Source organism: Schistosoma mansoni, chromosome 3, assembly GCF_000237925.1.
Source record: "Schistosoma mansoni strain Puerto Rico chromosome 3, complete genome".
NCBI classification, from domain to species: Eukaryota; Metazoa; Platyhelminthes; class Trematoda; order Strigeidida; family Schistosomatidae; genus Schistosoma; species Schistosoma mansoni.
In genome coordinates this window covers 14595534-14649729 of record NC_031497.1, presented here as the reverse complement: position 1 = coordinate 14649729, position 54196 = coordinate 14595534, and the positions used below count along the sequence as shown (strand labels likewise).

The 54196-nt window shown below is 36.9% G+C and overlaps 3 protein-coding genes and 1 non-coding gene across 5 annotated transcripts; all 4 read right to left on the bottom strand.

Moving 5' to 3' along the window:
* Positions 1-4503: 4503 nt before the first annotated feature.
* Smp_tRNA_01123_Pseudo_TTG.1.1 lies at positions 4504-4570 on the bottom strand. Its single transcript has one exon. It is a non-coding gene (tRNA).
* A 10813-nt stretch (positions 4571-15383) lies between these two features.
* On the bottom strand, positions 15384-30947 carry Smp_168760 (hypothetical protein; the record flags this gene model as incomplete). The annotated part of the gene is made up of 7 exons (XM_018799359.1): positions 15384-15641; positions 17891-17992; positions 21732-21862; positions 21968-22223; positions 22878-23200; positions 29450-29622; positions 30901-30947. The coding sequence occupies 7 exons, from the start codon at positions 30945-30947 to the stop codon at positions 15384-15386; spliced, it is 1290 nt and encodes a 429-aa protein (XP_018651156.1).
* Positions 30948-41600: 10653 nt separating this feature from the next.
* On the bottom strand, positions 41601-43753 carry Smp_076650.1 (putative protein orai-1). Of its 2 annotated transcripts, none has more exons than XM_018799358.1 (4): positions 42272-43753; positions 42049-42236; positions 41947-42007; positions 41601-41905 (listed from the first exon to the last, which is right to left on the bottom strand). In XM_018799358.1, the coding sequence occupies exons 1-4, from the start codon at positions 42425-42427 to the stop codon at positions 41804-41806; spliced, it is 507 nt and encodes a 168-aa protein (XP_018651154.1). In that variant the 5' UTR covers positions 42428-43753; the 3' UTR covers positions 41601-41803. The 2 variants fall into 2 exon arrangements, with proteins under 2 accessions (XP_018651154.1, XP_018651155.1); XM_018799357.1 differs by having other exon boundaries at positions 41601-42007; positions 42272-42435; positions 43708-43737.
* A 185-nt stretch (positions 43754-43938) lies between these two features.
* Positions 43939-46662, bottom strand: Smp_195160 (KRAB-A domain-containing protein; the record flags this gene model as incomplete). Its single annotated transcript, XM_018799356.1, is given in 3 exon segments — positions 43939-45323; positions 45387-45708; positions 45712-46662. Coding segments are annotated over 3 exon segments (2658 nt in total).
* Positions 46663-54196: the final 7534 nt, after the last annotated feature.

Sequence of the window (54196 nt, the reverse complement as noted above, 5' to 3'; positions counted from 1 at the left end):
GGTGGTCTAGCTTCAATTGACTCATGATCTCAACTATATAAAAGTTATTTTATTGCTATGGTAAAATGTAGTTTTATTTACATGTTAATGCATTTTCAGTGAATGTTTAAGAACAGCATTTTACTGTGAAGTAATTCAACACTTCACAGTAAAATTAGAATGTATCATTATTGTAATGTTTAACTATAGTTCATAAAACAGTATGTTTCAAATGAAGGTTATCTTTTAATTGAATCAGTAGTTTTATTTACGAAACTTTATTATTCGAAGTAATATGTCAGTTATATTTCATAATAAACAGATTTATAATAAATAATGTTAATTTTTTTTTAAAAAATATTCTGTTTCAATCTTTGTTTAGATTATAACTTAGTAATAAGATAAAACATTTTCATTACTTGGTCTTTACCCTTGATATTTGCACACCTACTTACATACTTACGCCTGTTACCCCTCGTGGAGAAGCATAAGCCACCCACCATCACTCTTCAACTAACTCTGTCCTGGTCAATCTTTCCCAGTTCTTTCCAGTTTCTATTCATCCTTTTTATGTATGTATCCTATTCCGGGTGCAGTGTGTTCTTTGGCCTTCCTCTTTTTCGTTTACTTTCAGGATTTCAAGTTAGCGCTTGCCTCCGCCTGCAGGTCCTAATCCCAAGTAAAGAAGGAGGGTTGGGCGTGGGGTCGACAATCCTTGCGAAGAAAACTTTATATTTGCACAGTAGATACCATAAGTTCATTGCTTAAAGTTATTATTACCTTGGGAAACAGTCAAAAGATGAAATGAAGTTAAATATATGTTGTTATGTATTTTGTACTTGAAGTTGTAAATTTTCCTTACTATAATGTACATTTCGTTGTAAAGGTTTAAAGTAGATTTTAATCTCTTTTCAACATAACAATCAACTGATTCACATTTTTGCAAAACTTATCATAAACTTAGAAAAGCAGTTACTTCAGTGGAGTTTGTTTCGTTAGTTCATTGATTAACACATTAAAATAAGAATGTTTGCAAAACAGTATATTTTTCATATAAGTTAAGAAAACACAGTTCAAGAAAATTATCACTCAGTTGCTGAATGTCGCATTAAACAGCATTGAAACAAAAGCCTACCGATTAATTTTAAATATTTCAACTGGTTACCTTGTCATATATTGATCTACTGTAAGTAACAAGAAACTGTCAAGCCTAAAATCAATTGTCACTAACCCATGAACATAGAGAAAGTCAATTTAAATCAAGTATTACAATTTCTAAGATTTAGTTTACTAGAGTTTTTAATTCAGTTATTTTGACATAGTATTTTCATAATAATCTTGTGTAGATTTACCAAAATGTAATTGTCACTTAAAAACAAGATATTAATGATAAAACTATCTAGTTAGGAAACCTACTGATTCAGCCAAGGTTTTTTTTATTGATCCCTTCTAAATTTCCTAAAACCTAATCCTAGTTATAATGAATTTCCCAGTATAAACAAGTAGTATCATATAAAGAGTGCACTCCTCTTACATATGACACCACCTACTTGTAATTGCTCATCCTTTAAAGAATCAAATGAAACAATCCTATCTTCTAGCAGTATTTAGTGCAACTACTAGTAATAAACCTAACACGGACTGATCCAGACAAACAACTGACCAACTAAAAATTGATAAACATTCATGTAAATTTATCCTATGATGAAAAACGATGACAAAATAATCAATATTTTCGATAATCTGTTTTAATTAGTTATTACCGTTTTACAATGTTGTTCTAACCTACGTCAAATTTCTTTGCTTTAACTAATACATATCTAATTAATTATTTTGAACACATATATCTCCCAAATGATTAACTGTTAAACAATAGACATTTATCTTAACAGTTAATTAACTGAATGACTAGGTCACTAGATTGATACAAAAACACCAACAAATTACTTTGAATTCAATACACATAGAATCGAGAACATTGACAATTCAATGTGCCGATAGAAAATTTCAAAAATAGATTTATTGAAATTGAAATACTTAATAGCTAGTATTAGTTTTGTATATCAAAAGATTGAATATATAAGAATATGATAGATAAACAATTAGTTATTTGAATAGTATGTTTTATACTATAAGCACTAAAATAAATCAGATTTTCATGGTTAGCTGATTCATTTTCTGTGCTCATTTACTGCTTTTCTATATAACAAGCAACTATTAAGAGAATTTTTTACTTGTAATTTTCCTATGTTTTAATGCTTTTTATTGGAAGTTAAAATGTAACTGTCCCATTTAACTGTAACCATGTCTCCTTAGTGTGAGTTCCACAAGCTAACAGTGTGTAGTAAATACATTTTAATTCAATTGAAATCCCAGTATATTCTTTTTGTCCGATGAAATAGCCCTTTTTAATACACATCATTTAAGGAATTCGGCTAGAGATCCCTTGAAAGCCCATATTTAACATCTAGTGAGGCCTTGGTTACCTTCTGTTGTACAGGTACATACTAAGATGCCTAGTTTTCAATAATGATATAAATAAAAACAAAATCGTGATGTAAGCTTCAAACTAAAAAAACATCTACAAAATTTCCTAAAATTAAAGCATCTATTGTTGTACGTCATAAGACAAATGAACCGTGAAAGCAAAATAATATATAGTTTCAAAACAAAAGCTAAAATGAACGTTTTATTTTTAAGGGAAAGAAGTTGCTAAAGTGATCGTATATATTCAACTATTTTATATTAAACAAGAGAGATAAATGAATAGGTGCATAGTTAGTTGACATTTAGATTGTTCATTTCTAAACTAAGTTAACCATTCATTGATATAATTCATGAGCGTTCAATGTTTAAGGCTTATTTTTTCTTCACAAAATCCGAAACTTAAAAATCCAACCAAAATGAAAGAAACTTTCACTAGGAGATTGTATCATTGTCAAATCATAATATCGTGTAACACATTTTACAAGATGATTAAGTACACTAAATCTTAATTTATAATCATAATCATTCCTTGTGATATCTTAATCATCACATATATTATGTAACAGTCCATTGTGGAATTAACAGATATGCTTCGTATATAAAAAGAATCAAAAGATTAGAACATGTTCTAACAAACATTTCAATGATATTGTGTAATCAATAGATATATATATTCGGAAATATATTAAATGTTGAGGGGTTTACGGGAATGATGTGGGTTTAGTTGCGGACAAGATTTCTGACATTTTTGATAGAAGAATTAAAGTATGAGTCTACAAAGGCGTTCATTGTGTCATGTATGTTTTAGCTTATTAAACTTGCACCATATTAGATTTTAACAAAATTTGTAGTTTCATTTAATAGTTTTAACAAAATGACAATACACCTCCGGATTCAGCAATTCTTCTTAATACGTGAAAGCTATGTATTGATGATAACTCTTAAGTTGCTGAAGAATACCCGTACTGAATCATTATTTAACTGAAATTTAAATATTCTCTTTTAAATAAAACAAAATAAGTTAAATCATAAGCCAATAGTAAACAAATTATGATGCATTGATTGTTCAATACTTACTGAGAGTGAACGTAAATTAGCTGAGGATGAACAAGGAAAAAAAATCCAACATTAACAACTCAAAATAAATATTCTGAGTATTCATTCTGTATATAAATACTAAATGATGTATTCAACTATCAAATCAAAGCTATCTACTAAATAAAACAATTTAAACCAAAATTAAAGGGATAGATTTATTTCACTTGAAAGGAGGTAATGTATTCACTTATTCTGTAGTATTTCCATAAGTGGACTGTGTAAACCATATATTCATTTTAACTTGATTATTTTACTTTAGAGCATTACTTACAGTTCAGAATCTATTTTTTTATATGTTTACGTAATGTTCTGGTTATAGGACTCCCAATAAACACATAATGATGAATGAATATCGGAAGTATAAATATGAATTTTTATCCAGACTACATCAATGAATTATATTTTTTCTCTTAGACATGAAAGATCACACTAAATTTATTTCATACGGAGAAAAAATGTTATGTGTATTCGCGTAATACAATTCGAAACTTTGTCCATATTATCTACTTGTTAAAGTATTCATATATAAAAACTGATAAATGTCACTAAAATAGATGACACATAAAAGTATAGTGACTTTTGATTATCTCTATAATTTATTTAGATACCTCTCTTTTATATTCTCATTCATTACTTTGAATTTGTTGAACCTTTTTTACTGAATTCATCTTTTCTCAATAAATCCCAAGACAAGTATTGTATATAAATAGATTATTGGAGATGTATTGCGGAGATATATCATATTTTTGTTGATCAGATTTATTTTTTCACTGTACTGTTTGATATACATATTCTTAGTCATTTTAGAATTTCCGGAAAATGTTATTATTATTTGATTATAAGCAAAGATGGATAGTGGCTAACAGTCGAATCCAGGACGCCCGTTTCGTCCTATTTTGGACTCGTCATCTGGATGTACCTGCATCTCAGAGTTGATGTTCACTCTGGGACTCGAACCCAGTACCGTCCGCTTCAAACGCCATTGCGTTATCCACTCAGCTACTGAGTCCTGATAGCCACTTGATTATGCAATGGGGTAAAGTTTAAATTCACTTGGTATTGTTATTTAGGACTGCAATTGGTCAGTTCTGGATTCCACTGCTAGCCACTGTCCATCTTTGCTTATAATGCTTGTGAATCGAGGCTATATCGAGGCAATATGCACAGTATGCACATATGTTAATAAGAGACTGATCAATTGAAGTCCTAAAAATCAGTGGGAAGATTCAAACAAACAATACCAAGTGAATAATTATTTGAGTTTTCAATAAGTTCATCATTAGGCTATATAGTAATAACTCTATAATTATTGTATCATAATGGTCGCTATATAAGCCAAACATACATGAATCACAATTAAATTAGTCTATATATTATTATTTCAATAAAAATATGAATTGTTGTTTAAATATTCATAAAACAAACCGTTTGTAAAGTTTAAAGATTATATAACAGGAAGTGAGGAAAACCTCTGCAAAGCTGATATTTACAATTAATGTTATGTAATTATGTAAATATAACACAAAGCAAAAAAAATGTTACGTAATAATAGTCGTAATAACGATAATTAAAATTTATTAGATTAAAATAGAAGGGTACACAATTAAAAATCTTCCATGCAAACAAGTAGGGCAGAGACAAACACAGAACAGAATAAAAAGTAAGAACTTATAGCATAAAGTATAACCCGATTGTTACTTCAATATTTGGTTCATTTTAGATTCTACTTAGTTTGTATAGGAACGAAAACCATAAAAACTGAAAAAGCAATAAATAAGAAACATTGAGCAAATCTAATCTTCTGTTGTATATTATCGGTCATCTCATTCAGTGTAGTTTCTGGCATCAAAATTATACTTTTTCAGCTTAAAAAGTTATATGATGAATATATTTTTCGAAATATCCGTTGCCTAAATTGTTTCAAATGTTCTTTATCAGATATTATATATTATGCAAGGAATTGTCTTATGAAGTATGAAGGAACATTCGGAGATCACAAACTGGCTAATGATATTTTTATATATGAATGCAATTTGCATACACAACTAACATAGTTATAAGTTTTGTACGTTTCCATCAATGTACCTCTGAATGAAGGTGAATAATATAGTGTGCATGAAGTTCACTAAAATGATTTTCATTTAAACCACAATTTCTATGTCACTGTAACTTAATATCAGTTAACCTTTAAATATTCAGGTACTTATTTCTAAGTTTAAATTTTTTTGCAAACTACTATGTGAATATATATTTCTAATCGACTATTCTACAGAAAAATTATCCATAAGCATGATTGAACAACTTAATTAAATGACATTGTCTAAAAGAAAAACTTCTTTGTTGAACAGTCTTTATTTTGTTTAGGTTCATATATAATTAAAAATAAACCATCCATTAAAGCGTCAACCATCTTCAACAGAAACCATATACAACACATAGTTTATTACAAACTAAACAGCAATTTTTTCTACAGTATATTATTATTTCATTGAAATTATTGGTTGAGTATTATTATGTTAAATAAAAGCGTTTCGTCTGCTTTGTTCCCTTGATAATTTTAAGCAAAGTAGAAGACAACAAGATTTGCATATTAAAATACATTAGAAGAGGAAACGGAACAACAACAATGTTTACTGAATATCAAATGAATTTATTATATCGAGTTCCTTACTGTTCAGCTACATATAAGCGATTAATAGATATACAATAATTGGCAGTAACAACAAAAGAAGAAAAGCATTTAAGAAAGCTGGGAGTGTCGATTACTTAGCAGGTAGACAAATAGTAGCAGTAATGGGAATACTAAAAGCGGTTATTAGGCGAAATAGCAATATAATGTAAATAAGATTATAAGCAGTGATGTTTATTTTAGAGGAACATTAACCAAAAGATGGACCTTAATAATTAGTAAAATAAGATGGTATTAAATAATTTTCATCATCCCTGTAAATATACCAAATTGTATAAATTTTTGTATTTTGGTTGACATTAACAAAGGAGAAAAATTTGTCCGTGACTTATTTATTCAATACATAGAAATCTCAGAATGTTCACTAGTAATTTAAAGACGTATTAGGTTCTTAACTTATCCAAATGGTTTCAGATATCAACCTATCTATCAAACATATGGAGGATCTATTCAACAATTTATAACTTATGTCAGTATTATGTCAATATTATATTCTTCAGCAATCGATCTGGTCCAAATTATTAGGAACTAACACAGACAGATCTTTATTTAACATTAATATGAAGATGAAATATCCGTGACTTATTTATTCAACATATAAAAATCTCGGAATGTTTACTGACAATGTCAGGTTTACTAATAACAGTCTTTTTACCGAACAACATTGATTAAGTTTCTATTAAAAATCAAGTAACATAAATCAAATTTTTATATAGAATATGAGAAGTATCAGGAGGATGTTTGCGCAAGTGTAACTTATTATGTAATTGATGGTGAAATGAGTAGATTTATTTTGTCACAGTGGATAAAATTATTGACATTAATGAATGAACTGATTGTGAGCGAAAATCATAGTAGACGTATAGTTAATACTCGAATTTCTGAGTTCTGTCCATATAGAAATCACTTGTATTTTGATTACATTCTATTCTTAGGGATATTTACTTTATTAGGGCTCCTTAGTCTTCAACTTCACAGTCTACAACTATGTCACCGTTCGTAATCGAGAAAACGCGATTTCAGTATAAATCTGTGATATTCGAGTAGAACAATCATAAGTTGCAAGAACATTATGGTAATGATATTACCGATAAATTGAAAGCATTGTTTAACGACACTTTGGGTATTGTAGGTGTGGACAATATGTTACCTAAATAATCTATTTATATGAGGTTGTACGTTTACTGTTGAACAACCAGATATGATATTCTCCGTAATATTTCATTTAGAAAGCTAAGTAGAATGATTCAACTGTTATAAAATGCGAAACGTTAATTAAATCAAAGCACGTTTGTCCTAGATTCTATCCTGTTTATGACTGACTTCAATCAAATTGTTTTTCATTGCAGTAAAGATTTGTAACATAAATTAATTTCATCAACGATACACATATGTTGGTATCGACTGACACATCAAGCGTTTAAATAAATATGACTGTAATAGACTTTTAGATCGAATTATTTAAACAATAAAGGAAATTATATGAAGCCTATTTTTAAATGTTACTGACTGTTATGCTCTTAAATGAGGATCGCTATTATCTGTGCAGAAATATATAGATTTTATTTCTTGCGAATCCTCAATTATAATGTTATGTACACTGGAAATTAAATTTTCTGTTTGTCTGAGGAATTTCGATCAATCATGCTTATCATAATAGTTTACCAATTGACTTATTTTGGTATATTCTAATATGTCCTAATTCTACTCTTCGCTGAATTGTATACTTATGGAGTTGTCTATTGTTTGCATTCTTTATTGATACATTTGATATTCTTCTCAAAACTTTTACACATAACATTGTTAATAATACAAATACAATCAATTTTTATATGAGAAATAAATTGAACTTTCATTAGAAAGAATTAATTTAGTTAAAAGCATGAGTCAGTTGAAGCTAGACCGCCAAGGAAAACCTGGAAGCACTGGACAGCCGTTTCGTCCTATTGTGGGACTCCTCAGCAGTATGTTAGACAATCAAGTATAAGAAGTCCCTTCATCAATATGTACAAAAGCATGAATTAGTTTCTTTTGGAAACCAATTCGAGTTTGAATACAACTTTTGATTGATTCAACCATCAGTTGTACATACTTCATTTCTATATTAAATACATTCAGTTTATTCTATTTAGTGTGCCATATGAACTTCAAAACGATAGAATCAGCATCATGGATTTATGATAAATCGGTATTATTTTTATTTCTTTGCCACAGATCTTACTCTTTACGTACCTAGACATCTAAATGAATGAAAATTTAGCAGTTAATCAATAAATATATCACACACTGGTTGAAGAATACTAAGTATATTCGGAAATTTCACTTACTTTTATGCTAACGATGATAATATATACATAGTTAATTGATATCAATGTTCACTGATCCACTTTTTTACACATTTTGAGGAGACATTGAAATACCAGTCCGAATAGTGATTCACGATTATATGGGTTCCCACTAAGTTACTTCTATCTATAAACTATTGAACTCAGTAAATGCTATGATCTATCTTTATACTAAATACAATTCATGAATCACCTATGTGGAATTTTGTTGCCTATCGAATCATCACGAATGAAAAATCATCAGTTATGAATAAAACGCAAACAACCGGATATCCTCTATGCATGTGTAATCTGGTAATAGCAATGATATGAATGTTATTGATGAGTGATTTTCCTAAAGTTTTCCAAATAGAATTCATGAATATTGGAGAGAATATGTAGTTTACTCTGCATTTTGTGATTAATTAAGTCGATCACAAAGAAACAGGCTGACATTGATTACTAATCAATAACTAGTTTCTATCATCTACCTAGTTTTAAGCGAAGTCAGTTTCAGTCTGATTAACCCTGTTATCTTTTCTGAGTTAGTTACAATATTAGTATAAATATAGAAGCTATCAGCAACCCAAACGGCTGAAATACACAACCACTTCTTTAGATAACATAATATACCTGTGTCTATCAGTAAACAAGTCCATTTGTACTTAAATAAATATAGTGAGTTTTACGGATCTTTAGAATTTAGTGGCCCGACTCCAGGTAAATTGTTTTCTGCTCGTTATCAAGACATGCATGCCATCAATCCTCGTATATAATCATCAATGTAAATCGCGTCGGTTAATAACGGCATTAGATAAGTCAAATATGAGAACAGATTTCAAATACATATATTTCAATAACAATCATTCATACGATCCAAATGGCGTTAGATAAAAGAGGGCCACTAAAAGAATTAAAAAATCATTATTTAAAGAAAGGTAATGTATAGTGTTTTTGATTAAAGTTGTCCTAATTAAAGAGAATAATAGTTACATTGATAATAACAGAGTATTGTATCTTATTTTCTTGACAACTGTCAGGCACTGAGCATTTTACAGTGAGTTTTTTTTATATGATTATATATTTTCAGTCATATGACTGCTGTATTGAAATTTTAGGAATATAATATCTAGCTATATCTCAATAGTACAAAAATAGTTGCTTCATCTTTGTAATTCTCTTGTTTTCGGAATTCGGAAACTGTGTATCAATTAATTTAAATTTGATTCGTTTTACTATTTAAATATGAAATCCTATATTGTGTTTTTGAAATGTGTGTTTCCAGGGTACGATAGTTGGTGGAAAAGGTTTTTTAAAAACCCGATTTTTAGTTTATTTTGGCAACAGCATTAAGCTCCCTTTCAAGTTGAATTTTGACACCTCATGAGGGCTATGTTTCCTTTCGATATAAATTCCATTTTAGAGAAAAGAGCTTGATATCAATTACATGGTAACTTATAAGTGGCTACAGTGAATGTCGAAATATTTGGTCAGTTTCTCACTAACAATTCACCTTTATTCATTTTGATAAATTTATATTGACTTCGGATTTGCTTATGAATCTCAATTTGGTGTTACTGAATAGTATTTTACATTAAAAATTCTCAGATAGATATTCTTCGGGGTACCTTAAATGTGAATAGACCAGAATTTAGTTACTTATCAGATGCATCTTAAAGGAGTGAATCAACATCCGTTTTAATGAAACCATCTTCTTGGTTGTCCAAGCGTAGCTAGATTGTTTAAACGTTATGATTTACTAATTTTAAGTGAAGACAGTTACCGAAAATAAAAAAGGATCTTCATTACTGTATTATTTCACAATACAACTAAACGAATAAAACACTAGATCTTCATTAGAAATTTACCCTTGGTCAGTTATCCTGAAAACAGGATAATTTAAATAATTGATCAGTAGTAAATGAACTTTATGTTACATTAAGAAATAGAGTAAATTGAGGAAAAAAACATTATTTATTCACATTTAAGCGCTATTATTTAATATACAAAAAGCTTTTTTATCAATATGCCTTCTAATATAAACGTTATGCATGTAACAAAGTGCAAACCTTTTAAGTTTGCTAGAAACATTCTGTGTTTATTAAGAGGATTTTTGTCACATATCGTACAATTTGAAGATGATTTTAGCACAAATAGATATCAGTTGAGTAATCAGGGAAGATAAAGGAGATACTGGGCAAGTTTTTTGATTCAGTTTTGGCAAATTTTAGTAGTATGTAATCATGCTTACCCTAATGATCAAATCCAGAGCTTTTAGGTCTCAGGCTGAGAAAAGTATGTGGAAACAGTTTAATTAGAATCTAATGATTCACATATTTCGCGTCATTTCATGTTATAGAACTATGCACACTCATTATCTTTGATTTTGCTGATTAAAAGTTCAAATTTTGCACGAAAATCTTGTATTTTATTCCTTTCACTCAGTTCGCCATTTATCTAAAATTGGAATTTTTATACATTACATCTACTTATCTCATTAAACGTATCTTTACCTCGTCATCTGATAAATGGAATAAGATGTTTAGACATGATATATGATCTGAATAATTTTTTTAGTAGGTTATGATATCAGATGAGTAGTCACAGAAATTTAGGCAGTAACTGTAAGGTTCTCTTTCCTCCTTATCAAAATCTTCATATTAACACATAACCTCTAGTCTATAATAGGTAATATATTAATACTCTGTAGAGAATATTATTGTCACTAATTCGTGATCCAATGGCTTAAATTTCCGACCGTCATTTTAAGATCGAAAGGATATTCATCCTCACTAAATATATCTTCCTACTGATCCTACTTTAGATTCTGTTATAGAGCCTTTACTGAAGACAATATAAGCCGTTTCAATCAAATAATTGAAACATTTCTACCCAGTATTCTAAGTAGACTCATTTTCAGAAGAAGAATAATTTAACCATAAATCACAAAGTCTTCAAAATATTTTGTCAAATAAGACTCTCCAATAATCTCGACTAGTTACCCTTAAGTTAGTTTGTAACGATAATATATATAATCGTCTATTGAAAAGATAGTAATAGTCATAATCAACTGTTTTTAAGATAAATTATTTATTCATTTTTATTTATTTAAACGCATAAATATTGGTACAAAAGAAGCATCAGATATATATGCGCCACACAAATCTCGTTTGATTTGTGTGAGGGCTGTGATACTGCCCGGGTGCGCAAACCGAAAATAAATACCAACTATTTAACAAAAGAATTTATTTAAATATAAAGTAGTTTCGCGGAACCTTTACACAATATAAAAGCAATTCGTATTACGAAATATCTATTAAAAACTATATAATACCTAATAATTGGTCTGCTTTAGTTTAGAGTTACACATCATTACTGAGTTCATTCCCAAGTACGACCATTAATGGACATTCTTGATGATTCTAAACGAAGATATAAACAGATATCTAATATTTCCATACATTATTCAATTCACGATCACATATAGTTACTTTCAATAACCTCTATCAGATTAAACTATTTTCTGAAATAACTGATATTGTTAACTAATAACATCACTAAGAAAGAAAATACTCGCACAAGAGATAGAAGTATCGACGAACGAAAAGAAACCTAAGGAGATCAAGGCTAAAACATGTAATTCATTAATACAGTACATGTTTTTAAACAATAATAAGATCATAGTTTAGTCTGGAATACGAAAAAAAAGTGTCAATGAAAGTAAATCAATCAATGTGACAAAAAGTATATAACTAAGATAACGACAGTAATAAAAGAGAAAAAAATAATAACAGAATAATGTAGTTTCTTACATAATTTATTTCTGAAACATTAAAATTTATGATCGATAATCAGGTAGAAAATTCCGTATAAACTTAGGTATATACTTAGTTGATATTCGACTTTATTTTGTTTAATTAACAATATTGGTTGCTACAAAATATTATTATGGTTTATGTATATATTATGCAGATAATTAACTTTTCATGGTTCACTAAATATACCTAACGTTCACGAATATTACATGAGAAGTTTTGAAAAGAATTGCTATCTGGACTGAAATAGCCAAACTGTCTTCGTTAGAAGTATGCTATTTCTTATTTTCGATAATCAAATCGTATTAAAGTATAGAAATGTAACTAATAATTTCTCAAAAAACTGACATTTTACCCAGAAATCCTGACACCTACTTATAATGCATTAACCGTATAGTCTTTTTAGGTGAAAATATTAAGAAAAAATCCCTAGATGTTATGACTAAAACCTAATATCAGTAGGCCAACGAAATTTCACCAGCTAAAGGAAAGATTTGTCAAGAGCAATATTTGAGTGTTAAAAACATCCGTATAGTGAGCAATGAATTATTATGGATCACTCCACGACTTTAGTATGCAGAATTCAAAGACGTATAACACTAGAAAACTTTGAATATATGAGGTGATGGATTCGAGGAAAATTACTTGTTAGTATTAAAAACGCAATGTGCCTAAAACTCAAATTAAAAGTAGTTTGCACTATATGAAAGATGAATTACTGAGTATTTGAACCGTTGTTTTTTGACTATGAAGCAAACAGTTAGGTCTTGAAAACGTTAGTAGAGTAACAATACTTAACATGTTTTTGAGTCAATTCTCGCTAAGGATTGAATCTCGAAAAAATAATACTGAAGAGCAGATTAGCCAATGAAAGGTTTAGATCTACACAAACTGAAGAAACTTGGTAATACGTTATACGCAACAAGTTACAGCCTATCTTGACGTGGTTTACCAGCTGGAGTGGCATCAGGTTAGAAAACATCTAATGGTGAGTAGATGAGGCATCGTTTGGCTAAGTTACTAACTGTTTATTTGATAGACGAGGAGAGATACATTAAATTGGTAGGCTCATTGTGATGATAGAAACCAAAGGCTTGACACCAAGTGTGACATGAGTTTAAGCCTATCTCAATGAATCAAACACACATCCTATTTAAATTCTTATTTTTCTACGCTACACTTCGCGATTCATTTCGTTTATATCCAAATATGTTACCCTTTATGTGCTGTCCCTACAGAGAACGACTTAAACCCAAAATGCATTATGCGCATCCACTCTCCATTTTCGTCTATGTGCACATAATTGTGGTGGAGAATTTGTGTGTGATGCATATCTTATCTTATAGTCCATGTTACGAAATAACTCTGCTACGTGGATCCAACAACAAGAGACCTACAAAATAAGTACACGCTGTGCTCCAGTGACTCTTTAAACTAACCTCCAGCAGTTCTGAGTACAATGACAACTCAAAAATCTTTCTCTACTCTAAGTGACGGTAATGCTGTGTGAATTCTGAAGGTCCTATGACGAATTCTGGACTACCCTTGATAATTAGCTACTAAGAAATGATTCATATTTGCGACACAGTTTTAAATTTTAGAGTGTATATTCAGTGTACTTATCCACCACCACTTTTCGGACTTCTTTCTATGTGACTGTCTACATTCACACGCCTAAGGGCTATTTTTAATTAACCACGGACCTATTATTAAGTTTTCCTTCACTTATAAAGTACTCACATACACGTAATGTAACTCCCTATTTATATTCCTACGTAGTCAGTTATTTACTATATACTGTCACAAGATTTTAGAGTTACGGTTGTGCGGTACTTACTATGTTCGAGTTCTATCTGCCTATTGGACTGAAGGCGAAACTAGACCCTAGACCAATAAAGGTTAATATATTTACGGTTATTGAGCTATTCGTCGACAGATTATTGTGGCGTTGGCTAAATTTATTGATAAATATAAGAAAACTAAAGTAAACAAAGCGGATGTGACTACAATCACTAAACAACCAATATTTGTAAATCTCAACATCAAAGTTCATGACGTCGCAAGTACAATCAACAGGAAGCTTAACACTCTATCAACTAGGACTTACCCTGAAGCCCGAAACTATTAATTCTGTATAAAACATGTTTAATAACCCAGTCAAAGGTCGACAATCACCCCTTTCGCGCTACTGTTAACTGTGTCTACAAATTTACGTGTACTTGTCAAAACTGCCACATTGGTCGTGCAGAAAGATCATATCTTGGATATTTTTAAACATGTCCCGAAGAGCCTTCGGATAAGAGAACTACTTTAAATAGCGCAACCACTAAACATATCTTAGACGCAGGACATCAGATCGATACATTGCAATCTTTTAAGGTGACTAATAAACACCCGAGCTCCAGTCATCTAAAGTTTGCTGAGGCTATTGCTATCAGGTGTCAGGAACCTGATTTATGTGTTCTAAAGGAGACAGTTGTTAATCATTATTTGCTCTAATGACAAATATCCTTCCATGAAATCATAAAATTTTGTTCATTCCTTTCTTTCAATTAATGATATCATTACACCTTTTTATTTTGAGCGTCTTTTAGATTAAGTCATCTTATTGTACCTAACTGCTATTGTACTGAGATCTTTCTTTTTGTTCTCGTTACAAGATGATAAAGTGAGCTATGTTAGTAGTATCTTATTTCAGTCAGTTTACTGTCAAGAAATGACAATGTATCTCCTTTCTACTTTCATAAAATGAGAAAATCTTCACAATAATTGTATTAAAGCAATCATTACAATTTGTAGTTTATTTAATCACACGCATACATAATGTGATGTTAATTCTGTGTATATATACATGACCAATTAACTACTATTCTGCTGATAGTCACATACTTATGCATACAGGAAACCAAAGAAATTATTCACACGAATTGGTAACATACATAAAAATAAATATATATACATATAAGCAGAAATGGAGCCCATTGTAGATTACTAATCGAAATAATCTGATAAATCAATGTCTGGGTCAAGAAGACGATCTTCTAAATTAGTCAAATCAATTTGATTTAAAATTAAATTTTCTAAAGTTTCTTCTAAATCAGTCTCTCCAATTAATATTGCGCCTTGCATACGACCCGATTGCATGATACATTTGATGAATTCTCGTCCACGTGTAACACGCATTAAAAGATAAGTATCTGGTGCGGATAGATCCATACCCTGACCGTTGAAACGACCCAAGAGAACAATCTGAAAGGAAAAGAACGAGCGGAAACATTCAAATGACGGAAAGCGTGGTAACAAATATTGATAATTCATGAGGACATATATATATATATATATATATATATATATATATATATAAACCTATGAAATTCTCCACGGCAATTTAAGTTTGATTATTAGCAACCAATAGCGAAATATACTAACCTATTAGAAAGAGATCACATTTTTTTAGCATTTAAATTGGTATGTTTCTATGTAATTTAACTAACCAGAGCCCAAAGAACCTAAAAACACTAAAAGCTTTATTCATCTTTACTACGTACAGGTTTATGTACTCAACTTTGAAGTAGTTGTATAGAGCCCAGTGATACTTTAGTGGCCCGTTAATCTGACTTCGATTTGATCGTTTGATGTTGTTAATGACACATAAACGCCGTCTACCCTCGTACGTTATTATCGACTTAATTTGTGTTAGAGAATAACGAAATAAAATAAGTCAAATATGAGGATGACTTTCCGATACGCATCTTTCATATACTCATTACCCCAAACACACAGTAAGAGAAATAAAGCAGAGAAGTAGACCGGAGAAGGTAAACATGCCAACTAAATGTGATAAAGCGTGATCCAATATTTATAGCCAGACAAAATTAAACTAAAGATATGTGATGAGCCGGTTAAGCGATATACACACATACGTTCATATAAAAACAACTCAGGTTAATAAGCAAATAATTAACAAGGTTGAAATGTAACTCAAGAAGAATAAATAAATTAGTCTGTCAGGAGCCCGGAATAACCCATGCGGGCTTGACATAGTGCTAGACGCTACAAAACCAACAGGCTTCCCAAACTATAACAGGTAAAGCAAGGTTCAAACCATCAACCTACTGGCAAAAACCATCGTGCCACTGCTTCACTTATCCAATCATGTAGGTGATTGAGATGATAGTGAACAAAATATTCAAAAATGGAACCGATATAACGACAGAACAAGAATATTTTCATTTACCACGACATGATGTCATAATACGATTAAATGACCTATAATCGAAACTACAATACCAATAAACTGGACACTCGATCGATGCGCAAAACACAAATTAGAATCACGTTATACTAGATATATGAATCGCGACCAAATATAGATAGAATCAGAGTATAGGCCAGACAACAGATTTGACACAAATACTAACAGTTCACACACATACTGCAAGTTCAGAGTAAAATTCAATAAAAGAAACGAATTCAAACATTGATCAGTTAGTAAGTCGAATGTTTGCCCGTCTTCGCTCAGTGACATATCAAATCCTACTTTCACTGACCACAGGTCAGAAACATATGGCTTAAGTCAACGGTCTGTTGATTGGAGTTATTATACTTCGTGAAAAGCAAACAGAAGGGCGATCAGAAAAAAGAAGACACAAATAATATCAATAAGAATAACCATTATACTAATAATAGCAATAAAAAGGAAAGATACAAGGAAAAACTAATCTTTTTACAAAGAGTAGAAACAGTGAAATCATGAAGAATTTATCCAGTACACAACCAGATATGGAACGCAGATGAGTTTATAATCGCTGTGATCTACTTTGAATTTCTGATATGACGAGATAAGAAAATGACATTATTCAGGTCAATACTTTTCGTATCAATTCATTGTGAGTTTCGGTCATGGTGAAAGGTGTGAGCTTCGTCCACTGCGACATTTTGAGGTCACTATATTCTTGTTTCAATTCAGTGTAAACTTCGTTCTACGTAACAAGTGTGAACAGCGATGACTCCCCTAATATGACAGTTGGCTACACAGTTACAACAGTCCTGACGGACCCAATTTCCCAGCTATAACAGTGGTAATTCGGAAATAACAGCTTTACATACCGATTTCAGTACAATCTTATTCAGTAAGGTCACTTACAATAAGATTCAAGAGCAATAAGACGAATTGTCGTGAATACATAATCAATCAAAGTAAAACAAACTAAAATTCGATTACTAATAATGGTGATTCAGATATAAGCAACTGGTTCGAAACGAAACAAGTCACCTAAAAAAGCATGCGACATTGTTCAATTTTGAGTATTTGTTAACTAACATTTTCTGTTCATCTTGCATGCAAAATGAACATGAGTATTTTATTACATCCAGTAGTTGTTCATGACAAACAAACACGCACATGAAAAACGGAAAAATGAAACTGTGAAGTGAAAAATATTCACTGTAAACGTTTATACTACAATATACATTGTCTAGTATCAAAAATAACTCACCTTAAATCCAAAAAAGTAAGTCACATGAGTGAAAAGTTCGAAAGAAAAATCCAGCGGGATATTGTGGTCTCCTTGACTATGACAAAACATAGACTTGGCAGCCTAAAGGTACAAAATACCAAAATTAGCGTAAAAAACTTGGAAATCAAATATTGAAATTTACGGTATTGTAAGAGCGCACTCCTCTTAAATTTATTTATTATTTATTTAAACACATAAATATTCGTACAAAGGCGCACCCAATACATGCGCGCCACACAGATCTCATTTGATTTGTGTGAGGGCTGGGATACTGCCCAGGTGCCCAAACTGAAGCAGGTGGTTTTCTTAGGAGGTCACACCCCGAGCCTTTGACCTAAAGGTCTTATCCACAAGGCAGTGGAGAATCATAAAGAGATGCAGTCCCACAGTAGCCGGTGACCAACAATTGATTCATACGCAATTTGTTCCCTCAGGATACTGGAGCCCATGTGCACCATTGGTTTGGAATCAGGGTTTTCCAACTCCCCTAGGTGGACTATCCGTGTCCACCAACCCAGTTAAAGCGCCAAACATTCTCCTTCAGTTCTCTCAATTTCGTAAATAACATACTCCTCTTAAGTAGGTTAGAAATACTTCCGGACCAAAAACTAATGAAGACGACCTACTTTTGTTCCATTATTTAATTTTGTATTCTACCCAATGAAGTAGTACATTTAACTAACGTAGATCCACAAAGTTACAGATGTGCAAGGAAAAACGGTGTAAAGGTGTAATACCACTTTTAATCGTGAATTGATAAACGTCTAGCAACGTTCGACGTCCTCTTTACTTTTCACACTACTTTTAAGCATCTAAGTAGTATTAGATACGGCGGAAACGACCGTCCTCAAAGATCGAAAAGAAATCTCCACAAAACCCCTTTTGATCGAAAAGATCATATTGATAAATGATCCACTTTAAAAACATTCAAGCAAGTTTGTTATAATTTTATGTCCGGCTTTTATCACGTGATTTATTCACCAATCGAAATACGACTTTCCCAATCTTAGCACTGCCAAATCAATGACGTTCGATCTGTATGAGTAGTCTAGCGTCCTTATTGGTCTTTTATCCGCCTAGCCCTTCCAGTTGAGTCCAGAACACCAATTACAGCTTCTGATATGCGAATCCTTTATTTCAAGCATACTCTGTTTATATACCAAACAGATAGACCGCATCACACCATAAAATAGTAAATAATATTTGTACAATATCAGGCCAAATGTGGCTGTGAACGTGGGAGACAATAAGCAATAAACTGAATATAATTTGGGGACAGTAAATCGTATAATAATAATTTATAGGTCAAAATAAAGCTTATAATAAGATGAATATATATAGATTAAATCTAATCACTGAATAGTTATACAATAATAATATATAGAGAGAATAAAAATCTATTAATAGGTCCCAGAAGTTACCCGTACTTATGTCTTCACTAGGATATAACAAAGTTCTCTAAAGAAACAACTTCAAAAGATGCAACTCATCAAACTGAACAGAAATTTACACAGAATCTTTAGAAAGGTAAATCGATTATCAGGAATAGATGGATGAATGTTATTAAATATTTTAAGCAAATTATTCTTTTCCAATTGAAGAACACTAATAACTTAACGTTTCTAAATGTCCAACTAACAAGAAAAGTAGATGAGACGTTAAAAAGAGGGATATAAACAAAGCCTACAGTTGGACAATATACTCGTTTCTATACTCTGTACCGATCAGATACAAAAGCAGTTTAGTAAAGATCCTGACTCATCGTGCTAGAATGATTTGCTCTGATGACATCGTTGTGGATTAATTGAATAATATTTGTAACCTGCTTAGAAGGAATGGATATCCAATGAAATTCATCAACAAACACATGAATGTGATGAAAAGAAGACCAAATGTATCTACGGTTCCGAAGAAAGTATTGTTCTTAAAATTACAATTCCTAAGTGATGCTACCAGAGAAATTGTGACTCAAAGGTTAAGAAAGGAGGTAAAGAAAACATTTGCTACAGCTAGACTGAATGCCATTCTCTACAACTGCCCTATAATAAGAACCGTTACTAATGACAAACTATCTGAATTCGCCGCATCTATGTGAAACCAGCTATACAGGGCGTACAATTCGACAAGTCCGTCATTGCATAGCAGAACACTATCCGTCTTGGTTGAGTAAAGAATAGGTAAGAGTGATTACGAGTTCTATTCTTTAGCACTTGGTGGACCCAGATCATCAAGTTGACTTGAATAAAACTTCTAAGGTTATCCACCATATTCCACCAAACTTACCAGATGGCTACGAGTTCGTCTTTTGCACACTGAAAAAGCTATCGGAATCCATAATCACAAACCTAACCTTTGTATTCGAAAGAAGTTTGCACAATCACTCTCGCTACCTTGGCTATCCGCATAGGAAAACGTTTTCAGCTTAACTTTGATCGAACCCTTTCCTTCAAAAATATTTTAACAATTTTCTAATTTCATCCGCTTTTGTATTTTAAATAGTGTCAATATTCGTCTCTTAATTCTTACATAAATAAGATTATAATTACACTGGAATCACAGGTAAGTGTCGAATTTCATATGCTCAGTGTTTAGCCAAGGGGAAGATCGGACGGCTCTCTACAAAGACCAATATATGTAAAGTCAAAAGGAAATAGACAATATACGAACTTCCAAAGCTAGGTTCCATTGAGTAGGAAGATAAACCTAACACGTTTCCTATTTTCGAAAGCTAGAAGAGTTTGCACCAAAGATGAAGAATCGAAGAAATCTAACAAATGCTTGTAGAAAATGAATTTTCTCTCATATTGATTGACAGCGACATGAAACTGAAATACCTAACTGAAAGAACCGCTACTGCACCAAAGATTTTATTCAGGATCTAAAGTTTCAAATCCACAAGTAACAATATTTATTTATAAAAATGACTGTTTTTTGAAAAGTTACAATAACATTAGTTTAAAACCGAACAAGAACTAAATCAATAACAACTTGTAGCTGACAATAAAAAGTAATCATAAAACTTTATTTCTAAAAGCCAAACTTTCTATTTTATGGGTTAATGTCATCTGACTACAAATAATTCATATTACAACATAATAAGGTATAGAATAAAATTCTACGTTTATTATGGTATACGAAATAAATTGTAGAAGATGTGAACAATAATTATATAATTTTATCTGTGAACTAGAAGTTCGTTTAGAAAAAAATCACCCAGAATTAAATTCACATAAAATTAAAACAATGTAAAATAGTTGAACCCTAACATTTTATTGAAATTATGAACTGATCAATGTTAAGCCGCCATTGAAAACCTGGAAGCACTGAACGGCCTTTTTGTCCTAGCGTGGGACTCCTCAACAGTGTGCATCCACGATCCCGAAACCAGGACTTGATCCCAGGACCTCTGGTTTCATGGGAACATTTAACCTCTAGACCACTGTGCCGGCATCAAACGGTGTTGCTGTTCAACTTCGAACAATCTACGACATTTTATCCCATTAAGATCATAACAAATACCATGATCAGAAGTTCATGGAAGACACAAACAGAAAATGAAACCATGAGAAAATCCAGAAAAATTCAATCAATACTCATTCCTGTAGGGCTTATTTTCAAAATGTACAATTTGTCATTATTTTCAATCCAGTCAGTGATTAATGAATTCCTTAGTAAAATTGCATTACACTTAAACAAAACTATTAACATCATACTCTAAAAGATTTGAAAAATTGAACATACAGTTTTACGTATACAGAAATATCATAAATAAACGAACATCATAACATATATTTGTATACAGATAACAATGAGAACTCACTTGAAATCCCATTTGTCTAGCTTGACTCCATAATTTCATTTGAAACCAATGTGGAGACCATGTCCAATTGGCATATGCACAGTCTCCAGCTGCATACACATCTTTCCAACTTGTTTCCATTTGTTCATTTACTAACAGACCACCACCATGTTCCATAGGGGCGCAACGAAACAAAGCATTTAAGTTAGATGACTCTGTGATCTCAGTTCCTTTATTATTAATATTATTAGTATTACCATCATTATGAGTAGTATTATCCACGTTGCTAGAAAGTCTGTTTAATGGTTTTAAATTTGCTTCAACGCCAACTGCACTTACAACTAAATCACATCCATAAATTTCACCATTTGTTAACTCTACATAAACTGGCCAATCATTAACGGATGACACATTATCATCGGACTTGTCCGTAAAAGGCAGGGTTTCTAATCTACTTAAGTCATGAAATTCTTTTGGAGATAAAAACTGTTTAATTTTAGTTTGATAAACTACCTGTAAGAAGTAATTAAATGAAGTAGATATACGTGATAAATTTTCCGAATTATAAATAATATTTTAATCTGTTTAGTTTAACAAATAGTTTTATTAATACAAGTATATATATATATATATATATATATATATATATATATAGACAAGTTTTGACCGAAAAAGGGGACTTCTTAATAGATGATATTCATAGTGAAAAAAACAACTCATGCTAACCATCAACTACCTAATTTAACATTAATGTAACTTTATTAACATATAGATAATTACGTATTGAGTTTAAGATGTGAGTATATTTATCACCACATAAAAGTTATCTACTTATTTAATCAAGTTGTATGTATCAGATGTAAAAGCAGTTAAATAAAATGAATTCTTAATCCTCAAATATTGTTCTAATTGTATCATTCAATATGCATTTCTACAACATAGTAAAACATGAAGCCATAGAAATTCAATTGAGTAATTTGTAGCTAGTAAAATGGACACATTAAGTATATAATACTGACGAATGCATACTTTAAGTAGTTTACCATCGACTGTATTGACAAGTCGACCATGTAATTTGCGCCCATACGCCCAATCTGGACCTGGAGCAGCACCAGCAACTGATGATTTACTGATATCCAATTTGTACGGCTGCTGTTGATCAGGAACAAGCATAAGGTGATCTTCTGCAGTTTTTGGGATATCCTCTGATTGGCCATCCTCAGCCACAATATAACGCATGCGTCTGATTTGTGTATCCTCTGGGATTTTATCTCCAGATGGTTCGGAACTGATTTTGGTTTTCTTCTCGACATAATCGTTTTGCTTTGATATTTCTCTTGCTTCTAATAAAAATGTGGCAGCCACTGAATCAAGAAATGGTGTGCTAATGCTACTGTCTTTGATAACCCAAATAATTTGACAACCAGAGACTTCATGTGCAATCTCCGTTGCTATACCTCCGTTCCCAACTAACACCATACGACGGGTGCCTAAGTAGAAAAGACAGAATGAACAGATGTACCATAATTTTTGTGATGATTCATAATGGATTTCTAGCCACTAAACATTGAACTTGAAACTCCCACAAACCGGACTGGTAAGGAAACAAGCAAAGATGAAAATGAAAAATGGGAAACAATACCTAGTCAATGTGTGTCATTTCTCGAGATACCTAGAACACCAAATGGATAGTTAAAAATCTAAAATCACTAATTTATCAAATAAATCAAGCTTTTAACATCTGAAGACATGACAAAAAAGACCAAGTTAATGATCTAATACTCCTATAAAATTCCAAAATTCTAAGTCTTTTATGATTATTAGAGATATATATGAACCTAAAACAATCGACACAATAACTTAAGATCAAAATACTCTAAACTTCATTGACTCTATCGTGGCTGTACAGGACTGACTTCTTCTGGTCCTTCATAAGTCCCTGGTTGAGGTCCTAGAGATGGTGCAATACAATGGCTAGAGTTATCAGATATGGCTCACAATGGAAGCTAGTGGTGATTCAGTGACAAATTTCTTTTACTTTCTAGTTGTATTTTTCCTAACTGAACTATTTCTCCCATTATTATTATTATTATTTCACTCTCATACACAGTTATAACTGTTTATAGATATATTTCTCCTTATTACGACCCAGCTATTCTTATTGCTTAGTATTCTTGGACACCAATATACTCGACAAGTCCCCAAATAAGAACACAATTGAACAGGGATCTGGTGCTAGGGTCCAACTGCAACCGAGTGACTGGCCTGTGCTTTCTATTTGTCCATCGTCTAGGTAATAAGGAAGTTGTATCACTCTTTGCTTGCACAGAAACTGTTCCGAATGTTTTGATTTCAAAGGTGTCTAGCAGAACGTCAAGAGGTATTCGATGTCGAGTCTCGTTGCTGGCTATCGAAGTTGCTTTCAATTAGTTATCATGACGTATGCAAACTTCTGAGCCAACTGACACCTTATAAACCACCTTCCCTTTCTGTCTCACGATCCGATCAGCTGTCCACATAGGATGTTTACCACGATAGTCCATAGCAAGTACTTTTTGACCCACCGTGAACAATCGTCTTTGTGCCCCATGGTGTCGATTGAAATGCTTCTCCATCGATACGTTTTGTTGAGGCTGAAGAGTTGGCGTCGGACGGATGACATCGAAATATGTTCGTATTTTTCTGCCAAGTACAGCTTCTGCTGGAGAACCCGTTAATCATCTGAGAGTTCGGTGTAGAGCGATAAATAAGCAGGAACCTCTCTAAGATCTCTTCGGTGGTACCCTCTCCTTTAGATTTTTTCAGAGCATTTTTAAACGTACTGACAAAGCCTTCCACTTGACCATTGGATTGGGGATGCAATGGAGGTGTTCGGATATGATTGATTCCATTCTGACGACAAAATTCTGAGAATATAAAAGACGTAATCTGTGTTCCATTGTCGCTAACTATCAATTCTGGGACCCCGAAACGACTGAATAATTGCCGCAATTTTCTAACTGTGCAGCTTGCTGTTGGATGTTCCACTTGCTGTATGCATCAACTACCAGAAGGTAAGTTTGTCCATGGAATGGACCAGTGAAGTCTAAATGTATGCACTGCCACGGTGACTGTGATATTGGCCATGATTGCAACTCTGCTTTTCGCGGTACTGTTGTTGCCAATGCACATTTTGTACACGAACGGGACAGCTGCTCCAGTTGGGTATCTAATTGTGGCCAGTTTACATAACTTCGTGCTAGCGCTTTCATACGATTGATTCTAGTATGTCCTGTGTACAACTGTTCAAACACTGTTAGTTGCAACTTCTTTGGAATTATGGCAAGTTCGGCAAACAAAACTCAGTCATGGATGATTGAGAGAGATAGTCTGCGCTGATAAGACTGCTGAAGCTCCGAGGAGCTGGTGATTAATCTAGCAGCATGAGCAATTGTCTTTTCTGATTTGTCCGGAAACATGTGAGATATCACTGCTCCAACTCCATGACTGGAGGCATCAGATGCAACAACAATTCCCAAGCTGGGATCGAAGTGTGTCAAAAGAAGCTTTAAGCTGAGCATCGATTTGAATTTGTCAAAAGATGTTTGGCATCCTACTGACCACTGCTAGAGTTCGCCTTTTGACAGCAATTCATTCAGGGGACCTCTCACTCAATGCATTTCAGGCAGAAATGTGCTGTAATGACTAGTTAATTTCAAGAAGGATCTTAATGAGCGAACATCATTTCTTGCAGACATCTTCTGAACTGTTTCTATGTTGGCAGGGTCTGGCCGGCGACCGTTCTTATCTAAGATCAAACCAATGTATTCGATCGAATGCATGAAGAAGATACACTTTTCATCACTTAGTAGGAAAACATGCCCCATCACTTGGTTAAGAACTTGATGTAGTCGACCATAAAGTTCACTGTCAGTTGAACCTATAACTTTGATATCATCTAGATAAGCTGCTGTTTCAGGTATACCTGATAATACCGTATCCATTATTTGCTGAAAGATGGCAAGTGCGGTTCTAATGTCAAATGGTAGGTGGGTATATTGAAATAACCCTCGATGAATGTTGATAGTCAGAAGCTCTCTACAATTATGATCTACTTCAACTTGCAGATAAGCATCGAAGAAGTATATTTTCGCGAAACATGTTCCATCATTAAGCTTAGCACACAGGTCTTCAGGAACTTGTAATGGATACTGATATGCATCTAATGCAGTGTTTAAACCGGTTGAGAAATCGGCACATATGCGTATAGTTCTATCGACCTTCTTAATCATTACGACTGGTGCGGCACATGAAAAGTAGTTGACTGGTTGGATTACAGCAGCTTGTTTCAAATGATTAAGTTCCTGATCGACTTGTTCAAGAGCACAATATAATACAGGACGTCTCGGACGAAAAATAGGTTTGGCATCTAGTTCCATTGGTAAATGAGCCTTCATCTTAATGCAGTGACCAAGACCATTCTCAAAAACAGAGACAACTTTACACCTGTCTTCTTCGTAAGTATCGAGTTGTCCAATGATGAATACGGCACTTTACAGACACTGTTAACGAGTATATCCATTGTTCAAAGTTTTTTTTACATAACTAGACCAAGAAGATCAAGGGCTGATCGTTCGGTTAGATAGCATATTCCTCTACAGTTTTAGCACTCCTCCTGATGTGTTTTAGCAGTCTTCTTAGATGACTTCATGGGTGGTTTCCCAAGCGAATTGCACGTTTCTCTAGACAATAGGGTGATATGTCCACGTCTGCTGCATATCTGACATTTATGCTTCTTAAATGGACAGAATCGTACGTAATGCCAATCACCACATAACCAACATGCAGTCGTTGGTTTGTTATGAGTTGTTCTCGGCTTCTGAGATTTTAACCTAGTAACAGCATTGACACTACTGCATGTTAAATTAGGATTTACCTGTTCGATCAACACGTCGTGTCTGATGTTCTGTAGCCCTATACACTCATCTGTCAGTATCCTGAGTGTGACGTTTGGATCTTGATCCAGTCGAGTTAAAAATCTAGTCCTGATCTCAGCATCTTGTTGTGACTGAAGAACTTTGATGAATATTAGGCATTTAAATTGGTCTTCTGTCAATGAGCGTAACTTGAACCGTTCACACTCTCTGTTGACGACGTCTGCTAGAGCACCACATTCATCGGCTTCACGCTTCACCAAATTTAGACACTGACATAGAATTCTAAACAATGAGGATGATTCAACGAATATCTCTGACAATTGAATTACCGTCTCCTTAAAACTGAGCTCTCGAGGTAACTTTGGCAATATATGGCCACTGTAGCGTGCATGCTTATTAATTCATAACCTACATATTAGCGATTGAGTCTTCCACGCGTTACCTTGGTTACAGAATCCTATTCTTCTGACAACCGCATTTGTGCATCAAGTTGTGCTTGCTGTTGTTGTAGTATTAGGTTGAGCTGGTCATCTGATATCGGCATCTTGAATATGTTTTCCTTTTTCTTCATTGCCACTGTTATAATTTCTCTTTTTGCGACCCAGGTACTCCTATTACTTAGTATTCTTGGACACTACTTCACTTAACAAGTCCCCAAATCAGAACACGGTTGAACAGGAACGTAATTATATTACAAATAACAAGGTTGAATGAAAGTAGGAATCACAATAAGAAAAACATTAGTATATTTATGGTTTTTATATAACAAGATTCTAGAGTCTTCTCCAAGTATCCGCTGCAGTTGATTGGTTAGAAATAGGCAATTAGCATTCCCCAACAATCCCACAAGGAACATATTTTAATATAATTTATATCCCTTTGACAACTTTTATCCATATGTTGATGTTTACTCTGAGACTCGACCAGTTGGCTAATTTCTGAAATCCATTTAGTTGAGACCTGGGGAAGTACTCCGTCAAATAAATTATCAGTTTAGTTATCCCGATCAAATTCAATAATCGTATCAATTTATCTAACAGCTACCACAAAAACTACTTCCTTATTTTGTTGACTGTAACAGATGATGATCTTGCCATGATAATTGAAATGAAAATTAAACTAGACCAATAGAAGGTAAGAGGGAAAAACATAATGAAGGAAATAATGTGGTGTGTTACAGATTATTTTTCACATTGTCTTGGTTATTATCTTTGTTTCTTCTTAGCCACCATTTTCTGGTTGATTTTTCATTTTTTTATGTAAGTGCTCTTAACAAATAAATGTGTTACCGAAGATGGGCTCTTCCATGTGTGTATACCAATTCAACTGCTCCTGTGGAGCTAGTTACATAGGCCGTACTCAGAGGGCTTTATCCTTGCGTATTCGTGAACATGTACCAGCATGGTTGGGAAAAGGAGTCACTAAATCCATTAACAGCGCCATCCTTTCTCACTTGGTAGACAGTGAACATCATATCAAAATAGAGGAAGCCTTCTCTGTTTTATATCAAGTTCCGAAAACTCTTCCTCAAAGAGCTAGATTACGATTACTTTACATAGCCGAAGCCATCTGGATCAACTCCAGAAAACCAAACTTATGAATCCAGAAAAAGTATATCCAGCCACTATGTTTACCTTGGCCTACGACTGGATCACCGGATTCCTAAACTAAATATTATAAACCTCCCCCGTTTTTTTTTCTTTTCTTCCTTTTTTGTTGATCACCTCTATCTTAATCTTCACATCCATCATTCCCAATTCCTTTATCGTAATTATCTTGATAACATCCCTTTTATTATTATTACTATTACTATTTATCATTATTATCTCAATTGACAAGATGAAATTCTCCTACTATGCACTTTATTCACACAATTTTTTGCATTTTCATTTTTTCTAAATTACTATTATATCGATTGTGACTAGACGCTTTAGTGCAAATCATTTTGACCTTTATTAAATGACCTTTCTAATTTACAAACAACACAATTTTAAAGTATATATATGTCGTAACAGATGCAAACGTTTACCATTTTTAACATATAACATTGTCAAATTAATTAATACATGCCTCATTTTGGACTTTGTAAAATATTATAATTATGGACTTATAACTGTAGAGCCTGATGATGAAGTTATTGAAAACAATTGTTCGCTCAAATATTGTTCATTTTTGAATTATCTATGGGGATTTTTAAACTAACAAATAAATGTGTTATCAGATTTTTTGAAATGTATTGCGTTAACATATCACATAGTTCTGACAAGCTTCATCTTATTGCACTATCTAAATTTATTAAAGGAATGAATTTTTTGAGTCAGTGAGATAAGCAATTTGTTAGAAAGTGTAGAACATCCTAACAAGCTATGACGATCAAGTCCCACAACTTAATTGGATAAAAAATAAAAACTGGGAAAAATTCATTACCTCATAATATATCAACTTTTAGGGTGCAGATAAATAGTCCAAAGGCATCTAAATTAGAGTAAAATGAACAATGCTAACACAGCTACATAGATCTTAAAAAATCAGCAACACGACTCGTACGTTTAATTGCACAATAAAAACTATTGTAATGCTCAAACACTACTTATTACAATCAAACTCAATGTATATGTACATTATTTAAGAATGATCAGTCAGTTCCAGGAAGGCCTAGAATGTAGATCGAATATGTCTCACTGCTGGTCAGTTGTTGTAAAATAATTTCTTTATGTCAGTCTCCTCAAACAATAAGATTAAATCACCTATATTATACGAATAATGACAACATTAATACACGCGGAGTATTTTAGCATAATCTATTAAAAACTATGTGCTTACCCAGTAGACGGTGTTGAAATGTTTTGATACTCTCTGTATCCCTTAGACCAATAACATATGGATGCTTCGGATCAATAAGCCGCGGAACACCGCCAGTTGTTAGACATAATTTGTTATAAAAAATCGGATTATTATAACCACGTTGTTGTAAATAAACAGTATGACTGGAAGGACTGAATACAAAAATGTAATAAGAAAATCAAAGTATATGTATATATATGAAGAAAACGACTGAACAGACTACTTAAGACACTGAGATAACGAATTGACATTTTACAAACCAATCGGTTCACATTATCGTCAAAGGCCTCCCTACTTTGTTGTGCTAATACATTGTTTAATTCTGAAATTCTTAACATTGATTCTCGGGTGTAAATTCATGTAATGATTGGTAACAACAAAAAATAAACCAGGACTCGATCGTCAAACCAAGTCGGAAAAGCTACCTCTAATTAAAACAAATATACGAATAATTAATGGATTTTATCAATATTAGACACACACAGGACATAAGTACGGTTACTCACTTAGTCGCAAATGCTGAATCTATGAACTGCTATAATCCATCTATGGAAGTCAGAGTATCCGCCCATCAGCCCTACACGGTGTATCAGTCAGCTACAACGTGGGAGCAGGCACATATATGCATCGGTCTAAGTTGCCACACCTCATTAGCATAAGATGAACACGGAATTCATAGTAGTTACTTCAATGGTAGTAATACATAAAAGATAGATTGTGTATAAGGATGTAGTACAGAAAGAAAGATATAAAGCAAGTTTAATCTCACGATTTAAGGGGAGACAAAGAGTGTATACACGGTGTATAGATGTAGATGAAACACTAAGTCTAAGGGGAAAAGGGAGACTTTTGAACGGTTTTCAATTAATGGTCACCTTTGAATTACTTGAAATACTAGTATTATGTGGACTTAAAAGTATTCCTTGAACAAAGCTTACGAGCCCACTAACTAGAACTCATATGAGATCGAAAACAAATCTTACTGAAAGCCATCAAGTTAACTGCATAAGGCAAAGTAATCATATTAGCAAGGGACTATAATGAACACTACGAGTATCTTAAGGATCTCATAAACACCAAAGATGACTATTTTTCTCTGACAAACACTTGTTCTTAACTAACACAAGGAAAGATACTGTCTGACCAAATAAACGGCAACATTAACTTAACAATGTATACAAGTAGATTATTCATTGTGGGCCGTTGTTATCAGGGGCAAAGCAAGTAGTTTTCTTAAGTAACCACTCTTGGACATCGACCCGTAAGTATACTCAAAAATGTGTTAAAGCGACCTTAAAAGAATCTCTATTTTAGACGGACATCAACATTTTCTCTAAATCTATCATCCGTGTAAAGCAGTTATCACAAACACACACTATACTATTTGTGCTGTAAAAGAGATAAAGGAATAATGAAAGTTTCGAACTAACCTAAGGCACGAGTGCTCAATCTGTGTCCTAGTGATCTTTATATTCATCTCTGACCGATCAACCCATAAGATCAAAACCCAATATCCCTACATTGGCTCGTTAGTCAGTTATAAATAAGTGCAGTTCCACGTAGCCATTCTCCGTAGTAGTCAACAGCGAGTTTTTGTAATATCTCCTCACAATTAGCCTCCTTGATATGGTAGGATCTTAAGGAACATCTGTTTCAGTTAACAAATATCGACTGGGTCAGACAGGTCATTAAAGAAGAGTCTACAGTCAGGAATTCGGTTTGATCAGCGAGGTACATCATTTGATATTTCTGTAATCTCGTGTCACAACAATGTGTGATGCACACCCTCAACAAATACTAACCATAGAGCAAGATCATAGCTATGGTGAACGCAAAATGGAGAGTGATACATATTCCAAACAAGTTATAATGCCAATCAGTTAAGTTAATAAATATTGGATTAAGCTGCATAAAAAATTCGGACTTATTCCGTTGATGACACTGCAGCATGTGCACATGGCCTTGGTTTTATGATAACTCTTTGTTTATTTACATACTCTATTCTAGCAATGCATGCTATTCACTTAACCAATAGGTACACTATTCTACCAAAATGCTCAGAAATATAGTCATTTTATTTTTATTTATTTATTTATTTAATCACATATATTTGGTACAAAGGGCACCGAATACATATGCGCCACACAAAATAATGAGAATGGGAGGAGAAGGAAGAAGATGCGTATATATAAACGAAGGAAAAAAAGAGAAGAGTAATGATGGGGGAGAACTGAAGTGTACAACCAGAAGAGCTCTCTCAGTTAAGAAAGTTATAGTCACTCTTTATGAAGAAAGTAAAAGAAGGCTACAGCAGGCTCGCCACTGGCTTCTATTCTGAGCCATATCTGATAACGTCTCTAGCCACTGTGTTGCACCATCTCTCGGACCCCAACCAGGGAGTCGTGAAGGACCAACAGAAGCTAGCCCTTTGCAGCTTTCTTTCATACCACGACACCATGTCATACACTGACCACCTCTCCTCTTTTCCAACCAGTCCCAGAGTCGGCAAATAATGCACGACGTGGAATTCTCTGGGACGACTTTCGTAGAACATATCCAAGCCACCGAAGTCGGGGTTTCAAGATGGTGACACCAATTGGACTGTCGTCTCTGCGCCCGAACACACGATACCGAACCTCTGCATTACTAACATGGTGTTGCCACTGGATATCAGCAATCCTTCGGAGACAACGATGATCGAACACAGAGAGACGTCTAACATCCTCAACTCGGAGAGGCCAGGTTTCACAAGCATAGAGCAAAACTGCTCTCACCGACGCGTTGTAGATCCGACCTTTTACAGCCAGACTAACATCACGAGGGCGCCAAAGATGGCCCAGATTGGCATAAGCCGCTCTGGCTTTCATTATACGTGCATCAATCTCATCACTCACGCCACCACCAGCACTTATGTAGCTACCTAGATACACGAACTTCTCAACTACTTCAATCTGCTCACCATCTATGGTGAGTACAGGATGAGAATCCTGCCAGTCTTGTAGGAGTACTTAGCACTTGGAGGGTGCAAAGCACATGCCGTACCTGCGGACACTGATTGCCAACTGATTAAGTGCGGATTGCATGCCTTGGGCATTATCGCACAGTAAGTCATTTAATCACTCACAAATAATAAAATAATATGATTAACATATAAAAGGTATATCAAAACCACGGTCCAGCATCAAACTTACATTTCGACACTCTTCTCTAAGAAAATGGTTTAACGATTGACATTACTAATACCAGTGACTGATATAAAGTATCAAGTAAATAGAACTCACTCTAGTTTTATCATTGTATCACAGATTACGGTCAATGTATCAGGCCATGTTTCTGACCATGAACTACCAGATTTCTCCTCAACATCAAAAGTTTCGATCATATTGCTTATTCGACGTAGATTGACTGTAGTTTTCACAGTTTTAGAAGCCGATATCAGTGCTACACGTTTAGATGCATAGTTTAAACGATCTGATGATGACTGGAGAGCCCCAGAAAACCTGCTTGGGTTTAAGAGTTCGCATAATGTTTCAGCACACACAACACCAGCAATCCCACCTCCAATAATAACATAATCAAAGTGATTCGAATCCTTTGCAGTAAATGTAGAGGACATTTCTACTAAAAAAGCTTAAGTGCCCTAGAAACAAAGTGAAAAATGATGATCAATGAAACCAAACTGTACTTGTCCGTTCAAGTTTAATTAATAACTATGCTATAAACTGTTCACAATCGAAAGAATAAACCTGACTTACAAAATAACAACAATTACTCTGTGTGGAATTTCCTAGTAACAATAAAAAACTGATTAGTTGGGAAAGTGAATAAAAGATCATTATAATGGTGGTGATAAGCTACAACTGTCAAAAAAAAACTAGTAATTTTAACAAACTTTCAAAACACATTGCAATGAGCCTTTCAATTGTAAAAACCAAAAGACCCATAGTCATCTGACATGGGGACCCTCGAAACTAACTAGATGGATGCAAACAGATTAGATTATCACCATTTATTGCTTAAGGTTTGGTGGAAGACTGGTGCTCGTTCTGCAGTACATTTCTGTTTATTGATTTACTTATTTGAACACATAAATATCCGTACAAAGGTGCACCCAATACATGCGCGCCACACAGATCACTTGATTTGTGTGTGGGCTGTGATATTGCCCAGGTGCCCAGACCGAAGCAGGTGGTTTCCTTAGGAGGCCACACCCGGAGCCTTCGACCTAAAGGTTTAATCCACAAAACAATCGAGCAACGTAAGGAGATGCAATCCCATGGTAGCCAGTGACCAACAATTGGTTCGTACGCCATTTGTTCCCCCATGATCCTGGGGCCCATGTGCACCATTGGTTTGGGATCAGGGTTTTCCAACTCCCCTAGGTGGATCCTCCATATTCACCAACCCGGTTAAAGCGCCGGACATTCGCTTTTCGTCCTCTCAATTTCGTATACATCTCTGTCAAATCTGATCATGCTGTATTGCGAAAACGCATTCTCGTGTAATACTGGATGAAAAAACTTCAAGAAATACTAAAGTTCAACTCAGAAGTCGCAAATATATTTAAGGTTCCGAACGTGATAACCAGTGAAGACAACTTACACGCAAAGTGATATAAAATCCTCGCGTGAGATGTGGACGATGAATGGAGAAGAGATGAGAAAGGGAACGAAACATAACAAGACAAATCATCAGATTTATCAAAAAAGGCAGATATCACAAACTCAAGTGTTAGTGGTCCGAAAAAGGTGGGACTGTGTTCCGCTCTCATTTCAGTTGATTAGAATGATTAACAGAACACTCAACGGTACGATTTAAAAGGTTTACGGCCACCCTGCAGTTACAATATCTCCAAACAACCCAAAAGGGAAAATGACCCAAGTCGCCAACTTGAGATAGTGAAGAAGACTTGTAGCTCAGGTGGATGATTTAGGTGGAGTTTAGTTTTCTGGGCTGGATGGTTTGGTCATGGAGATTTCATTGTTCTTCTAAACAGCATCATCAGCACAAACTAAGTAGGAGTGAAATGTTCGGATTTTTCTAAATATGACTCACAGCTTGTCTTGTCGACCTAGACAATCCAGCTCAGAGAACAAAACTCCACCTAAGTCTCTAACTCTTAGAAAGGTTAAGAAAGCTAAAACTAACTTGGAACAAAAGGAAAGAAGCATAACCTAACACGCTAACTGCATAGATCTTTAGAAATGACGGTGATTGACATTCTGTTGCTTTCCTATAGCTTCTTAACGATTGACTTACTAATAAGTTCACACATCAACCTAAAGTACACAGACAATATAGTCTTATTCGATGGAGACGGTGACGAAATCATGTATTTTGGTCAGCTAGAGAAACCGTGTAAACAGGTTCGGTATGCGCTTCTCGCCCTCCAAATCCAAAACGTCCTCAAGACCGACCTGGATCGTCGCTTAGGTTGATCATAAGTGAAGTAGTTGAATACGTTGACCACTCCACTTATATCATAAGTCCCATCAACCCTGACAGTTTGGTGTTCAACAGAGTCTCACCACGCATTAACAAAGTTCTATTGGCTTCCTCCGATTCGCGTCATTTGCGCTGTGAACGAGATATCTATCTGCCCTCCAAATGACAAGTATACTACGAAGCGAATCGCTTTGTACTATTCTGTGGATATGAAACACGACCTATGAAAGTAGAAGACGTGCGCAGGGTGTGGGTTGTGTAACGTAAATGTCTTCAAAGTACTCCTCGTCTATCATAGACCGACAAAGCGAGTGATACAGAAGTTAGAGATACGGCACCAAGCAAAGGTGGCAAGTTGGTTGGTCAACATGGGGATCTCCATAGACTGAGATGGTTGAGATATTTATTACATATCTCTAACAACTGCCTGTTTCGACGCCCAATCTTTGTCATCGTTCTTCACTCATTCAACAGGTCTTGGGTATGAGCCACACTAAGTGTAAGGGCTAATGATATTTATTTATTATTTTATTAAATAAATATCATTTATTTAAACACATATATATTGGTACAAAAGGGCACCAGGTACATATGCGCCACACAAAATAATGAAAGTAGGAAGAGAAGGGATGAAAAGATAAGGCGGACTAAAATGTACAACCAGAAGACTCTTTCAAATAGGAAAGTAAGAACCATACTTTATGTAGAAAGTAAAAGAAGGTTGCAGCAGGAACGCCACTGGCTTCTATTCTGAGCCATATCTGATAACGTCTCTAGCCACTGTGTTGCACCATCTCTCGGACCCCAACCAAGGTGTCGTGAAGGACCAACAGAAGCTAGCCCTTTGCAGCTTTCTTTCATGCCACGACACCATGTCATACACTGACCTCCTCTCCGCTTTTTCCAACCAGTCCCAGGGTCGGCAAATAATGCACGACGTGGAAGTCTCTGGGACGACATTCGTAAAACATGTCCAAGCCACCGAAGTCGGTGTTTCAAGATGGTGACACCAATTGAATTATCGTCTCTGTGCCCGAACACACGATGCCGAACCTCTGCATTACTAACATGGTGTTGCCACTGGATGTCAGCAATCCTTCGGAGACAACGATGATCGAACACAGAGAGACGTCTAACATCCTCAACTCGGAGAGGCCAGGTTTCACAAGCATAGAGCAAAACTGCTCTCACCGACGCGTTGTAAATCCGACTTTTTACAGCCAGACTAACATCACGAAGGCGCCAAAGATGGCCCAGATTGGCATAAGCCGCTCTGGCTTTCATTATACGTGCATCAATCTCATCACTCACGCCACCACCAGCACTTATATAGCTACCTAGATACACGAACTTCTCAACTACTTCGACCTGCTCACCATCCAGGGTGAGTACAGGATTAGAATCCTGCCAGTCTTGTAGAAGTACTTTGCACTTGGAGGGTGCAAAGCACATGCCGTACCTGCGGACACTGATTGCCAACTGATTAAGTGCTGATTGCATGCCTTGGGCATTATCGCACAGTAAGACAATATCATCCGCATACTCAAGGTCGAGAAGTCGTTCTCCAGGCAACATATCCACACCGCCATTACTTACATCCACCAGAGCTGTTTCTAGGATGTCGTCGATGGCAAAGTTGAAGAGGAATGGTGAGATCGGGCAACCCTGCCTAACCCCACTGCTCGAATGGAACAAGGGAGAAAGGTGGTTGTATGCCCTCACTCTGCCTGAGGTGTTCGTGTACAGGGCCTTTAAGATGTTAATGAACTTCTCAGGCACACCCTTCTTCAATAGACAATCCCAGAGAACAGTCCTGTCCAACGATTTGAAGGCAGCCCTGATATCAAGAAACACTACGATTGTTGGCCTGTGATAAATATTACGGTATTCTAACATTTGGCGGAGGATGAAGATATGATCAATGCATCCTCGACCAGAACGAAAACCAGCCTGCTCCTCGCGAGTCAATCTTCCTCAGGTTTTAAACAATCTACGAAGAACGACAGAAGCCAATAGTTTGGACGCAATCGAGGCACGATGATTCGTAGCGTTTCAAGAGTTGTAGTTACTTGCGGACTTCAACCTCATTCGGTGGAGCAGTCGTCACCGGCCATGGTGGACAAGACAATCTGATCGATGTTGCCTGAGCTGCAGGCCAGTTGAACTACCCTTCAAAGAATTCTGCCCGTCGTCCAAGACGTCGATGGGTGCTAGTGATTGACATCCCGTCATCCTCGCAGATTGTTTCACTCACACTAGACTTCTTGCTGCCAGTGGCTCGGATGAGTTGGAAGAGCCTCCGTCAGTTACCAGATGCAGCTGCTGCTTCCATCTCATTAGCACGCTCCGACCACCAGGCTTCTCGGTTCTTACGCAACCTTCGCCCAATTTCATTTCGCAACAGCCTTCGTTTGTAGTCAAACTCACAGTCACCTGGAGTAGACCGACGGGCCTTCCATCAGTTGTTAGGAGCCAGAAGAAACCCAGTGCTTATAAGCGGGACGTTTCGCGAAGCCGCAAGCGGCTTTACTCGCCATTTTCGTGGCGTCGTGAAGATGCAACCAATGCTCATCTATACTTTTCGGTGGGGTGGTAGCTAGCCTAGAGGCTAGCTCCGCTCGGTACTTACTTGCAACAGGAGTTGCAGCCAGTTTACTAATATCAATCCGTTGGTGGTGGTCAATCCTTCGGCCACTGAAAAGTAAGGTGAGATTGGCGCAGACCAGGGCATGATCAGACTCCAGATAGGTACTCCAAAAGGAGCGGCAGTCTTGTACACAACCACGCCAGCGGTAGCTGATCGCGATGTGATCAATCTGAGTCCAGGCTTGGGATGCAGAGGGAGGACGCCAGGTGGCACACCGGCGATGACTGTGCCGGAAGTTAGTGCTGGCCAGAAACAGGTTGTGGTCTGTGCACAGTTGCAGCAAACGGTCCCCGTTATCTGTCCTGCGACCAACAAGTCCCCATCGGCCACCTAGACGACTCTCTTCTGTGCCTAGACGCCCGACCTGTGCATTCAAGTCTCCGGCTAGTACTACAATATCTGTCGAACGCGCTTTCTGGAGAAGAACTGTTAACTGATGGTAAAACTCATCCTTGATTGCATCCGGGCTGCAATCTGTCGGGGCATAGGCGGAGATGACGAAAAGAAACAGTTTCTCACGCCGGTTTCTTCTCACTTTGATGGAACTTTCTAATCTAACAGCACATAACCGACTGTTAATGGGGATCCAATCGATTAGTGCTGCCTCAGCCCTAGCGCTTAGTGCGACACCAACGCCAGCAAGACCAGACGAAGATGCCACAGGGTCCCCGGATAAGCGCACGTGGAACAAGCTTTTCGAGACAGATGGAGAGCGGATTTGTAGTACTTCACTAGAGTCTTGAATACGGGTCTCGGATAGACAGCAAACATCAACATTAAGACCTTCCAAAGACATAGCCAGCCCTATCTGTTGTCTGATCTGCATTAGTGTGCGAACGTTGAAGGAAGCCAGCTTGAACGGCGTACGCGGTTTCAGAAAGACTGCCTCAGTATTCATTATCGGTGGAAGCATTCACTTTCAACCAGACAGTGACTGGAGATCGTTTAGATAGGACAGATTTTCCACCAAGAGCGAGCTGATGCATAAGTTGAAGAGTAAGGTTACACAAATTGGGGGTAAAAGGGGGTGAATTAGCGATATGGTAAGTAATAATAATAATAATAATAATAATAATAATAATGATAATAATAACGTAAATTGTCTTGCTTATAATATGAGCAGGAATAGAATCGTCAATAGAGTTCGTCATTTCATTCATTTGTGTGTGGGCTGTGATACTGCCCGGGTGCCCAAACCGAAGCAGGTGGTTTTCTTAGGGGGCCACACCCGGAGCCTTTGACCTAAAGGTCTGATCCACAAGGCAGTGGAGCATCGTGAGGAGATGCAGTCCCATGGTAGTCGTTGACCAATGACAGGTTCTTCCGCCATTCGTTCCATCAGGAAACTGGAGCCCATGTGCACCATTGGTTTGGAATCAGGGTTTTCCAACTCCCCTAGGTGGACCCTCCGTGTCCACCAATCCGGTTATAGCGCCGGACATTCGCTTTTCGTCCTCTCACTTTCGTAAACAACACCCCCGCCACGAGAAGGCAGTGAGTAGGACTTTGATATTACACAGTTGCCCAAACAGAAGTAGGTGGAGAGGGGTTTAAACCTAGGAATTAGTGGCCGAAAATCGAGGGCCTTAACATTACTAAGCCACCAATCGTAGCAGGTTAGAATCAAAATAGGAGAGACCAAACCGAGACTCATTGTGAGTCCGCGAAGTCGCCTACCACTAATCTGAGCCATGTTAGTAGGTGCAAACCACCTAATTGGGGTTCCGTACAAAAACCATGATCACTGGCTGGAGACTTTGAGTGACTCAGATCGTAGGGAAGTTGTAATGTTGTAGATGCAGACACTGTTTTTTCCTGAGTCTCGAGCTTTAAAAGTAACTTGAGATTCTTTTATTCCGAGGATTCCCTATTTTTTCCCGAATCAAACTGTTCATAACGTTTTTCACTGCCATTGATACGACTCGGTCAGTCAGCTACAACGCAGGAGCAGGCACATATATGCATCGGTCCAAGTTGCCACACCTCGTTAGCATAAGATGAACACGGAATTCATAGTAGTGACTTCGATGGTAGTAATACATAAAAGATAGATTGTGCATAAGGATATAGTACAGGAAATAAAAGTTAGTTGGTAGAAAGGCAGACAGCAATTTTAACGTCACAGTTTAAGAAAGACATAGAGCGTATACACCGACGCCATTGTGATCAATTCTGAGCTTTATCGTCCAGAGTCTCCAACCACTGATTACGTTAGTCACGTGGACCCCAACCAAGTAGTCTGCATCTACCAACATGGCTCAGACTAGAAGTCAGTGACTTCAAACACTGATGTCACGTTTTGGTTTGGCCGCCCCTAACTCTTCCAACCATCCCTGATACTAGTTAGCATAGCGCGTCGTGGTGATCGGTGTTCAGGCATACGTAGCACGTGGCCTAACCATCTCAGTCGATGAAGATTCATCACCTCATCAACTGATTTACCCTCATTCCCTAATACCCTTTGTCTAACCTCACTACTACTTACCCGATGATCCCAGCAGATGCGAGCAATGTTTCTGAGACATCTGTAGTCAAATACTAGTAACCTACGAGTATCTTCTATTCTTAATGGCTACGTTTCGCAGCCGTAAAGTAGAACAGATGCGTAGTATACTCGTTCCTTAATTGGTAGATGGATATCTCGCCTTCGCCATGATTGACGTAAGTTAGCAAAAGCCAAACGAGCTTTTTGAATCCATGCAGAGATTTCGTCAGACACCAACCCAGTAGGGTTGATCAGACTTCCAAGATAAGTGAAGTTGTCAACGCATTCGAATACTTCACTGCTTATCCTTAGTTCAGATGTTGACACAGGCCAGTCCTGGAGCAACAACTTGCATTTAGATGGGGAGAAATGCATCCCAAACATATGGTATTGTTATTGAGTGCTAGCAAAAGACTCTGCATTTTACCAGCGTCGTCGCCAAACAGGACAATATGATCTGCGTATTCTAAGTCGATAAGTGGACCTTTTGGTAGGAGATCGATTCCTTAAAATTCAATCGATGACTACTTTGATATTTATCTTGAAAACCTTATCTTGCTACCCTGGTAAGGCGTGGTAACCTAGGCTAATGCACGTGTCAAGTTGTACATTGCTTACGACTAACTGATCAGTGAAATTAGTCCACATTTCTAGACTATTTACTCGCCTATCGATTTCAGTACAAGTTTTGTGAATGTTCATACATAACTGCTTTCAAAAAGAAAACATGCAGGCGTAATTGTAATAGGTTGTAAATATTCACACCGAACTGAGAAAACTATCCCTTAACGTACTTTAAAATATCACTCAAACGAACTAACAAGTGTTTACTAATCACATCTCAGTCATACCAATCACTAGTCTGTTTGGCACCAAGCTTAATCCAAAGGAGAGCGGCCATAATAGCCGATACCAGCCTCATGATGAGTGAAGTAGCTTCATGCGGGTATATTTTATAAATTAAGATTCAATTACTCCGAAACTGTGCTCTGAATCATCACTGAAATTGAGCTCACTTAAATGTGTGTGGGAACTTTTCCCTCTCCAGTTTGGTAATGGTTTGTGAGTTTATTTATGGGGAAACCAGTTTTCCAGTTGTCGGGACATGACCTAAACACCCGGACCTAATCATTGAAAGAAGAGTAGCTGAAACAATAGGGACTTATGGTATCAAAATTAGGTTGTCGACCGAATAGGAGTCTTACAACCTAATTGGGCTGTAGGAGCCTTTGGTCAAATCTCCACGATGCACAGAGTCGTTGAAGACTGTTTATATGATAATGAACATCTTCCTTTTTAATATTTGTCTCCAAGCCTATATAATTCCCCATCCCACATCTCGATACCGTGTCTTATGCTCTATTCATAAGACCATAGTATATAAACCAAGTAATGAGACCCAAACATGATATCCGCAGTTAAATAAATAATAGAAAAAAATATAGGAAACTCCTATATAACCACTTGAATACTGAAAAGGTAAATAACCCCGCTAAGCTAAACACTGCGAACGACTTAAGTGGAAATTAACTATCTGACAAGCAAAAGCCAGTAAGATATTCAACCTATATTATTTAATTCATATTTAACTAGGAACACAAGAGGGCAGTGTATACAAGAATAGATTAGAAAAGGTTCAAAAAGTATTCGATGTCACACATGTTGTTTCCTGTTATCTTCGTCATACATCTTCTGGACTCCACTTCTAAGAAAGGACATGCGCATATCAATATTACGTATCATTTCCGTAGCTCGTTCAACTTTGTAGGTAGTAAGCGCACGATAAAATAATATGGCGAAAATGACGAAAATGAGCATGGCCGGTATCAAAACAATTGTTGCAGCTATGGCAGACAAGCTACTCACAGACCAAAATTTAACCCAAAATGCTAAAGTTACCACAGCTAAAAACAAAATAATGCCAACGACAGTACTGCAAATCCATGCAACTTCAACAAATCTATAAGGGGAAATGGATAACTGCAAAAACAGGTATCTTACGTTCTTAATCTGTTGTGCGGTGCTTCCTCAATCAAATAACAGTCTTGAGGGACCGTGTATGAGTCAATATGTGGCAAGATACAAGTACTTATCATTACAGCCATTATATGCACGACAACGAGAAGACATGAAAGAATCGTGAAAGCAAACAATAATCCTTCAGGTGGTTTACTTTCACCAACGGCAACCTAAATCACTTATTTACAGTCAGTGTTAAATTAACCTGCAATTCAATGATTGCAACCATAGCGAAACCCGCCAGCAGCGCAGACACTCGACTAGTGGCTTTCAGCTTTGCTCGACTCAACTGTAAGTGTCTTCGAGCTAGTGAATATGAATCTGGGAGTACTGAAGAAGTAACAACGTTGTCTGAACTCATTGAAGGTCCTAACAGTAAAAACAAAACAAGTTGAGATTCACAGTAAGAACGATTGAACAGAAAACTTATAGTGGATAAGATGCCTTTACTTAATTGATTAAAAAATTCAAGCTTTATCGGTCACAACATCGTGACTGTCACTCGTCATTCTAACACACTGAACAAGGCCCCAAGAAAAGATTTTCGACCTGAAATATGATCTGTCAACTAGGTCAGGATGACTCAATAGACATAGCATAGGAATTTAAAATACAAGAGACAACAGTATCCCCCAGAGCAAAACAAAGTTTTCCACTAATTAATCAACTTATAGGATCTACTACTGAGAGAGTTGGTATCTAAACCTTTAAATGACTTGCTCAAGAGATTAGACTGAAGTTTGCTGGGACAGAACAAACACAGGCCTCTGGCACTCCACTTTCAAATCATACATCTGAATCTTCTATTTAAAAAAGTGGAACCAGTAACGTTAAACCCTGCGCAAGTTCTGTCACATCAAGATTGCATGAATGCTACAACTGCACAATAAAATATATCTCAAGGAAAAACTGCTTCTTTACTGGCTGTACGCGTGCATGGATTTGTTAACATTATACTTAGACCTGTGATACACATCGTAAATATTTACAAACGTTCTCAGACTACGAATTATTCGCGTAAAATAACTATTTTTTAAGTAACTACATTACCAGATGCATTTTAACCAGACCAAAACATAGGTGGGTAGTAAACCTATTCATGAAGTCACTAGCACTTCGTGAAAGTCATCTAGAATGGGAACTTTCGCATTCATTCCGCGACACCGCAGTTAGGAATATGGGCCAGTTCTATTTCCCGTCGTAGGCGGACCTACATCTTACTTGTAGTATCACGCATAGACTTGATAGGTCATTCACGTTTACATGTAGTAAAACTGAAGAACAGCTTCCATTGTCGTTTGACATTAAAGGGTTGTTGATTGTTTCAGTTAACGTCGACTTTGAATACTAACAGGATTAACACAATACTATGATACTAATCTGTGTCGGATCTAATGACTCAACAGTTCGATGAACTTACAACGTGATGTGCCCATACTTAAAAATGAAAATAAGCGACAGCAGTTAATGTGCGAGTCATAATTTACAACATGTCATCAAGAACATGTGGTGGGAACCGGTTCTTTCATGCCCTTAATATGCTAGTCAGTGCAAGTGTAACAAGTGGAATCAGCAGTTAGAGAACAGCAGTACAGATCTGAAAAACAGCACAGCACACAATGTTAAACGAGGACTTCACACCAAGAGAGAACACAGTGGGAGTCACGAGCCTCTTTATTTCAAAATCAAAAAGCGCGGTGTGCGAGAGTACAGCGGGAAGAGTCAGTTTACAAAGTAGTCTTATGAGTCATCCTGTAAGCTTAGTGTACATGGGGCTTGCTCTTCTTCCTCTAAAGAGTTTATGTTTGGTCGCCCTGCAATAGAAAGAAAATAGAATGCATTAGTATATCATACATAGCAATTTCAACTCCGTTACACCGCCCCCTCTCTTAAATAGGCACTGTCCTCAGTGCCTGGTCTCGGACATGGATATGCTGTCCCCCCTTCTGATGGTACCTCATAAAACGTAGTGGCAGGTGGTGGATTGGCGAACTGGGCATCCGAGGAAACTGTCATCCTATCTGGTTTCATTTGGTCATAGTGTACAGTTATCACGTCATCCTGGGGTCGTTGCAAGTTACGTAATACAAACGTAGTGGGGGAACGGATGAGGACGATTTCAAAGGGGCCTTGCCATGGCTGGTGGAACTTACTGCAACTCCCTGACGATGTCATGGGACGACGTAGCCAAACGCGATCACCGACCTTATACACTGGTCCGTGCACCCGACGATCGTACAAGTCCTTTTGATGTTCACTAGCTTTGCGCAAATTGCTGTTGACCAAGCGGTATGCATCAGCTAAGCGGTTACGGAGAGTACGTATGTACGGTACATGCTCCTGTTCTTCGCAGGGCAGCAGGGGCGTCTGTATCTCCACTGGTAAGCGTAATTCATGCCCGAATAATAAAATAGCGGGTGAAAACCCGGTGGAGCCATGTACCGATGTACGATATGCTAAAAGACACTGAGGAAGGACATCATCCCATAACTCCTGCGACGATCTGCTCACAAACGCTTGCAATATGGCTTTAATACTTCTGTTTGTTCTTTCTACCAGCCCGTTACCTTCTGGGTGATACGCAGTGGTTCGTGTCTTCCTGATTCCCAAAAGCTGGCATATCTCGGCGATGAGGTGACTTTCAAAGGCTGGACCTTGATCAGAATTAAGTGAGAAGGGGGCGCCATAGCGGGAAACCCAATGATCGATGAAAGCTCGGGCAACCGTAAGAGCGTCTTGCTGGGGAAGGGGTACTGCTTCGCACCATTTAGTAAAGTAATCTACCATAACCAGTATGTAGCAATTCCCTTTCTTTGTTGTTGTTAATGGTCCCATGATATCTATGCCGATCCGCTGATGTGGTCCTGTGGTCACCATCGGGGTTAACGGTGCACGAGGTGTCTGTCGAGGCGATTTGAAACGACAGCACGTGTTACAATTTTTGCAAATTTGCACTACATCTTCATGCATGGATGGCCACCAAAAGCGCTGGCGGCCCGCGTATTCCGTCCTTCGTTCTCCTGCATGACCTAGTTCGCGGTGCACCTGCTCCACAATGCTCTCAACTTTTATCCGTGGTACTACCAATAGAGATTGTCTCGCTTCGTTAATTAAGAATAACGTGTCGCCATATAATTTTAGATTACTCCATTTAGTGCAAATACGACGAGTTGTTAGTGATTGATCCTTTAACTCTTTCATGGGTGGTTTATTGTTTCCCTGTAACTGTCTTTGATATATAATCCGCATGTCTGGGTCTGCTGCTTGCAGGGAAGGACAATCGATCTCTAGGACTGTGCTAAGAACTGCATTAACAGTACCTGCGGTTTGAGGTATGCGGGAAAGAGCGTCTGCGTTTGTATGTCGGCTTCCAGGTCGGTACTCGCATGTGAAATCGAACTCTTGCAGTCGTTCTTGCCAGCGTGCCACTTGCCCCTCTGGCTCGCGAAATGAACGAAGCCACTGTAATGCACGATGGTCTGTGCGTACACGAAAAGGGCGCCCTAGGAGATAGTGACGAAAATGTTGCAAAAATTTTACCAAAGCCAGCATCTCTCGGCGCGTCGTAGAATACCTTGTCTCCCTTTTATCTAACCGCCGGCTAGTGTACGCTATGACCCTCTCCTGTCCATCTTGTGTTGTTTAAGAAAGGACTGCTCCGATAGCTGACGAGCTAGCATCAGTGTCAAGTATAAACTCACCTCCTTTATCTGAAGTGTCTGGAAAAGCTAGTATGGGTGGAGCAGCAAGACATGATTTCAGGGTGTTAAATGCTTGTTGGCATTCTGTGGTCCACAAAAATTTTCGTCCTTTATGCGTCAGGCGATGTAAAGGTGCTGCTAGGGATGCGAAATCGCGCACGAAACGTCTATAGTAAGAAGCGAGCCCCAAGAAGCTACGTACCTCCTCCGCAGATTTCGGCTGTGGCCAATTAATAATGGCGCTCGTTTTTTCCTTATCTCTTGCTACCCCATCTTCTGTAATGCGATGTCCTAGAAAGAGTACTTCTTTCTGCAAGAGTCGACATTTGGACGGTTTCACCTTTAAATTGTGCTGCTTAATACTCTGTAAGACTGCCCTTAAGTTGGCATTATGCTGTTCAGGCGTGCTGCCATACACAATAATATCATCAGGGTGAATCAAACATTTGTGTGGTACCAGGCCATGTAGAACCGTCTGCATGAGTCGTTGAAAGGTTGCTGGGGCATTAGTTAACCCGAAAGTCATCACCTGAAATTCGTAGAGACCATTTGGTACAACAAATGCCGTCTTTTTTCTATCCTGAGGTCGTACTTCTACTTGCCAGTATCCGGATGCTAGGTCTAAAGTCGAAAACCAACACGCACCTCTCACAGCATCCAATGTTGTATCAATCCGTGGTAGTGGGGAGGAGTCGCGCTTTGTTATAGCATTAAGGCGACGGTAATCTATACATAATCGAAGGGAGGAGTCTTTCTTCTTCACTAAAACAATGGGTGAAGCCCACGGTGATGAAGATGGCACAATAATCTTTTTCTCTAACATCTCTTTTATCATTGATTCTAACTGAGGCTGATAGTGTACCGGTACTCTTCGGGGTGGTTGACGTAATGGCATATGATCACCTGTGGGAATAGAGTGTTGTACCGCGGTCGTCCGATTACCAGAGATATTCTCTGAGAAAACAGAACTAAATTTTTGAAGTAAGGAAATGGTTGATAGACGGACATCCTCTGATACTTGTTTATTGGTTTGTACCTGGTGTATGACTTCCGACACCCCTACTTGAGCTACCGACTTAGTTGCGTTCTTAAGGCGATGTGTTTGAACGGTTACTTCCCCGATTCGAGCTTCCGCTTAGCTACCTGTATAACGACGTCGTATTTTAACATGAAGCCAACTCCAAGTATAACATCCCAGGTGAGTGTGTGGCATACTAAAAATTCGTGTAGGAATGAGTGTTCATTCACCGTTACCTCCAACCACACCTTAGACCGTACATCCAGAAGGTCACCACCGGCTGTTTTTAGCGTGGAGGAACATGGTTTTTGTCGGTTTATGCGATTCAATGTGCTTAAAAACCCTTCTCTCACAATGGATACTGAAGCTCCTATATCCAGTAGAATAGTAGTCTGTAGCCCCTGTAAACTACCAGCTGTGGTTATCGGATATACTGATTCAGAATAATATGAAGACAAATGGGAAAAACTGGTCTCACCTGGCTTCCAAAACTTATTGTGCCCACATTTTCGGGCTCTCCGCCCAAAGCGTTGGCAGTAAAAACACTCCATCTTCCGGTTATGTTGACTAGTTGGTAGCGACTGTCTATCAGGGCGCCGTTTGACCGCAGAAACAGTTTGAGTGAAGCCGGACTGACGTGGTTCTCCAGGCTGGTCAATAGCATTCGCTGACAACTGCGGTGTATTGACAGCGTTTGATAGCTTGTCTGCGGCAACGAACCGGAGAACTGTGGTTCTTAGGTCTTGAATGCTTTTTGGTGGCATGTACAGAAGGTGCTGTCGTAGTGCACCTGGCAAAAGGCCTTCTGTAAATCGTGCGCGTATTATTTCTTCCCGAATAGAAACGTCTAAGCTTGGGAAGGCTACTATTGCTGCTTGCTGCAGGGAGTGTAGATATTCCATGGGTTCCTCACTCGTTTTCTGGTGACGAGACAGGAACTGCATGGTCCCCAGCTGCGTGTCTACTGTTAACGAAAAGCATTCATCAAGAACCTTCCAGTTTTGGGCAGATGAGTTGCTTGCGGTAAAACCATTGGCAATCGCCCTTTTTGCCGCTTCATCGTCTAAACACGACAGGAGGTAGTCAAAATGTTCGGTAGCTGGAACCTTACGTAGATACGTCGTAATCCTGACCTTCCAAATAGCATAATCCGACGAGACTCGCAGTAGTGGTGGCTGGCGGATGATTGCACTGGTTGCCGACTTGCTTGGAATGACCGGTGGTTCCTCATAGTTTTCATCGCGTTTTGACGTAAACACCTCCATCACCAGTTGTAACACGTGGAATCAGCAGTTAGAGAACAGCAGTACAGATCTGAAAAACAGCACAGCACACAATGTTAAACGAGGACTTCACACCAAGAGAGAACACAGTGGGAGTCACGAGCCTCTTTATTTCAAAATCAAAAAGCGCGGTGTGCGAGAGTACAGCGGGAAGAGTCAGTTTACAAAGTAGTCTTATGAGTCATCCTGTAAGCTTAGTGTACATGGGGCTTGCTCCTCTTCCTCTAAAGAGTTTATGTTTGGTCGCCCTGCAATAGAAAGAAAATAGAATGCATTAGTATATCATACATAGCAATTTCAACTCCGTTACACAAGAAGTATTTGAAAATGTTCCAAAAGTTTTAGTACATCGACGCGCGAGTTTTGAAACACCAGTAAGCTGTTATGAATTCGTGATGTATATTTCGTGACGAAAGGCATAATCATGATGCCTTAACTTAGTTAATTTTAATCAACGTACGACATTTCACTCATCTGGTTCTTTAACAAACATTAGCAGCATGTTAATGCTCCTATGAAATATGTCTTAAAATATCAACCACTCGTAATTATAGCGACATTTCAACACGAACGCATATCTGTTTGCAACTTGTCCACTTGCATAAGCAATATAGGACTAACCGTCGATTATAAAGTCATCGTTCTGCTTAAGCACTATCAACTAACTTCTATCAGAAACTATCTACCAGAATATTTTACAATGTGGCTGTAAATAATTCCCCAAAATCAATAGCTTTCTAAGTGTTCGACATTGGATGCTGACCACGTTGTTTAAGTGGACTTGTTTAACTGAAGGCTTTCGGTTATGCATCCGTACCAGATCACGTTTCGACTCGGCGTGGGACACTGCTCCTACGTTCACTAGCCAGCTTAGAATAAACGCTTCGCGATATATTGATAACGTATCAAATATATCTTTCCTACCTCTTTTCGTCTGGCTTCTGATTTCCATTGGTCGGGCAAAAGCTTCGCATATAGAAGGTGCTACTGGTAGCATATAGTAAAATCAGAATACTAGTCGTATCTTCAGTGGAGTAGTCCTTTACATTCGATCATGCCTGGAGGTACATCAAATGCACAACAAAGACTTTATCAATCTTGATGAATCTTTATGATGTAAGATCTATTTTGAAGGTTTCGTGTGTGAAAATCTCTCCATGCATACATTTGCGATTTTTTCATAATGGTTTCCTTAGTTATACATTATTGTTATTCTTTTTGACGCCATTTAAGATTGTAATGTTTCATTTCATGACAGTTTTAGAATTTTCTCCTTCGCCTTCACTGAGTTTCTGTTTCTTTCTGAACTGTATCTATATTGTTTTAGTTGATATTTAATCTTGGTGGCAGCTATATGGATTGTTCCCTCTTTGATTGTGTTGCTTGATTTGAGAGGTATCGTGCATTTTGGTTGTGAATTAGGGCATTTTCCCAGAATTGGAAACATTTTGTGTTATAAAGCAACCTTTTGAACGGATTTTTACTTTATCTATTCAGAAAGGATCGAATAACACTCATTTTTTGGGGCGTTCGGTAATTTTCTTACATTTCTTATCAATTTGTCTATTTATTGTAATTTAGATCGATTATTGTGGGAACAATTATTGGTTGAATAACTGAGTGGTAATATTTGTTTAAGTAAAATTGTACATTTGTAGTTATGATGAAATTTAGAACCGTTGTTACCCCAATCACCTTGTTCTGACATCGATTGGGGCGCTCGTTTCTACTCTTTTACCGGACAGTTATTCTACACTCAAACATAGTTTGGATTTTATATATGATGCTCATTAAAACTGTATACCCCCTCGAGGTGTCTAGTTAAAGTCATATACAGGGAGCCCATTGCTGAAATCGAGTGCGACAATCGTATGTTGAAAGGATGATCACGCTCTACTCATCTCGGATTCACTCATATCCTGATTTTAGGGGACTTCAGTCTTCCTAAAGTCAATTTCGCGGAACATATGTATATTACGGATGAAAACTCAATTAGAGCTCGGTTCTTCAACCTCACTAAGGATCTGTTACTATTCGACAATATGAATTCGACAAATCGTTGGAGAAACGGTCAGACGCCATAGTGCTTAGACTGGGTATTAACAGATGGAGAATTCATAGTCGACAACCTCTCAATCCTGGCTCCCCTGGGGAAAAGCGATCATTTATGAGTGGAATACAAACTGGTAACAACGGCACATACGGACAATTGAAACATATAAGGAACATATGCACAAAGGCAATGAGCTGAGCTGTAAGACAAATGGAAAGAAGGTGGCAGAAACTGATCGGGAAACAACAAGTAATAACACGTAACTAGGACGTTAATTGAATGTTAAGCGATCAACCATAGAGTTAGTAGAAGAAAAACATGACTTTTCAAAGTTCTATCAAGTCGCATTGAAATAGATAGCTTTGACAATTGACTGAGTTCCTCAGATGAGCAACGTTAGGTTTGTCGCAAAAGTAGTGATGTCACGGTGATAGTACGATAAGATTACTATTAATCGAGGCCGATGTTTGTACTGCCATCGGTTCAGAGTAGAAAGTCAGTAAATGATGTTGACAACTGTTCGTAAGTGTCGATTTCTAGTTATATCTATATTTAACAGACTAACTGTAAGTGCAGAAGTATAACCGTGAAGATAAGTCGTGATTTCGTTCCGCGAAGCTTCTGATCAACTTGTAGTCAGTTTGAAAAGCCGATGACTGCGGTTACAATCAATAAGGGTCGACGAATACAGATCAAGAGCGAAGGTGGTACGATCAACTCCCTAAAACATGATAAACAATGAGTGCTGCATGTTTGTTCGATGGATAAACAGAAAAATATCGAAAAAAACATGAGAAACCAGGAGTGTCACTCTGGACTCTTGCCAATGATATCAGTGAAAAATGCTGTCAGTGTTGTGGTAGGGACGACAATATCGTTGTTAGTTTGCAAGAGATTCGCTGGACTGCGTACGATAAGGAAATCTAGCCATGATTTACCGTGTGAGATAACAGCAAACACAAAGCTCATAGTAAACATTAATTAAAATGGTAACCACCAATGTAACTAAAGTTTAGGTTTAGAGAACGTGATTGTTTCGTAAAGGAGCTTATTATCAAGCGTTAAGTGACATTAAGTACGACGAACTGTCTCATTAGGACATGGACTAAGACTACCCGTGTACATGCAATACGTTTTTCCACAATATGTCGACTTACAAGCCACAAATGTACATGGTTTCGACTAAAATTTGGCGGCAGTGACAGAATATATGACTACTCTACGTGAAAATAGTCGCGAAATGTTATTAGACATCATTAACTTTATACGAAATTAACTAGCGCAATTATGAAACTCGCCTGGGTTACTCTTGCTCCCAAGGAATTGAAATTTGTTGATTAAATTCGTAGATTAACGAAGCATTTTGGACTGAATTTGTATAAGTCTTGACGAGCAGCCTAAACAAGATCTAACCTTGCAGGAAATTTACTATTCAAACTCACCGTAAATTTCTAGCATTCGTGTCCTGTTTCACCATGGAACTCAGCAATTGGAAATTAGGCATGCAGTGGTCAAGTAAGTAAAATATTCTGGTAGATAGTTTCTGATAGAAGTTAGTTGATAGTGCTTAAGCAGAAAGATGACTTTATAATCTACAGTTAATCCTGTATTGCTTATACAAGTGGATAAGTTGCAAACAGATATGCGTTCGTGTTGAAATGTCGCTATAATTACGAGTGGTTGATATTTTAACAGACATATTTCATAGGAGCATTAACATGCTGCTAATGTCTGTTAAAGAATCACGACAGCCGATTATAGTCGTAGTTGATTGGTTAGTTCTATCGATTGGACCTATCATTTAAGTTGAAATACTAATCAACAAGGATATGAAGTAACGAATGTTCACAGCGACTGATTAACATAGGCGACGTCATAAATGAAAAATAGTAAGTATAGAGTGCAATAAAAAAGATCATAATGATAGGTTGCGTTATTCGAAGTCTTGCTCACCAATGTAGACCATCAATGTTGATGATCTATGTCGAATGACTGGAGGCCTACTCAAGTTAGACGGGAACGGTGTAACGAACAAGCTAACTTCGAAGTCACACCTCGCGACCAGCACCTTGCGTGAATTGCCCCATCGACGTATCTAGGGGCCAGGGATGCTCTGAAGACTGTACAACAAAACGAACGTTATTACAGGAAAATATTAGTTAAAGTAGATACAAGCGAAAGTAGAACCACTTCCGCATGGGCCGGTTCATGGTGTATGATTTACTTATGCGCGCTGATTGTCCTTGACCTAGACGGGGATCGATGATCTGCTCGATATCTAGTGACCCAGCTGCCGGATGATTTGGCTAGGGTTCAGTGACGTTACACTGGCCCTACAAGGTCAAGGTTAAGTGCATTTTCCCTCGGGTTATGGAATGTCCTGGTGGGGTCCTCCAGGGCTCATTCCTAGAACATCTTTTATTGATCTATATAGAAAATCCTCCACAACAGGTATCGTCCAACTTTATTACTTTTTGATGATGATGTGATGATTTTGAGAGAGATACACAACCAAGAGGATATAGTGGCATTTCAGGAGGATCTGAATCGACTTCGAAGTTGAGCAGATGACAACGGAATTACCTGTAACACTTCGAAGTGTAAAGTAGTCCATCTGAGACATGTTACAGACTACAGTTACTGCTTAGGCAACTCCTCTCTAGAAGTATCCCTAGCTGAAAAATATTTAGGAGTGCTGGTACTCTGTGATTTGAAGTCTCACGCTAACTGTGACAAAAACGTCTCTCGAGCAAATTTTGCACTGGTAACGTTGAGGCGCATTTTTGGCCAGTTTGACGTAGGAATTTTTCATATAATCTTCAACATTTTTATTCGTCCTCATTTAGAGGACGGAAACATAATATTTCCTACCTCAATCCAAAAGGATAAGGATTCTTTGGAACGTATCCAACGGATAGCGACGAAATCAGTTCGAAGACTCAAGTTCAAGCCATATGAAGAGCGCCACCAATCAACAAACCATTAACCATTAAAGTATAGGTGTCTTAGAAGTGAACTAAAGGATAACACCCAGAAACTGGAGACTAAACACAGCAGGACAGACAGTAGACCCAACCTTTACTACTTAAAAGTAGTTAAATGCTGGAATTCGCTGCCGGCTGAGCTAGTCCAAGCTACTTGCCAGTAGTCTGATGGTGCCACAGGTATTGTAGTTTGACAACACCTTAACCAGTAACACTTATTATTGAATCGTGCCCACCCAATGAGATCAAAAGCCAGAAGCGAGGAGGTTGAAGGACATATTTGATAGATTATCAGTATATTGAGAAGTGACTGATCTAAACTGGCTAGTAATCGCAGGAAACGTTGAGCACGCTGTTCTCACCCGTGATCTGGTGTGGATGCATGACAGAGCATCTTCAGCTAGATGAGTCCATTAAAACAAACGTGGTCAGATTGCAATGTCGAGAAATAACAGAGCTATTGATTTTGGGGATTGATTTACCTCTACAAGGACTCTCAGATTTACACATTTATTTGAACACATTAATACTCGAACAAGCTTGCATCAGATAGATATGCCTCACATAAATCATCCGATTTGTGTGAGGGCTGGGATACTGCCCGGGTGCTCAAACCAAAGCAGGTGGTTTCCTTAGGGGGCCACACCATGAGCCTTTGACCTAAAGGTCTAATCCACAAAACAATCGAGCAACGTAAGGAGATGCATTCCCATGGTAGCCGGTGACCAACAATTGGTTCGTACGCCATTTGTTCCCCCAAGACTTGAAGCCCATGTGCATCATTGGTTTGGAATCAGGGTTTTCCAACTCCCCTAAGTGGATCCTCCATATCCACCAACCCGGTTAATGTGCCGGATATTCACTTTTCGTCCTCCTAATTTTGCAAACAACAGTAATGCCGCGAGAAGGCAGTGTGTAGGACTTCCTTGGCAGTGGTTGTATGCACGTGGTCACTTGGGAGCATTTCGAGAGGGTTAGCTGACTCTCTACTTTTGGCCGTACCAGATCAAGATAAAACTTGACATGTTATTAAGGACTAAGGATAATATCTTGATATGATTTGCCAATCTCATTTTCCTGTTTTATCGATT

What these genes read in the sequence shown, in the direction of transcription:
- Smp_076650.1 (XM_018799357.1), bottom strand. Translation starts at nt 42,427, where the DNA reads ATGAGTTCAGACAACGTTGTTACTTCTTCAGTACTCCCAGATTCATAT. An exon ending in TTGCAATCATTGAATTGCAG is followed by an intron (nt 42,237 to 42,271) that starts GTTAATTTAACA and finishes TAAGTGATTTAG; the next exon opens with GTTGCCGTTGGTGAAAGTAA. An exon ending in CCGCACAACAGATTAAGAAC is followed by an intron (nt 42,008 to 42,048) that starts GTAAGATACCTG and finishes TTCCCCTTATAG; the next exon opens with ATTTGTTGAAGTTGCATGGA.